The sequence below is a fragment of the Dipodomys merriami genome, unplaced genomic scaffold (assembly GCF_024711535.1).
Source record: "Dipodomys merriami isolate MVZ:Mamm:240054 unplaced genomic scaffold, mDipMer1.0.p SCAF_1, whole genome shotgun sequence".
Taxonomy (NCBI): domain Eukaryota; kingdom Metazoa; phylum Chordata; class Mammalia; order Rodentia; family Heteromyidae; genus Dipodomys; species Dipodomys merriami.
Genome location: NW_027202270.1, coordinates 90,599,855 through 90,670,747, shown reverse-complemented (window position 1 = coordinate 90,670,747; position 70,893 = coordinate 90,599,855). Strand labels below are relative to the sequence as shown.

At 43.1% G+C, this 70,893-nt stretch overlaps 2 protein-coding genes across 4 annotated transcripts; one reads left to right on the top strand and one right to left on the bottom strand.

Annotated features, from left to right (window-relative positions):
- Positions 1–9,862: 9,862 nt before the first annotated feature.
- On the bottom strand, positions 9,863–26,681 carry Abhd4 (abhydrolase domain containing 4, N-acyl phospholipase B). 3 transcript variants are annotated; one of them, XM_070024843.1, is made up of 7 exons: positions 26,600–26,681; positions 22,286–22,374; positions 19,025–19,397; positions 18,713–18,867; positions 15,887–15,998; positions 12,570–12,756; positions 9,863–11,327 (listed from the first exon to the last, which is right to left on the bottom strand). In XM_070024843.1, the coding sequence occupies exons 1-7, from the start codon at positions 26,659–26,661 to the stop codon at positions 11,238–11,240; spliced, it is 1,068 nt and encodes a 355-aa protein (XP_069880944.1). In that variant the 5' UTR covers positions 26,662–26,681; the 3' UTR covers positions 9,863–11,237. The 3 variants fall into 3 exon arrangements, with proteins under 3 accessions (XP_069880944.1, XP_069880962.1, XP_069880953.1); XM_070024861.1 differs by lacking the exon at positions 26,600–26,681 and adding an exon at positions 26,400–26,462; XM_070024852.1 differs by lacking the exon at positions 26,600–26,681 and adding an exon at positions 22,790–22,873.
- A 14,128-nt stretch (positions 26,682–40,809) lies between these two features.
- Dad1 (defender against cell death 1) lies at positions 40,810–66,670 on the top strand. Its single transcript, XM_070024874.1, has 3 exons — positions 40,810–41,105; positions 53,357–53,531; positions 66,463–66,670. The coding sequence occupies exons 1-2, from the start codon at positions 40,895–40,897 to the stop codon at positions 53,485–53,487; spliced, it is 342 nt and encodes a 113-aa protein (XP_069880975.1). The 5' UTR covers positions 40,810–40,894; the 3' UTR covers positions 53,488–53,531; positions 66,463–66,670.
- Positions 66,671–70,893: the final 4,223 nt, after the last annotated feature.

The following is a 70,893-nucleotide window of genomic DNA, read 5'->3' as shown; positions in this document are numbered from 1 at the left end:
AGTGTTAGCCTTGAGTGATAAAGCTCAGGGACAGAGCCTAGGCCATGTGTTCAAGCTCCATAACTAATGAAAAAAAGTCTCTTGTTCTTTTTCTTTTTTGGTGTGGGGAAGAGTTGCTGGAGATGGAAACCAGGACCTTCAAACATGCTAGGAAAAGCATTCTATCACTGAGCTACATTCAGGATTGTGTTTTTTTCCCCTAGTGAAAATGTTTTTCTTACATTAAAAAAAAAATGTTCTCAGACTGAGCTCAGGACTCAGATCACAAAACCATTGAGTACAGCCAGAGTCCCTGATGGTAGCAGGGATGAAACCTAAGCCTGAACTAGCTGTTATGGAAACATCCTGCTTGACCACCACAAACTGAGCTTGCAGCCTCTAAAATCTTCTTGGTGATTTAGAATGGTTCCCATCTGTTGTCACTTCAGCGTGAGGGATGTTATATTCATCTCACACCATTAAACAACCTGGGCAGCTCTTTTCTGACTCTTCTCTTCCTCTGCAGGATCCTTTGAGAAAAAAAAAAAAAACTGTTGGAAACTAGGCTACAGTAAAGCCACCAGCACAACCATGTTTATTGCAGCACTAGTCACCATAGCCAAGGTATGAAATCAGCCATGATGCCCCTCAGTGGATGAATGGATCAAGAAAATGTCATTTATATACACAGTGGGATTTTACTCATCCATTAGAAAGAATGATATTGTACTATCGGTAAAGACATGGAAAGACTTGAAAAAAGTTATATTAAGTGAAGTCAAGCCTAGAGAGACAAAGGATCTGTTTTCCCTTATATGTAGAAACTAGCTTACAAACTCATAAGTAAATATGTTGTGTAGTATGCAAGCACATACAAATGTATTAACTATAATGCAGTAGATTCAAGGGAGATTTCAAATAGTAACTTAGAAAGCCAAAATCAAACTCAACCAGATAAAACGTCAGAAAGTGGGTACTTGAAAGGGTTGGGGTAGGGTTACGAGGGGAAAAGGGTAGACAAATTAAGAAGAGAATGCAGGGTGGGGGATGGAAACAATAATCCAATGTATATTGTACAAAATTACGAGTGAGGGAAAAAGTGGGTGGGGGACAGATGGGTGAGAATATTAATCAAGATATACTGAATTCATAAACTGCTTTGTTGAACTATCACTAGATCCAGGTGAGAGTTTGTTTAGTTTCTCTCTAAAAGTGAGACTCTTCACTTAGTATTCTTCACTTTGATAGCAGAATAAGAATTTCTGGACAAGTTTTCTTATACTGGTAAGAAAACTTGGCAGAAGTTTTCTTATACTGGTAAGAAAACTTGGCAGACAGACAAATAGAATGACAGGGTTCAAACAAAGTATGGGTGCTCTCAAAGGGAGAGACACACAGCTCTTTAATATCAGGGGTATTTATATGATAAAGGCAGGGGGCTGACTTCATTTCTAATCACTCCTGGTGTTACGCTTTGAGTTTCTGGATGTTTTGGGGGGCATTCCTTCTGCCATAAAACAGATGCTTATCCTTGAGATAAGGAAGGTGTCTTGTCTCACTTGGAATGAAAGATAGTGCTTCTATGTTTCTAAATACCTTGTTTCTGAGTTTCCTTCACCAGGCCTCATTTCTCCTAATTTATCTTGCAACTCTTTTGTACAACTGCTTAAAGATAATAATAATAATAATAATAATAACTCTTGAAATGCCTTCTGGGTCCTTTAGATAATTTTCGTTGGGTCATTTTCAAATCTTTCCAAAATCTACAAAATTTGTATTTGACCATCTTTAACATTTTAGGAAGTGAAATTGCCATGAGAGCAATAATTTATTATGTGCTCTACTTTTAGCAAAGGAGACTTAATCGTTATTGTTTTCCTGGTACTAGGGCTTGAACTAGAGCCTTGTTCTCTTGCTTGGCTTTTTCACTCAAGGCTGATGCTCTACCACTTGAACTACAACTCTACTTTTGGCTTTTTGGTGGCTAATTAGAGATAAGAGTCTCATAGACTTTTCTGCCTGGGTTGGCTTTGAACTACGGTTCTCAAATGTCAGATTCCTGAGTAGTTGGGATTATAGGTATGAAGCACCAGTGCCCAGTTTAGTTGGCTTCCTTTCTCCCCGTTTTGTCTTCTTCCTGCTGCTTTCTCTTCTCCTTTTTCTTCCTCATCATCTTCCTTTTGTCTTGTTTCCTTCTTTTTTGGTGGTATTGGGGTTTGAACTCAGGACTTCATGCTTGGTAGGCAGGTACCAATTGTTCTGGTTATCTTTAATTTTTTTAATTAAAGAAAAGCAAAAGAAAGGGTGACATGGTCCAAAAAGTATTGTATTTATTACCTGACTTCTGAAAAGGTAATCCCCTATACAGCCCTTTTTTAATTTTTGGCATAGAACTTGAAGTCAGGGTTTGGACTCTGTCCCTGAGCCTCTTTGTGCTCAAGTTTGCACTCTACCACTTCCTATACAGCATTTTAATAATAACAATAAAATTATATTAAAATATTTTTCTGCTTGTACTGGAATTTGAACACAGGGGCTTGTATTTGTTAAAAGGGTTGGTAGTGGTTCTACTGCTGAGCCACTCCTCTGGTTTTCAGGATTATTTTTAGGGTAGGGTCTTGCTTCCCGCTTGGGTGTATGCCTGGAATGTGCTCCTCCTATTTGAGGCTTTCCAAAGTTGCTAGGATGACAGGCACACACCCACTCACTCAGCTGTCCTCTGTGGAGATACAGTCTCTCGGACTTTTCTGTCCAGGATGGCTTGGAAAGTCAATCCTCCTCTACTCTCAGTCTCCCACATAGTTTGGGATAGCAGATGCATACCACTGAGCCCAGCTAGTTCAGAAGCAGTCCTGGGAGCTTTTTTGCCTGGGCTAAAGTAGCTAGAATTATAGATGTGAGTTACTGGGACCAGATTCTCTGGTTTAGAAACAGCCTCACTTTTTGCCTGTACTAGCCTACAGTGCACTACTCCCATTGGTGTTTCTTACTGCAGCTGGGATGGCAGGTATATAACACCATGCACAACTTTTTTTTTTTTTTTTTTTTGGGTCCGGTAGTGGGGCCTGAACTCTGGGCCTGGGCGCTGTCCCTCAGCTCTTCAGCTCAAGGCTAGCGCTCTACCACTTGAGCCACAGCACCACTTCCGGCTTTTTTCTTTTTTGCTTATGTGGTGCTGAGGACTCGAACCCAGGGCCTCAGGCATGCAAGGCAAGCACTCTACCACTGAGCCACCTTCCCAGCCCAACTTTTTTTGTTGAGATGGGGCTCTCAGAGTTTGTTTGTTTGTTTTTTGGCCTGGACTAGCCTGGAACTACAATCTTTTAAATCTTGATCTCAGCTTCCTGTATAGGATGGCAGGTATACACTACTGAGCCCAGCTATTGCTATTGCCTAAGCTGGCTTCAAACCACCAATCCTTCAGATATCTACTTCCTAAGTAGTTCAGATTACAGATGTTCTCTCTCACTCTTACTGTTTTGTAAAGACAAGTCTATGTTGCATAGGCTGATCTTGAACTCTTAACTCAAACCTCTTAAGTACACACCATTGTGTCAGCCGTTTCTTCTTTTATCCTCATCCAAACACACTTTCAGTTTTGTTTTTTTCCTTTATATTATTTTAAAAATCAAATTAAATATTTTATACCTTTATTTTTTGGGCTATTTTTTAACTCTTTGTGCTCAAGGCTAGTGCTCTACCACTTGAGTCACAGCTCCACTTTCAACTTTTTGCTGGTTAATTGGAAATAAGAGTCTCGAGGACTTTTCTACCTGGGCTGCCTTCCCACTATGATCCTCAGATCTCAGCCTCCCGAGTAGCTAGGATTACAGACATGAGTCACGATGCCCTTGTAGTTTTATTCCTTAGCAAGCACACCACTCTTAGGTGCCTTTAGTCTGCTTTCTCGGAAAAATATTATCATTCCATGACCATTCTTCTGTCATGAGAACCATGAGATTAACCTATTAATCTTCCTGTAATAAATTCCAAGTTCTCTTCCATATGGGTCTCCTATAATGCATTATTCCCCAGACTTTAGAATGTTAATAACATTAATTACTACAACTAATGTTAGTAATTAATTTCAGTAATATTAATTACTAAAATCAATTATGAGGGCTGGGAATGTGGCTTAGTGGTAGAGTGCTTACTTACCATGCATGAAGCCCTGGGTTCAATACCATATAAACAGAAAAAGCCGAAAGTGGCACCATAGCTCAAGTGGTAGAGCACTAGCCTTGAGCAAAAGAAGCTCAGGGACACTGCTTAGGCCCTGAGTTCAAGTCCCAAGACTGGCAAAAAAAATCAATTACAAATACATGAGAAAAAATAAATTATATGCCTCCCTGGACCCAAACAATCATAGAATATAAAAATGTTTTATTAAAAAACAATAGTTTAGGGGCTGGGAAGTTGGCTCAGTGGTAGAGCGCTTGCCTTGCATACCTGAGGCCCTGGGTTCGATTCCCCAGCACCACATAAGCAAAAAGAAAAAAAGCCGGAAGTGGAGCTGTGGCTCAAGTAGTAGAGCGCTAGCCTTGAGCTGAAGAGCTGAGGGACAGCGCCCAGGCTCAGAGTTCAGGCCCCACAACCGGACCCAAAAAAAAAAAAAAAAAAACCCAAACACAAAAAAACAATAGTTTAATCCTGAAAGGATTTAGAAAGCACATGACTTCAGAACTTTAAAATGTTGATCCATTCCAGTTTAGAAAACCACTGCTACTATATCATATATGGTTTGTAGTTGGACACTTCTCTGTCCCTGAAAATTGTAGGAAGTATTATGATTCTTATCATTCAACAGATATCAGTAAGTCTTCTATCATGAGTTGTGAACCCTCAAATATCTTGTTCCCTTTGGGCATCGATGACCTATACCTTTCATCCTAGTGGTTCAGGGGACTGAGATCTTATGATGTCAGTCAGGTCAGATAAATCTAGAGTACTCTTGTCTCCAAGTAACCAATAAAAAGCTAGAAGTGAGGCTATGACTCAAGTGGTAGGCAAGCTCTGAGTGAAAAAGCCAAGTTGGGAGCTTGTATCTCACACCTATAATCCTATAATCCTAGCTACAGAGGCTGAGATTTGAGGATCATAGTTGGAAGCCAACCCACATAGGTCATGAGATTCTTAACTCCAATCAACCACCAAAAACTAGAAGTGGAGCTGACTCAAGTGGTACAGCACTAGCCTTGAGCAAAACAAAACTTAAGGACAGGGCCTATGCCCTGAATTCAAATCCCAGAACTGACACACACAAAAAATTTAAAAAATTGAAGTCCTGAGTTCAAACTTAGTTTGGAACCTCTCCTATAAAAGAATCCTGTTTCTAAGTGTTGGAGGTTTTTGTCAAGTAGTAGAGTGCTTCACAGACAGAAGGCCTTGAATTCAAAACCCAGTACTACAAAACAAACGAACTCCAAAAACAAACAAGAAAAAAAACCCAATCCTATTCCTCTTTGGCATTGTGGTATGCACTTGTAGGTTCTACTACTTGGCAGACATGGTGGGAATCTTTTTTCTTTCTTTTACTTTTTTCTTTTTTTTTTGGGTCCTGTCGTGGGGCCTGAACTCTGGGCCTGGGCGCTGTCCCTCCGCTCTTCAGCTCAAGGCTAGCGCTCTACCACTTGAGCCACAGCGCCACTTCCGGCTTTTTTCTTTTTGTTTATGTGGTGCTGAGGAATCGAACCCAGGGCCTCATGTATGCAAGACAAGCACTCTACCACTGAGCCACCTTCCCAGCCCCCATGGTGGGAATCTTGAATCTAGGAGCCAAAGGCCATCCTAGGTATCCTACTCTTTTAAAAAAAAATCGTGTTCCTGGACCATTACTCCATATGTTATCAACTGCCAGTTGCAGTGCTCTTCTGTTCTCCCAAGGCAGATTCTTCAGCTGAGGAGATGAAAAGATTACTGCAATCCCATATTCTTTAGGATCCTGGGCAGGTATGAGTACATCCCAGGTTTCTTTTGCTTATGTAATTTGTTCTTGTGTCTCAACTAAATGTGGGGTTGCTAAATTCTAACATACTGAGACTGATCCTTGGGGAGAAATACCAACCACTAACAAGACAAGGTCTCAAGTCTCCAACCTTTACAAAAGACACTAACCAAGAAAGGGGGAATCTTTCTGGCAGGGTGGCAAGGCTTACTCTGTGCCCTGTGGGCATTATTGGATTCTCCTTAGTGTTTTATCTATGTAGTTATTCTTACCTGGTGCCAGACTGGCCTTGTCTTTCCTCCTTAACCCTAGTGAAGAGTGAGATTTAATAGGATGCTGACAAAGACCTTTCTTGCATAGCAGTGCTAACTTAGACCATGGAAAATAGTTGTGGGTTTACAAGGGAATGCACTGGTGGAAATGACACAAGGCTAGTAGAAAAGCCAGGAGGGAATTTTACCTAAACAGCTTGCAGATGGTAGTAAAATTTGATAAACCAAAACTTGCCAGACAATGAAATGGAGGCAGAGGATCTGCAAAAGAATGAGGAAATAAGCCAGGTGACGGTGGCTCACCCCTGTAATCCTAGCTACTCAGGAGGCTGAGATCTGAGAATCATGGTTCAAAGCCAGCCTGGGCAAGAAAGTCAGTGAGACTCTTTTCTCCAATAAACCACCAGAAAACTGGAGGTGGTACTGTGGGTCAAGTGGTAGAGCTCTTGCCTTGAGCTGAAGAGCTCATGGACAGCACTCAGGCCCAGAGTTCAAACCCCAGGACCAACAAGAACAAACAAAAAGAATGAAGAAATAATTAGGTGTCAGTGGCTCATGCCTATAATCCTAGCTACTCGGGCTGAGATCTGAGGATTGCAGTTTGGATCCAGCCCAGGAAGGAACGTCTCTGTAATACTCTTCCAATTAACCAGCATAAAGCCAGAAGAGGATCTGTGGGGCAAATGGCAGAGTGATTGCCTTGTATGAAAAAGCTAAGGGATAGCAGTGGAACACACACACACACACACACACACACACACACACACACACACACACACACACACACACACACACACACACACACACACAGTGAGGAAATAAGGATGGAACATAAATCTTTGGCATTACAACCTTTGCAACAAACAGTAAGGAGAGCCATCAACCAGAAAGTCATTCAATTCTTACTGTTTAACCCAAGGCCACTCTCTGTAATGAGGACGATGGTTAAAATGGTATACATGGGCTAAACTGTTATCTTCCTCATGGCATGTCTATGTTGCATGCTCTCTTTCTCCTCTATATTTCTTTTCTCTCATCTATCATCTTTTCCATCATCTATACTCATGTCCATGTCTTGCCTGAATTCTTCTATCAGATGCAAAGACTGATGTGTTTAGCTACTCTAAACTTTCTCGTATATATGTGTTGGCAGGGAAATTAAGAGTTAAGTATGTCTTTTTCTGACTTGGACTCATTGAATGGTTACAGAGAGAGGTATTCATCAGGATGTCCTACCTTTTAGGGATGAAACCAGACCATATATTTAGCATACAATTTTTGTGTCTACCCTGAGGAACACACATGGGCCTGAGTGTTCCTCCTCCTCCTCCTCCTCCTCTTCCTCCTCCTCCTCCTCCTCCTCCTCCTCCTCCTCCCTCTCCTCCTTCTCCTCTTTCTCCTTCTCCTCCTCCTTCTTTTCTTCCTCTTCCTCCCCTTTCTCCTTCTCTTCTGTTTTTCTTTTTGTGCCAAAACTGATACTAGAACTCAGGGCCTAGCCACTATCTCTTAACCTTTTCCACTCGAGGCTGGCATGCTACCACTTGAGTCACAGTTCAGTGGAGATAAGCATCTCATGGACTTTCCTACCCAGGCTTATTTCAAACTGTGATCCTCAGATTTCAGCCTCCTGAGTAGCTAGAATTATAAACATGTGCCACTGGTGCCTGGCTTTTCCTGATTTTTCTTGCATCTGCTCCTGAGAGTTTTCCAAAGTCAAATCAGCATGGTGTGCCATCTCTCAAACAGAAGGGATTCTGGGACAAGGAGGATGCGCTTTGGGGGAGCATAGGCTTTTCTCTAGGGCTTTCTAGATCAAAGGTCAGAGATGCAAAGTTCCTTAGCCTAGTGCCTGTAGATCTGGGACATCAGAATCCCTTAGAGAATGTCTTTGAATGCAAATTTCATGGCCAGGCTCCAGATCCTGAAGAATAGAACAAGAATCTATATTTAAATTAACAACCCCAAGTCGTTTTGTAAACAAAACAAAACAAAAAAGTTTGATAATTACTATACTGCTTCACTGTTCTTTCTTGAGGAAGACAACACTCAATGTCAACATTGTCCTTTTACCTCCCAACCATCTCTTGCATTTTCTCCTCTCAGTGTGTACTAGCTACTAGTCATTCCTACACTACCAGCATCTATACTCTAGACTACTGCAGTAGCCTGAGTGATCAAAGTGGCCAGGTCTATCTAAGTCTGATTCTGTATACTTCCCATCCCAACGCCCTTGATCAAGTCCTTCCAGTGCTTTCTAGAATGAGCACACACTTCACAAGGTCAGAGGGTCTGTGTAAGTGGCTACATATCAGTCTTCCCAGACACATTTCAGTGCCACCTCAATGGGCCTTCTCTCCCAAGGCAGTCCCTTCTTGCATCATTCCTCCTTCCTAGCCTTCAGGCTCAGCTGATACCACATCTGCAACAGATTATCCCCATCTCTCCACAGCTGCAATTTTCATTGAATTATCTGGTACTTTGGTTAAGTGTCTCTTCAAGGACGCAAATTTCCCACAAAGGTAGGAACCATGTTTCTTCATTATTGTAGCCCAAATACTTGGCATGTATGTAGTCAGCTCTAAATACCTGCTCCTCTCCTCCATACAGCAATGTTCAGAAGATCCTGGGATGGATCAGAGCTTTGTGATTATCTCAGGATGCATCTGCCTATTCTTTCATCATTACACATTCATCATGAATATGTAATTTCACGTGCTAGTTAGAGCTGAAACTCTAGGCTTACTAGAAGTTACATAGCACAAAGTAGACATTTTTGTAATGATTCTAATACTTTTCCGAACACTTGGAATATATCACTTCTCTTCACTCAATAAAACTATCTCACAATACTATGAAATTTGTGCAATTTATGTAATCACTCAGTCACAATACAAATTATTAAAAAAAAAAACACTGGTGGCTCACACCTGTAATACTAGTTACTTAGGAGGCTGAGATCTGAGGATCCCAATTGGAAGCCAGAAAATTCTATGAGACTCTTACCTCCAACGAACCAGCAAAAAGCCACAAGTGAAGATGTGGCTCATGGTAGAACACCAGGCTTGAATGAAAAAGCCAGTGAGTGTGGGGCCCTGAATTCAAACTTCATTACCAATAGTAACCCCTTCTCCCACTCAAAGCCAAAAGAAAACAAAAATCCCTATGATCTATGTGCCAAATGTACCCCCTTGTTCTTATATAGCTTATGTTCTTACATAGCTTATACATATATAAAGTTTATGAGCTTTATGAGTCCTATATGTTTATGAGTTTTACCCAAGGGGTGGTTGAGTGTGCAATGGAGACACAGAACAGGGGGATTAAGGTCTAGTCTCTGGGGTGGCAGGTCCAGAGGATAGGAAGGCTGGATGAGTTTGGAGAGCAGGCTGTAGGGAGCAGGGCCAGGGAAACCTACGAACTGAGCATTGGGTACTGAATGCGTAGAGGGATCAGCCAGTTCTGCCTAATTCTCCTCTTATGAATTGAGGCTTGATCCACCCATGCTCTGGACCGAGTCTTCTTGCACTGTGTGAGGGGTGGCTGAGATTGGTTCCTGCTGGCCTCTGAAGATAAACATGACTTTGAATGGCACCACATGTACTTGTATGAAGCCAGTATAATCTAGTACTCTTCTTAGAGCAATATTAAGTATCATCACCACCAGCAGTTTTTACTCATTTCTTTATTAATATAGAAAAGGAGCCCAAGGCAGCTGGACCAGTAGTACAAAGCACCAGGAGTTAATACTATTCTGGTGATAGGGTTGGCTTTACAAAAGTGAAGGAGCAGGGAGGAGCTGCCCTGCTTCTGGGGCCAGGCCCAGCCTACTACCCAGAATTTCAGAGCAGCATCTGGAATGAGACCCTTGGAAAGGGCTGGCAGGTAATCTGAGGATGGGATGAGCTGGAGACCAGGGGGTAGAAGGCAGGAATGAAGGATCAGGCAGTAAAAATCATTTTGTGGCTGCTAAGAATAGAGAACTATGGGCTTGAGGCTTCCCACTGGATCATGGGCAGGGGCTCCCAGTGGCCCTCAGCTCTAGGAGCAGGTAGAAAAGTGCTGTGGATTAGTGGGCATGGCATATCCGGACATGGCCCTGGGGTGGAAGGGTCTTTTTCCCTTCTCTCCACTAGGAACCACCTTATCTCTGCACTACATGGGGGCTTCAGGGCCCAAGGCACAAAGGGAGGCCCAGAGTCCTCCCATTGGGAGGAAGACAGGGCAAGGAAAGATTATTTGAGTGTACTCAGCTTTTGCCACCAAGAGCAAGACACAGAGCATGAGAAGAGCATGCCTGTTTAACAGGGCTAGAATAGGGGGCAAAGAAAGGCTTGAATTTAGACAGTGAGTAGGATCAGCCCATGACAATGGTGTCTGTCTCAAGCCTTAGCAAATCAAGTCTGCAACCACATGTAGTCCTGGGTTCCAGAATTCGTATCACAGAAGTGTGTTATGTCACATCTAAACTGTTTCCTTCATCTGCCAATGAGGACTTGAGAGATGACCTTTTAAGTCATGGAGTGGAACTCTGCAGATAAATGGAAATCTAGGGCCTGCTTTTGGTAAGTAAAGTGATACCAGATCTCAACCAAATCCTGGACAGAGTTGAGGAGTGATATAGAAAGATGTTCTTGCATAGAACCCATTCCCAGAAACACTCTAGTGTTAGGAAAGAAAGGCTGTTAGGAGCTCTTCTCTGCCCATAGGAAGAAGGCCACACACAGAGGCAACATGGCTCAATGCAATCTCTTCATAATGACTAACTGCTAACACATGGTGTGGGCATAATGGGGTGGCCTTGGGCAATTCTTTTCATTCTTCCCTAGGTTGGGGAGTTCAAGGCTTCTTGTGGCTTCTGCCTCTTGCCCTCAGCATAGGATCAAGAGTGCTCTTATTCAGTGTGGTCCTATCTTGGGGACAGTCCAAGACTCTGCCTGGCTGGCACATGTTAGTTGGTGAGGAAAGGACAGAAGGGGTGACTAAGCAGAGAGGGAGACAAGAGTGACTCTCTGGCTTTCTCCTCTTCCTCTAGTGAGAGCAGCTCAATCAACCGAGTCACAGATCTCCTCCACCACGGCATTGAAGATGTGTGGCTGGTCAGCATAGACATGGTGCGATGCACCCTCTATTTCCTGTGGAGAGAGGACCCACCAGGGTAGAACATTCTTTAATCCCAGGGCTGGAAAGCTATACCACCAATTTCTTCTCCCTTCAGACTTGCCTGCCCCTTCTCTTCCTCCTCCCTCCCACCCCCCCAGCTCCACCTTTCTTCCTACAGTTTGTGCTTTCCAGTGGGACTTGAATCACAATACCCTGTGTTACTTCTTTAGCCATCCCCTGTGTCTTTCCTTCTACATGAGCCCTGCTCTGCCTGGCTCCTTTCAGCCAAAGACCCAGTTAACTAGAGCCTATGATTGGCAGTCAAGTTGAGCATCCTCACTGGCAGTGAAGTGGGGGTGGCAAGAGAAAAGGGGAGGTTGAAGTATAGTAGGAAGTGTTCATAGTGGACTCTACTCATTCCACTGCTCCTGGCTTCAGTTTTGGGTAGGATTATACAGAGAGGTGTTGGGGAGGTTGAAGTGGCAGCATATAGCTGGCTACTTTAATAAAAACTTGTCATTTTAGGTGGGCACTTGTGGCTCACACCTGTAATCCTAGCTACTAAGGAGGCTGAGATTTGAGGATCACAATTCAAAGCCAGCCCAGGCAGGAAAGTTCATGAGACTCTTATTTCCAATTAACCACCAGAAAACCAGAAGTGGCACTGTGGCTCAAGCGGTGAAGTGCTTGTCTTGAGCTAAAGAGCTGAGGGACAGCACCCAGGCCCAGAGCTCAAATCCCATGACCAACAACCCTTTCCTCAAAACCAAAACAAAACAAAACCCTGCAGCTTGTCATTTCTTTCTTTTTCTTTTCTTTTCTTTTCTATTTTTTTTTTTTTTTTGTGCCTGTACTGGGGTTTAAACTCAGGGTCAGGGTGCTCTCCCCTAGCTTTTTCTCTCAAGACTGGTGTTCTACCACTTCAACCACACCTCCATTTCTGGCTTTTTGATGGTTAACTGAAGAAAAGAATCTCACAGACTTTCCTGCCCAGGCTGACTTTGAACCTTGATCCTTAAATCTCAGCTAGGATTACAGGCATGAAGACACCAGCAGCCAGCTAGCCAGAAGCCCCTATTTGTGACATTACAGATAGAGCCATACTTGCCAAACCCACCCACTGACTCATCTCAGTCTGCTCATTTTCACCTCACTCTAATTATCCTCTCCAGCTTCCCCCTCTCCCCCCCTTCCCAGGGCTAAGAGTTGATTGACCAACAGTCAATCAATATGCTGGCATTTGATTCATGACTCAAATGGATGGGTCAACGTACCATGTCTCGGACATAGGAATCTGGCCGCTGCATCTTCACCTTTTTCCCTGTACTGGTGTCTATCCAGGTGTTTGCCCCATAGATCATTGTGATGGGCACATCTTTTCGAATTAAGTGAATTCTCTCCAACATGGGACGCCGAGCCCAGCCGAATGACTCCATCATGGCTTTGAAAGCTGTTTCACCACTGGCAGAAGCAAAACAGGTTAAAGACAATCAATACAACAATCCTGGCAGCGGAAAATGTCTACTTCTTGGTCTCTTCAGAGGCTAGAGCAATACTTTTGTACTTTTCTGAAGGCCTAGAACTGGCTCATTGAATATCAGTAACATAAGGAGATAAGTAAAATTCCATAGGTCAAACCCTATGAATTATTACTTATTCAACCAAATATTGTATGTCATGCTGGGGTGTTAGTTGGCTAGATGAAGGGCCATAGGAACAGGACAGATAGGGTAGTTGCCCTACTATAGCATGTGTTTAGGTGTTAAATGATGAAATCACAGGAGTAAGAATTCATGTAAAACTTCCTGAGAATCATGAAAGTATAGTGAGAGCTATGGAAAACATAGATTAGGGGGGAGGGAGAATTCATTTGAAGTGGACCCTGAAGAGTGAGAAATAGAGTAGTGAATAAGATCTCCTAAGGAGATTTCTGGATTGCCAATCAGCCTTATGAGGACTGGGCAAGCAGCAGTTCTGTTAAGAGAGAAGCAACAAATGCCAGTTCATCTGCTTTCCTTCTTGGTTGTCTCCTTAGGTAGAGTGCACTGGGGTCATGTGGGAGGTATCTGTAAGGCTGGGGCAGGGACCAGCTTTCCAGGTCAGTCTATAGCTGGAGAGTGAATTAGGGGAGAATGGGAACTATGGCCTCTCCTAGGCTCTATTGTTCAGTGTAAATATATTCTGCCTAGGCTACCAGAAGCTGAAAACTTTTCCTTAAGACATTGGAACATGATAAATCCATGATAAGTCATGGATTTTGGTATCTGACAGACATGAATTTTTCTTAGGAAATCAGGTAATCAGAAGAATATACTTTAATTTTCTCATTTCCAAGCTAGAGGTTATACTCATTGCATTAGGTCATGTTTAACAAAATGACAATACAAACAAAGCTTTGAAGTTTAGGTGAAGTGAAGTAGGTTCTCATTAAACATTTTTCCCTTTGGTTCGATTTCTTGTTTTCTGAGAGACTGATCAGAGTTGCCATAAGCTTTTCCATTATAACTGACATGCAAGCTGAATGCCAGAGGCTCATTCTGCAATCCCAGCTTTTCAGGAGGCTGAGATTTGATGATCACAGTTCAAAGCCAGCCCAGCAAGGAAAAACCATGAGATTCTCATCTCCAATTAACCAACAAAAAGCCAGAAGAGGAGCTGTGGTTCAAGTGATAGAGCACTAGCCTTGAGCAAAAACAGCCCAGGACCAGCCCCAAAACAACACAAAAACTCACGGAGTTATAAATGCAAATAATTAGTATTGAGGGTGAACAAATGGGAGCTAGTTATCCTATTATCATGTCTACTTTACCCAGGACATAAGTAAGAAGCAAGATTATTCTATGGTTTAGATTCTACAAACTCAGTCTAGAATGGAACAGATTTTGGGGAGAGGGCCCAAGTTGAGCCAGTGGGACCTTGTGTGGGCCTGGTAAGAACCAGGAGCAGGAAGCTAGGGCTGCCTGAATTCACTGCTGAAAGTTTCTACGGCATTGCTTAACTAGAACCTTCCATTAGCTGAGCTCCCACACTGCCTAAAAGCTGCCCTGGTTTGAGACAAGACTGAGAGTATGGTTGGAAGGCAAATCCCCACCTTCTTCACAAGTTGGGGTTCCCCTGGGTGACCTAGACAGGTGTGAAGAGTTGAGACAATGATTCTGGATCCTGCAGCTCAAGGTGAAGCCTCTAGAAGGTGTCACCACTGCAGAGTCAGTCTCAGTCTCACAAGGCATTGCTACAGGGCAAGATTACCTCCCTGGCTTTCCCCTGCTGTCAGTATTGCCAAGACTAAGCCAGCAAGTCTGCAGGGCCTATGGTATGGTAGCCAGGGACATGAACTTCTCAACACCATCAAAAGAAGTAAAGGAATTTCTGCCACAGTGGTAAGTTATGTCAAAGTGCACAAATTAAGTTAAATGCAGATTCTTTTTTTTTTTTTTGTCGGTCGTGGGACTTGAACTCTGGGACTGGGCGCTGTCCCTCAGCTCTTCAGCTCAAGGCGAGCGCTCTACCACTTGAGCTACAGCGCCACTTCCGGTTTTCTAGTGGTTTATTGGAGATAGGAGTCTCATGGTCTCTCCTGCCCGGGCTGGCTTTGAACCGCGATCCTCAGATCTCAGCCTCCTGAGTAGCTAGGATTACAGGCGTGAGCCACCAGCGCCCGGCATAAATGCAGATTCTTATACTGAGTGATTCTACTTATAGGAACTGTGTTCTATACACATGTGTGTAAGTGTATGCAAATGAATTGATGCAAGGAGGTTCTCTGAAGCAATGTCAGAGGAGAGATTTGAAAATAAGGAGGACCCTTGGGGACTGCAAGTTGGTGACAGGTGAAGACTCCTCTCTTTGCCTTTTAAACCATACCATGCATTGCCAGGCACTGATGGCCCATGCCTGTAATCCTAGCTACTCAGGAGGCTGAGATTTGAGGATCACAGTTTAAAGACAGCCTGAGCAGAGAAGTCTGTGAGACTGTTACCTCCAATTATCCACAAAAAAAAAAAAATCTGGAAATGAAACTGTGGTTCAAGTGGTAGAGCATCAGCCTTAAGCAAAAAAAGCTGAGTGACAGCACTCAGGCCCTTAGTTCAAACCCCATGACTGGCATATATACATATACACCCACACCAAAACAAAACAAACAAACAAACAAACTAAAAAGCCCATATATAACATTTGGAGAAATGTCACAATGAAATCCTTCCCCATATAGCTAATACATGTTAATAAAAATAAGCAAATAAAAAATACTACATATGCCTGTTTTAAAAAAATAAAAAAAATAGTTATATTATGTTTTCAGCAAAAAGTAAAAAGGATTTTTTTGGGAAATTTTCCCATAGGCTTCTCAGACCAACCATTTATCTCTAGGGAAGTGGGGAGAGCTTTCCTCTAGAGATGGTCAGCAAGCTTAATTAATCTATTATCTTCTACACAGTCTGTGTCCATCCCTCGGGAACTCTGGAAATGATCACTGATGGTGCCTGTGCTCTTCTGAGTCAGTACTTCGTGGAAGAAATAAAGTACTTCACTCTGCAGCTGGTTTTATCTCTGAAAAGTGTCTGTCCCAAGCTGACTCTGGGACCCTCACCTGGGGTTCTGCGCATTGCAGTGGTAGATATACTCTGATATGGTGTCATCTTCAAAGAAGTCTGCAAACTTGCGTTTGAAGTCAGGCCGAAATCTCTGCACCAGGCCAGGCCCTGAGAGAGGTTAAAAACAAACATGGAGTAGATAGTTTGGGTGTGTGTGAATAAGAATCCTGTCTATATATGTTTAAACAAACATAATCAAATGTTATTTCTAAGTATTTATTTGCTTTACAAATGTGTGTGTGTGTGTGTGTGTGTGTGTGTGTGTGTGTGTGTATGTGTGTGTGTGTTGGTCCTGGGGCTTGAACTCAGGGCCTAAGTGCTGCCCCTGAGCTTTTTTACTCAAGGCTAGTGCTCTACCACTTGAACTACAGCTCCACTTCTAGTTTTTTGGTGGTAAATTGGAGATAAGAATCATGATCCTCAGATCTCAGCCTCTTGATTAGTTAGGATTACAGGTGTGAACCACAAGTGCCCTGCCTGCTTTATGCATTTAACATTAGGGAGACAAGAGTGTAGAAGTCTGATGGGAAGTTCCAGATGACTTCAAATGACAGACTGGTTACCAAAGAAACAGAGACAGACTAACATCAGAAGAACCAGATTATTTTGAAGTCCCATGGTCTTTTCCTACAAGGATCACAAGTTCCACTTGTCTATGGATGAGATACTTTTCCTTTACAGTCTGTGCTAGGTTCTCTTTCTCTCTTGGACCCTTATGGCCTTTTAATCTTCTGAAGGTAGCAGATGAAACCATACCACTTCCCAAGAGCCTTCTCATTTTCAGGTCTGTAACAGAATACAGGTGACTTAACAACACTGGTGCTCAGACTCAGTGCTGAGTTAGAACAATCTGTTCTTTCACCTTTCTTTACTTTATACATACAAGCAGTGGGGAACCCAAACACAGACAGTGAAAATTGGGTCTACTGATCAACTTATCTCTCTCTCCCTTCTGGCTTTTACTCTGTGAGAAGTGGGTGGAAGGTACAGTGAGACTATCCACCAGTTCTGCCCTCTTCTCCTAGCACAGCCATCCATGGCTGACAGCCAATCACTGAACTATAACAGCTCCTGTGCCCTGCATGGGCCTGGCCAGAGTTAAGGCCAGAAAAAGGGAGAGTGGTTAGAGCAGGTAGACTCTTGGAAAAGGATATAGAGTCTGCTAGAATCCATGGGATTGGAGACCCTGACTTAATCTTCTTTCCACTTGCTCCCTCTTTGGCACCTGTGACTTCTGCTAGACTCTTTCAAAACTCCGAAACTCCTCACTTCTGTTCAAATGTTCATTCTACCCCACTCCCCATCTGGAGCCGTGTGTGTGTGTGTGTGTGTGTGTGTGTGTGTGTGTGTGTGTGTGTGTGTGTGTGTGTGTGTGTGTGTGTGTGTGTGTGTGTGTGTGTGTGTGTGTGTGTGTGTGTGTGTGTGTGTGTGTGTGTGTGTGTGTGTGTGTGTGTGTGTGTGTGTATACTGGGCCTTGAACAGGGACTAGGTGCTGCCCCTTAGCTTTTCTTCCTTTTTTAATTTTTCATTTTTTGAATATTTTTATTATCTTTTAGTAGGTTTGCAAAAGAGCTGCCATTCAAGAAAGCAGTTTATGAAAAGTGTATTTTGATCAATGTCATCCTTTTCAACATTCTCACCTACCACTCCCAATCTACCTTTTCCCTCATTTTTCTTAATTTTTTGGTTATCTATTTTTTTGTTTTTGCTATTTAACATAGCACTTCATGAATACAATGCATCTTGATCTGTGTCATTACTTCAACATATTCACCCTCCCTTGTCCTTTAGTGTTTTTTGCTCAAGTCTGGTGCTCTACCACTTGAGCTATACCTCAACTTCTAGTATTTTTTAGTGGTTAATTAGAGATAAGAGTCTTACAGACTTTTCTGCCTGAGCTGACTATAAACAATGACCCTCAGCTCTCAGCCTCCTGAGTAGCTAGACCTACAGACATGAGCCACTGATAGTTGGCCATTTTATGTTATTTTATTTTATTGGAAGGGCCACATAGATAACTTTTATTCAGCCCTCATTGCTCACAATATTGAGCAATGACCATTACTATATAAACATTAGCCATAAGTATTAAATAGGGGTCACCCACCTTTTCAATAAAGGGAACTTTTATTTATTAATTAATTTATTTTTCTTTTTATTTACTTATTTTCCCTTCTCATTCCCTCCACAGTGGGGAGAGTTTGATATGGATAGTGTGAGATCAGAAGGCTGGAGCTATTTCTCCTGTTCACTATGGCTGCTTATTCCCCACTCCACTGCCTCCCTTCTATATTACTCAAAAGATTTGCTGACTATTACTTAGTGTGAAGTGACCCAAAACTGATAAGAATTGGTATTTGTGTAGAGCAGTGCATGGTTCAGAGGGCTTACCACTTTGGGTTGTGATGGAGGCTCAGGTTCTGACCCCTCCTTGCTGCAGGTGCTGAGTGATGGGAATGAGATCAGTGTTGGGTCCTGTAACTGAATCTGTAATAGGCTGTCCCACAGACCCACATGTGCAGCAGAAAAGTCCCTTCATAGCGCTCAGCTCTTTCTAGGGCTCTGCCAAGGTATGGGCTAGGTATTCTGCCCTACTTGTTCCTTGCACAGGAAAACTTTTTCCATGCGGACTAAGGAAAAAGAACTTTTCTGGGACTCTAAGCAAAGATATTGGGTTCAGATTTAATAACTTTGTGATAATGGTAGGCCCAGCCCCACCTTTTATGAATAAATAGGGATGGTGGGAGAAGATATGTGGTGGAGCTTGGTTAACTGGGACAACTTTGGTCTAAGTAGAATTTTCTTATTTGCAGATTACTCACCCCAGGGCCCAGCAACTCGAAGGACAGCCAATGGATTAGAACGTCCCAGGACAGATGCCACAGCCTTGACCCAGGTTGGAGGTGCCCGAATCTCACTGGGGTCAGTTGGTCTCAGGGGAAAACCCCATGGGTCCACCAGTATAAGGTGTTTAACTCTGCATCAAAGGAGGAGAAAGGAAAATATGTTGTATTTACTTACTTGAAGGTATCATAGTACTTAAACTGCTTGGGAGATAGAGACCTATTAGAAATGAACTCTGGAAACTTCCCAGCGAGCTAGGAGTCATGAGGAAGAGGGTGGGTCTTCTTTACCTTTCAGGGTACTTGATAGAGTAAGAAGTAGCCAGAAATCCTCCCAAGCTGTGCCCCAGAAGGATCATGCTGGGGATTCCCATCGTCTCCCGCCATGTTTCTATAGAGGTCACAAACTCATCTTCAGCTCCCTCTGGGTCCCTTGGGAATGTTGGCCTTGAGCTTCGGCCAAAGCCGAGCAGATCAAAGGTGTGCAGTGTGCGGCGGGTACTCAGGGAATCCATGTTGAGGATCCAGAGGCCCACGCCACCCCCGAAGCCATGCACCATCACCAGAGGGGTGCGGTCCTTTTGCTCAGGGCTCACAGTTACTGTCCAGATCTTGTTCTGGTTCGGAAGGGATACATAGCGGGCCAGAAACTTGTTCTGGAGACCTGGGGATAAACGAATCGCAGGGTAAACCAATAAGGCTGTGGGGTTTCTTCCCCCTTCTCCACACTCCTGAACCCTTCACAACAGTCCTTAGCTCTTCCCTTCTACAAAGACTCTCCTTGGCCAAAGTTTAGGCTTGCTCCTTTGAGCAGCTCTCCTCTGCCCCCCTCCCCCGCCCCCCCACTGGGCCTGGTCCTTGAATTCTAGGCCTGAGCCCTGTCCCAAGCTTTTGTGTCCAAGGCTAATGCTCTACAGCTTGACCACAGCTATACTTCCACTTCTGGTTCTTTGGGTGATAATTGGAGATAAGAGTGTGTGTGTGTGGGGGGGGGGTGGTGGTGGCTGGGAAGGTGGCTCAGTGGTAGAGCGCTTGCCTTGCATGCCTGAGGCCCTGGGTTCGATTCCTCAGCACCACATAAGCAAAAAGAAAAAAAGCTGGAAGTGGCGCTGTGGCTCAAGTGGTAGAGCGCTAGCCTTGAGCTGAAGAGCTGAGGGACAGCGCCCAGGCCCAGAGTTCAGCCCCTCCCCCCCCAAAAAAAAAGAGTCTCGTGGACTTTCCTGCCCAGGCTGGCTTCAAACCATGATCCTCAGTTCTCAGCCTTCTGAGTAGCTAGGATTATTGATATAAGCCACCACCAGCCAGCTTCTTGCTCTTTTCGTCTAATCAAATTCTTCATCCTCTGCCCTTAAAGTCAAAGTCCTTGACCTTCAGCAAGAATCTTTAATCAGTTTAGTAAAAACTCCTCTATCTTTGATGTCTCCAGTTAGTAATTTTCCATCCATTGGCCCCATTTATCCTGCCTCTTAGCTATAAATCCCCAATTGTCCTTTTAGTATTTAGAAGTCTGATCTCTCTTCCTATACCAAGAGACTTGAATAGATGTTTGGATTAAATAAATGTCAGAATCTTTTTTTTTCTTTTATGCAACACCACCTGAAGAGTTCAAATCCAAGCACAATATGTAGAGCGTTTAGTCTATAGATGTCATATCTCTCTAGCCTATGTGTTCAGCTCCCTTGGGACCTGCAGTGACAATAACACCCTGGCACCACATGCTCTTATAGCATTGCTCTTGACCTATGTGTGCTTGGGGCATGACAGATGAATAGAACTGTGGTCTAGTGGAGGATGTGATGGGAGTTGACTGAGACTTCAGCTTATTCCTCTTAGACACAGAGATGCCTGGGTCCTGGACAAAGGCTTGAAAGCCCTGGCTGTTCTGTAGCTGTACTTACTCAGGTCCAAAGACAGAAGATAGCTATGATGAGGGCAGGTAGGAATGATTATAGAAGAAGCATAAGAGACTTGGCCCATAGGTCTTGTTTGAGCCAGTGGCTACTACTGCTTATGGGATGACTTGTACCTATGTAACGCTGCACATGAGAGCCAGCTGTGAGTTCCAAAGTTCTTTGATAAACAAGTAGTTATGGGCCAAGACAAGGTAGAACACAGGAAACAGCAATATTAGAGAATGTAGGACTGCTGGTCCTTGGGTCAGAGGTGAGAAATGAAGATGTGCTTAACTACGTGTTTTGTTTTGTTTTGTTTTTTTTGCCTGTCATGGGGCCTGAATTCTGGGCCTGGGTGCTGTCCCTTAGCTCTTCAGCTCAAGGCTAGTGCTCTACCACTTGAGCCACAGAGCTACTTCTGTTTTTTTTTTTTTTTTTTTTTTGCTTATGTGGTGCTGAGGAATTGAAACCAGGGCCTTATGCATGCATGGCAAACTCTACCGCTGAGCCACCTTCCCAGTCCTTAACTATGTGTTTAAAAGAGAGGAGAGCCTGGTGTGTTCATACCTGTAATCCTAACTACTCAGGAGGCTGATATCTGATGGTCATGGTTCAATGCCAGCCTGGGCAGGAAAGGCTATGAGACTTTTATCACCAATTAGCCATCAAAATCTGGATTGAAGCTGGGTGCTGTGGCTCTTGCCTGTAATCCTAGCTATTCAGGAGGCTGAGATCTGAGGATTGTGGTTCAAGGTTCAAAGCCGCTTGGGGAGGAAAGTCCATGAGACTCTTATCTCCAATAAGCCAGCAGAAAACTGGAAGTGGAGTTGTGGCTCAAGTGGTAGAGCTCTAGCCTTGAGCTGAAGAGCTGAGGGACAGCATCCAGGCCCAGAGTTCAAGTCCCATAACCATCACAAACAACAACAAAAATCTAGATTGAAGCTGTGGCCCAAGTGGTAGAGCACCAGACTTGAGTGAAAAATGACAGGATATCACCTAGGTACTGAGTTCAAGCACCAGTACCAACATGAGAAAGAGATAGAGCAGCACAAAAGAGAGATACTAGTATAAAAAAATGAGAATGCGCTGGGTGCTGGTGGCTCATGCCTGTAATTCTAGCTATTATGGAGGCTTAGATCTGAGGATCATGGTTCAAGGACAGCAGGCAAGAAAGTCCGTGAGACTCTTATCTGCAGTTAACCACCAGAAAAGCAGAGGTAGCACTGTGGCTGAAGTGGTAGAGCACTAGCTTTGAGCTGAAGAGCTGAGGGATAGTGCCCAGGTCCAGAATTCAAGCCCCATGACCAACCCCTCCCCCCAAAAAAAAGTACAAATGAAAAATGGAGAGAGAACAAGTGAACAGGAAGAAGAGATAGTGGGGGGGGGAGAGGAGAGGAAAAAATTTGTGTGTGTACAGACAGCAGTATGTATAGGGTTTGAGGTGAAGCTATAGGATGTGGCAAAAGCTAACATATGGCTAGGGAGAAGCTAAGGAACTCTCCTACTAGGGAATATGGCATCTGATGTGAATTTCCTCTCATGTCATTGATGTGTCCTTTTCCCATCCCATCAGTGGGCTCAGCGTACCCAACTCTGGGTTGACCCTGGATCCTTCTTAGACCTTCCTGATTGAGAGGTAAAGGCTGTCTCTTCTACTTACACTGAAGGATCTTGGCTTCCACATTCTTCAGTTGGGACATAGAAGTGGGGCGCCAAGTGGGCAGCCAGCTACTCAGCCAGCCTTGAGGCCTGGAACAGGGAGACACAGAGATGCTTATTGGAAAGGAAACAGGTGCTTAGCTTTGCTGATGGCTACAAGTTTTCAGGGAACAGAGTGTTTCCCAGCCTCAGGAAGCCTGCCCATTGAGGCCACAGCAATAGCCTCACTGCCTGATAGTTTGTTACTCTGTCCTGGCAAATGGCTATCAACAATGTGTCCCTTGTTTTAGCAGATATTTAGAACACCATGTATACAATACCTTTTATAAGCCCTTTTCATATTTAGTATCTTATTTACTACTCCCCTTTTGTTACTGGCTATCAGTTTATGTTCAAAGAGATTAAAAAGGAGAGAAAGCAACTTTTAACCAATAGTTCCTTTTTTTTTTTAAACCTTCTCCAGGACAAGCTGTTCCTTTGGGGCAGAACAGATAAATTCTCATACCTCCTGCTCTCCTGGCCTTCTTCCAAACTTCTAGAAATATGCTTCATTGTGCCAGTGTCAACTGGGCCTTCAGGTAATCAGCCTACCCTAAACATGGAGTAGGGCATGCAGAGAACTGGAAGTCAGACCTGGGTTCAAGTCCAGGTATGATTCACTAACAGGATACAGCTACCTTTAACCTTTGTTTTCCAGACTGAAATACAGTAAAAATGAATCCATCCACTTTCTCCTTCAAACCCAATAACCTAAATCATTGCAGAGTAGAGGTTCAATCATCAGCTTTGGAATAAAGAAAACTTCTAGACCTCAATGGCAGTACTAACTTTGGCCCAACTTTATGCATTTAGATATGTAAGAGATCTTACCAGATGGCCACCACAAATTAGATGCTCAATGAATTAGTTTTTATTCTTCCTTTTCCATCCTATATAGAATTTCTCTTCTCTTGGACTCTCTCTGGGTGAATGAAGGGGGTGAGAGGACAGATGCCAACAGCTGCAGGAGTGGCCTATGATGTCAGCATGAACAAGGCAGAGGTTTTCCATGGGAAAACCATTACCAACCCCATTCTGCACACGGGACACCCTTTTGCATTGTTGGAAACAGAAAGTTTTAGATTAGATTAAACTGTTTCCTTAGAAGTCATCTTTTTTCAACTTTTTTCCTTCCTTTCTTCCCTTCTTCCCTTTTCTCCTCCTTCTCCTCCTCTTTCCTCTTCTTCCACTACTGGGGCTTGAACTTGGGACCTAATCATTGTCTCTTAACTTTTGCACTCAAGATTGGCACCTACAGTTTCAGTTCTGGCTTTTTGCTGATTAACTGTAAATAAGATTCTCAAGGACTTTCCTGCCTGTGCTGGCTTTGAACTTTGGTTCTCAGATCTTAGCTTCCTGAGTAGTTACAATTTCAGGTGAGCCACTGGCACCCAGCTCAGTTTCACTTTTTTACAAGTCAGCAAACCGATGCCTACAGAAGTCATAGAGCAAGTTAGAAAAAGGAAGGAAGTAGACCCAAATCTCAAATCTGAGTTTCTAAGTAAGTTACTCTCTGGACCTTCAAGCATCAGCTTTTCCAGGCCATGCACAAACTTTTACAGTACCTAATCACATTTTTACCTGTTCCTCTTTTCTGAAAGGTATTCTTTAAAGCCAGAAGACTAGAGTTCTAATTTAAATACTGCTACTTAACAGTTCTAATTTAAATACTGCTACTTAACAGTCTGACTATGGGCACATCATTTAGTCTTTCTGTATCAGTATCCTCATTTTTAAAGGAAGCTACACCAAGCCAGCCACAAAAGCTAACAAGGCTCTCTTTTAACTTGGGCAAGTGTTATATGCTTATGATCTTAGGTAAGTGGGAAGCATAGGTAGGAGGATCACATCCCAAGGCCAGCCAGAAAAAGAGCAGGAAATTCTATCTGAAAAATAACTGAAACAAAAAAGGGACAGAGGCATAGCTCAAGTGTTCCAGCAAGCACCTGTTTAGCAGGTGCCAGGCCCTGAATTCATATCTAGAGTGTATAGAATAAAACCTAGCCAAGATTAACTTTTCTTTTTTTTTTTTTTTTGCCAGTCGTGGACCTGAACTCTGGGCCTACGGGCTGTCCCTCAGTTCTTCAGCTCAAGGCGAACGCTCTACCACTTGAGCCACAGCGCCACTTCCGGCTTTTTTCTTTTTGCTTATGTGGTGCTGAGGAATCGAACCTAGGGCCTAATGCATGCAAAGCAAGCACTCTACCACTGAGCCACCTTCCCAGCCCACCCAAGATAAACTCTTAATAAACATTTTTTCTGGGCTAAGAGCTGAGGGTCAGCACCCAGGCCCAGAGTTCAGGTCTCACGACCAGACCCCCCCCCCAAAAAAAATTAAAAAACAAAACAAAAGAAAACATTTTTTCCCTCAGCTAAATCATAACCTGTCTATATTCCCACTGACTTGCAAATAGCAACTCCCAATGTGTGCTGCCATTGGGAGTAGTACCCCTGATGGCTTTAGTGGGATGTGGTATTATCTCCATTTGTCTCTTCCTAGGGAGACTCAGAACCCTTGTAACATTCCACTGGAATTGCTTGTTGGCTTTAAGTATAGAGATTAAGACCATAGAATTTGGCCCAAGTCTAAAGACACAGACTTTCTCTGCATACCATGAAGACTAGTTCAGATGATGACATCCAAACTCTATACTCCCTGCAACTGCCCAAAGTAGAACTCAGGAGAAATGCTGTCCCATGAACAGCACAATAGTCTCCTAAGCAGATAAGATTCGTTAGGAGAAAGCCGGGCGCTGGTGGCTCACGCCTGTAATCCTAGCTACTCAGGAGGCTGAGATCTGAGGATCGCGGTTCAAAGCCAGCCAGGGCAGGAAAGACTGTGAGACTCCTATCTCCAATAAACCACCAGAAAACCGGAAGTGGCCCTGTAGCTCAAGTGGTAGAGCGCTCGCCTTGAGCTGAAGAGCTGAGGGACAGCGCCCAGGCCCAGAGTTCAAGCCCCACGACCGACAAAAAAAAAAAAAAAAAGATTCGTTAGGAGAGACTTATTTACTTTCCTTTTTTCACCCAAACTGTTACAGTTGAAGAACAGGAAGTGGTGCCTGGCATACTGTCTCTACTCAACACTATTAGGGAGATAAAGGCTATGATGTGAAATGGAAGCAAGGAGCACGGAAACCACTAAGTCATGAACTTGGACTGGCCAAGGTGGTGGCTTGTCCATCCTGGTGGAGGTAGAGTGGAAAGAGTTCTATGTTGAGAGAGAATCTTCTAAACTTCTGTGATCATAGTCAAGGCTCCTTATTTTCATGGGCATCAGCTTATTTGTAAAATGGAGCTAAATGGCCTCTATCCCTTTCAGATTCGAATATTCCTCCCCTAAGTCACTGCATGTTTCCACTCTGAAAAGTTATCTTTGAAAAGCAGCACTCTTCTGTACAGTTTCTTCAGTCCAGGAAGCTATTTTTCATAAAGTTTTGCAGCTATCAGTTCTACAGGTCTGGAGGTTGAATACTGGGTCCAGGGAAGGCCCTGTTCCGGTGAAACCAAGGCTTGGCTGAAGCTGAGTCATTCTCCCCCTAAGCAACTTTTCTTCGCTCCTACCAGACTTCTAACTGCTAGTCACACCACCTACAGGTGGCATCCCAAACTTGATGGATGCCCTTGGGTCAGTGATGAAAATAGAAACCTCCCACATTTCACAAACCAAATGCTGAGACCACTGTGTTATGTCAACATAACGATTAAAAACATCTCCAGTTAGGATTGCAAATAGCAACGTGTCTTGGTGGGCGAGAACTAAAGAAACTGCACGCCATTCCCAATGCCCTGAAGCCTTCTGCTTCTTCCCACGCCATTACCCAACGGGCTGAGGGAGCCCCTTTCACCCGCACCACTGTGACCCAGAGCAAGTCGAGACAAGCACCTCAGCAACTACCCCCACATCTGCATCACATCCATTTGTTTGCGGAGTGAGGAGGGGTGGGGGGCGGGAAGCAAGCTCACCCCTGGCACCTTACCACTAAACCTGACGCCGGAGGCGAAGGAGGGGAGAACGAGTGGTGAAGACGTAAGTAGAAAGTCAGAATCCCTGAACTGCAAGCAAGCTCACCCACCATCGCTGCCCTGTCTCTGCCACCGCCTCTTCTGGGCTTAAAGCACAGCAAGCAGATGCAACCCCCAGCCCTCCCTGGAAGCCGACCTGAAAACGGAAAGGCGGGAAGGTGTCTTAAAAACTGATCCTCAGTCACAGAGTCCCAGGATGAAGGCCCAGAGAGACAAGAGAGGGAGAAAGAAAGAGACAGGATTAACTCACTGCTGCTCCAGATCGTCAGCCATAGTAAACAAGCCCTGCCGGGTCGAGCAGAGCCAGCCCATCCCTCCTCCTGACGCCAGCACCAGCTGACCCAGAAAAGTATCGGGTAACAAAGGGGGCGTGGCCGGCGCGCGCCCGGGCCCGAGGTGCAGCCGGGAGCAGGGTGGTGAACGAACCTCGCCCTGGCCCTCTGTCCTGCATGACCCACAAGTGTCGCAGCAGGGATGACTTGGGGGCGTCGTCTGCGTTGGACAGTAATCCTGCTCACACATTAGGAAGACAATGCGCAGAGATAGGTGGTTATGAAAACCCCAGACCCTCACAGGAGCTCCATCATAATTAATTCATAATTTTGCAAGAAACAACGCAATTAAGTTCACAGGCCCTCACACTCTTTCGATTTCTTTTGTAGCTCCCTTCCCTGACATCTCCCTCTCCCCCTACTCCGTGTTCCATCCAGTGGGATGTTTAAGATGTTTGTGGAGATATAGCTTAACGCCTGTAAAGGGCTTGGTGTTTTGTACCCCAAGTAGATCGCCAGATTTCTAAAATTTAAAATTTAAAAAACGCCTAAGGAAATTTGAATTTTAGATGAAAGAAACCCATTTTCAAGAATAAGTGAGTTCAGGGCTGGGAAGGTGGCTCAGTGGTAGAGCGCTTGCCTTGCATGCCTGAGGCCCTGGGTTCGATTCCTCAGCACCACATAAGCAAAAAGAAAAAAGCCGGAAGTGGCGCTGTGGCTCAAGTGGTAGAGCGCTAGCCTTGAGCTGAAGAGCTGAGGGACAGCGCCCAGGCCCAGAGTTCAGGCCCCACGACCGGACCCCCTCCCCCCCCCAAAAAAAAAACCCAAAACCAAAACCAAAAACAAAAACAAGAATAAGTGAGTTCAATGCAATCTTTGGAGTATAACAACAATATTTTATTTGCAGCCCTAAAACAAGATAGTATCTGCCAAGAGGGCCATTTTTCCACTCTGGGGATGAGTTTGATCCCAACGCATTTTCCAGCCCTTGAGTTTGGGACAGAAAAGGGGCAGCTGGGAAGGCTAATTGATGAGGCTGGGTCTGGGATGGGTGTGGGGATGTGGGCAGTAAGGTGTCTGGCTTCACCCAGAGACTCTGAAAGCCTTTCAGGCTGGCTCAGCATGGGGGCCAAGTCTTGAAGCTGACTGCAGAAATCACTTGATAGTAAACAGGTTCTTAGAGCTCTGGAGTTGTCCATTTTCAGATAATCTCTTTGGTTAGGTTAAAACTAGACTGGGAGAATAATAGAAGGCATGTCATTGATCAAGATGCATTATATAGGGGCTGGGAAGGTGACTCAGTGGTAGAGCGCTTGCCTTGCATGCAAGAGACCCTGAGTTCGATTCCTCAGCACCACATAAGCAAAAAGAAAAAAGCCAGAAGTGGCGCTGTGGCTCAAGTGGTAGAGCGCTAGCCTTGAGCTGAAGAGCTGAGGGACAGCGCCCAAGCCCAGAGTTCAGGCTCCACAACTGGACCCCCCCCAAAAAAAAAAATTCCTACAAATTGACATGCTGAATTGATACAACTACTTAAAGATAATAAAAAAATAAAAAACAAAAAAAATTAAGAAAACAAAACTAGACTAGAGTAAAATATGGGTGAGAGAGCTGGGAAGGTGGCTCAGTGGTAGAGTGCTTGCCTTGCATGCATGAGGCCCTGGGTTCTATTCCTCAGCACCACATAAGCAGAAAAAGCCCGAAGTGGCACTGTGGCTCAAGTGGTAGAGTGCTAGCCTTGAGCTGAAGAGCTGAGGGACAGTGACCAGACCCAGAATTCAGGCCCCATTACGGGCAAAAAAACCACAAAACAAAACACATAGTTAAGCACTTCTTCATTTCTCACCTTCTGACCCAAGGACCAGCAGTCCTACATTCTCTAATATTGTTGTCTCCTGTGTTCTACCTTGTCTTGCCCATAACTTAAAAAAAAAAAAAGGTGAGTGAAAGAAAATGATATTGAGGAGGGGCTTACCCAGGCATTTTTCTTTAGTTGTTTTGAAGGACCCAGGAAACTCTGAGATTTCTTCATTCTTGTTACCCAAGTTAAACTGATTGTTTAAATTTTAAGAGAACTGCCATTTGCAGAATTTAGGGGTTTACAATTTTGAAGCATATGGGACAAAGTAGTTTTGGAAATTTACAGTAAAGATTCCGTTCTTTCTATACATTCTTTCAACCCAGCTCAGCGATCCTAAACTTGAGCATACAAAAGAATCATCTGGAAGTCTTTTTAAAATTTCAATTTTCAAAGCCCTATCTTGTGAAGGATTGACTCCTGCCTTATTCCCCAAGGTCAAGAAAGACACCAGGTGTACATGAACTGGCTTGACTACATGCCTGTCGGCAGACAGGTTATTCCAAACCTAGGCTTGGCTGAAAGTCCCATCACCCCAGGCAGGACCTAACTGAAAGGTTCATTTTGGACCTACCCGAAAGTACCTGGTTCTAGCTCCCCAGTAATTACAGCCTGATTTTTAATCCTTTGTTTCCTTGTTTATTTATTTATTTATTTTTTGTCGGTCGTGGGCCTTCAACTCTGGGCCTGCTACAGCGACACTTCCGGTTTTCTGGTGGTTTATTGGAGATAAGAGTTTCAAGGACTTTCCTGCGAGGGTTGGCTTTTTTTTGGGGGGGGGGGTCGGTTGTGGGGCCTGAACTCTGGGCCTGGGCGCTTTCCCTCAGCTCTTCAGCTCAAGGCTAGAGCTCTACCACTTGAGCCACAGCGCCACTACCGGCTTTTTTCTTTCTGCTTATGTGGTACTGAGGAATTGAACCCAGGGCCTCACGCATGCAAGGCAAGCGCTCTACCACTGAGCCAACTTCCCAGTCCCCCAGGGTTGGCTTTGAACCGCGATCCTCAGATCTCAGCCTTATGAGTAGCTAGGATTATAGGCATGAGCCACCAGCGCCCGGCTCTTTTCTTGTTAAAACCCATATGAACCCAGCCCCCAAATCCAGTCCCTTGTAAACTCTGAACCCTCGGGAAGGTCTATGCGGCCCCCTCCTCTAACCCCCTCCATCCTGTCCCACTGGCAATAAACAGTCCTAGCCTATTCCTTTTCTGTTCTGCTCTGTTTTCCTAACACCTTGGATTCTAAGTCAATGGGTATAGTTTGAGTCTAGATAGCTACATCTTTAATTTGTTAATGAAGGGATCAACGTTTGTAGCCAGCTCTTGCAAATTTCCATCTCATCCAATGGCAAGATGCAGTGGCTCACACCTGTCATTCTCAGTGACTCAGGAAACTAAGCAGGAGGATTACAGCCCAGGCCTAAAGCAACATCCTATATAAAAAATAACCAAGACAAGCTGAGCACTAGTAGCTCAAGCCTAGTTACTTGACAGTCTGAGAACAGAGGATCACTGTTCCAAGCAAGCCAGGGCAGAAAAGTCCATGAGACTCTCCCCAAATAACCAGCAAAATGCCTAACTGGAAATGTGGCTCAGGTGGTAGAGCACTTGCTTAGCAAGCAGAAGGCATTGAGTTCAATTTCTAGCAAATCAAAAAGTAATAATAATAATATCTCTATAAACAGCACAGAAGTACAAGATAATGCAAACAAACATTTAATAAACTTATGTTGCTGAAAATGTTACATTTTGTTACTGTTCAAAGCCAAATGTTATATTCAGGAAGAAGAATGTAATTATCAAAAGGAAAGAAGTAACATGCTCCACAGATTTGTTTTCCAAGGCATTTTACTTGTTTGGTAGAGCTGGCAACTTTGTATTCAGAGTTCACTTCAAACTTCCTCTCTTCTGAGGCTTTTCTTGACAACCAGGTCTGAAAAAAAAACCAGATTGCTCTATCTCATTATTCATTTTTTTCTTTTCCTTCCTTCCTTCTGCTTTCCTTTCTTTCTTTTTTCTCTTTGCTTCTCATTCTTTTTCACTTTCTTTTCTTTCTCTTTCTCTTTCTCTCCTTCCCTCCCTTCTTCCCTTCCTTCCTTCCTTCCTTCCTTCCTTCCTTCCTTCCTTCCTTCCTTCCTTCCTTCCTTCTTCCTTCCTTCCTCCTCCTCCCTCTCTTTTTCTCCTTCTCTCTTTCTTGTGCTGGTCCTGGGGCTTGAATTCAGGGCTTGGGCACTGTCCCTGAGCTATTTTGCTCAAGGCTCACTTGAGCCACATCTCTACCTCTGGCTTTTTTTTTTTTTTTTTTTGTCGGGCATGGGGCTTGAACTCTGGGCTTGGGGCTGTCCCTTAGCTCTACAGCTCAAGGTGAGCGCTCTACCACTTGAGCCACAGCGCCACTTCCAGTTTTCTAGTGGTTTACTGGAGATAAGAGTCTCATGGCTTTTCTGCCCTGGCTGGCATTGAACCGTGATCCTTAGATCTCAGCCTCCTCAGTAGCTAGGATTACAGATGTGAGCCACCAGCACCCAGCTTTACCTCTGGCCTTTTGGTAGTTAATTGGAGATAACAGTCTCCTGAACTTTCCCTCCAGGCTTGCTTTGAACTGTGATCCTCAGAACTCAGCCTCCTGAGTAGCTTGGATTACAGGCATGAGTCATTAGTATTGCTTCTTCTCTTTTCTTTTTCTCTTCTCTATCCTCTCCTCTCTCTTTTCTTTTGTTCAAGTACTGGAGTTTAAATTTAGGACTTCATACTCTAGCTTAGCTTTTGTGTTCAAGTCCGGTGCTGTATCCCTTGAGGCAAAGCATCCCCTTCCAGTATTTTGCTGATAAATTGGAGATAAGAGTCTCAGGGCTTTATCTCCCTAGGCTGGCTTTGAACCATAGTCCTCAGATTTCAGCCTCCTGAGTAGCTAGGATTATAGATGTGAACCACTGATGACCAGCTCATTTTAAATTTTTCCTAACATTTATCAGTCTCTGGAATTATCCCGCATATATGTTTACTCATTTGTTATCTGTTTCCCTCCACTAGAGACTAAGTTTCTTGGATGCCCTTGTTTCCTTTGCTCCAAAGTGCCAAGAGATTTAGAAGCTGTAATATAAATTGTACCAGGCAGGAAATTACAGGCTCTCCTTAGCATAAAATAATCCCCCACTTTCCTGAAAGCCTGGAACATGCAGAGGTTTTTTTGTTTTGTTTTGTTTTGTTCTCCCTAAGAAGACTGTGTAGAAGCAGGTACAGTGTATTAGAATTATCTGATTTGGGTCTCAGCAGACAGGGCAGAGAAGCATTTGTACTTCTTAATGTACCAAATCATCTTAAAAAATAGCTATTTGGGGCTGGGAAGGTGGCTCAGTGGTAGAGCGCTTGCCTTGCATGCCTGAGGTCCTGGGTTCAATTCCTCAGTACCACATAAGCAAAAAGAAAAAAGCCAGAAGTGGTGCTGTGGCTCAAGGGGTAGAGTGCTAGCCTTGAGCTGAAGAGCTGAGGGACAGCGCCCAGGCCCAGAGTTCAGGCCCTATGACCGGACCCCCCCCCCCCCCAAAATAGTTATTTGGCTGAACACTGGTGGCTCATGCCTATAATCCTAGCTACTCAGGAAGCACAAACTGGAGAATTGTAGCCTGAAGCCAGCCTAGACAAGAAAATCTGTGAGACTCTTTGTTGCTGTTGTTGTAGTTGGTCCTGGGGCCTGGGCACTGTCCCTCAGCTTTTCAGCTCAAGGCGAGCGCCCTACCACTTGAGCCACAGCGCCACTTCTGGTTTTCTAGTGGTTTATTGGAGATAATTGTCTCAGACTTTCCTGCCTGGGCTGGCTTTGAACCATGATCCTCAGATCTCAGCCTCCTGAGTAACTAGGATTACAGGCGTGAGCCACTGGCTCCGAGCTGTGGGACTCATTATCTCCAATTAACCACTAAAAATGCTGAAAGAGGAGCTGTGGCTCAAATCATAGAGTGCTAACTTTGCGCAAAAAAAAAAAAAAAAGCTCAGAGACAGTGCCCAGGCCTGAGTTCAAACTGTAGGACTAACACACACACACACACACACACACACACACACACACACACACACACACAGACACACAAACACACACACACACACACACACACACACACACACACACACACACACACACACACACACACACACACGAGAAAGTAATATTACAATTCTTTTTTTCCCTGTTCTTGTATGTCATCACTAAACATTCCACAAATAGGTGGAGCTGATAAAGCTGTTAGCTTAGGTCAGTTAAGGATAGAACATTCTTTGTTTTCAAAAGACAGTTGTTCCCTTTTGAATGAACTATGAACAAGGTATGACTCAGACTAAATGTAGGTACTGAGTAAAATCGTGCCAAAGTTCCTCTGAAATGATAACCGCATATGGCTCTTTAATTTTAAATGAATAAATATCAAATAAAAGCCAAATGAGCTATATTTCAAATGCTCAGTAGTAACATGCTAGCACATTGGACAGCACAGAAATAGTTTTATCATTATAGCAAATTTGATTTGATCATTCTAAATTGATCAGACATTGATTATTTCAATTCTCTTATTGTAGGGAGCACTCCTCCTCCTCCTCCTCCTCCTCCTCCTCCTCCTCCTCCTCTTCCTCCTCCTCCTCCTCCTCCTCCTCCTCTTCTTCTTCCTTCTCCTCCATAGGTTGTGGGACTTGTCACTGTCACAGAGCTCTTTTGCTCAAAGCTAGTATTCTACCACTTAAGCCACAGTGCTACTTCCAGCTTTCTGGTGGTTAATTGGAGATAATAATCTTGCAGACTTTCCTACCCAGTCTGGCTTTGAGCTACAATCCTCAGAGCCTCTTGAGTAGCAAGAATTAAAGGCATGAGCCACCAGTGCCCAACAACGGCACAATTCTTGTTCCTTTGGTTTCTTTCTTTTCTTTTTTTCTTTTGTGTTGATACCCAAGACTGAATTCAGGGTCTGGGCATTGTCCCTTAGCATTTTCGCTCCAGGCTAGCTCTCTACCACTTGAGCCATTGACACTTCCAGCTTTTTAATAGTTAATTGGAGATAAGTCTCGTGGATTCTCCTGTCCTGGCAGCTTTGAACTGGGATTCTCAGATCTCAGCCTCCTGAGTAGTTTGGATTATAGACATGAGCCACTAGCTCTGGGCCTCATTTCCCTTTCTAAGGCGGCTAATACTACCCTAATAAAGTATGGCAGAGTCTCTTTGGGGTGCCTGGGAGGAGGCAAGACTGAGGCTTTTGTGGAACTCCCAAAGAGCCACAAGAAGGAGAAATCAAAGAAGATTTAAAAGTTGTTCCACTCTATCAGGGCCTGGAAGGATGAAGATATAAGGGCTCATTTGAAGAAATTTGTTGCTTAATTAGTACTTGATACTTTAGAAATTTGACTTTGTGCTGATTGGCATTTGATTCCCCTTAAAAGTTTCTATTTGAAAATAGTAACTAAGGACTGGAGGTATAGCTCAGTGAAGAGCATTTGCCTAACATGTGCAAGCAAAAGAGTTTGAATTCAGCCGGACGCCGGTGGCTCACGCCTGTAATCCTAGCTACTCAGGAGGCTGAGATCTGAGGATCGTTGTTCAAAGCCACCCCAGGCAGGAAAGTCCGGGAGACTCTTATCTCCAATAAACCACTAGAAAACCAGAAGTGGCACTGTGGCTCAAGCAGTAGAGCACTCGCCTAGAGCTGAGGAGTGCAGGGACAGTGCCCAAGCCCAGAGTTCAAGCCCTACAACCGAAAAAAAAAGAGTTTGAATTCTACCTCCACAGAACAACTGAAAACAAAAGGGATTCTTAGCCCAAGAGTGAAAATTCAAGAGAAAGAAAGGGTTCTAAGAAAAAGAAAAATCTTTTCTACACAGAAAGTCTTAGAAGAGTTCCTTGCTCCTCTCCTCTTTTCTCTCCTGCCCTCTCCTTTTCTTCCTTCCTTCCTTTCCTCTTTCCCATTCTCCCTTTCTTTCTTTTTTACTGGTCGTGGGGCCTGAACTCTGGGCTTGGGCGCTGTCCCTCAGTTCTTCAACTAAGGCTAGCGCTCTACCACTTGAGCCACAGCACCACTTCTGGATTTTTCTGTTTATGTGGTACTGAGGAATAGAACCCAGGACCTAATGCCTGCAAGGCAAGCACTCTACCACTGAGCCACCTTCCCCAGCCCCTCTTCTTTCTTTTTGTCGTACTAAAGTTTGAACTCTAAAGACTGGCATTTTCTAGATAGGTGCTCTACTATTTGGGCCCTTTATGCTTTAGTTCTTTTTTTGGAAAGATCTTGTATTCTTGCAGCAAGACCAGACTGAAATCCTCTTACCCTCTTACATATGCCTCCCACATAGCTGGAGTGATAAGTTAGTGTCGCCATGTTGAGTTATCAAGTTATCACTTTTTTTTTTTTTTTTGGTTGTGGTGCTTGAACTTAAGGCCTGTGCTCTGTCTCTGAGCTCTTTTGCTCAAGCCTAGTGCTCTACCACTTTGAGCCACAGCTCTACTTCCAGTTTTCTGGTTGTTAATTGGAGATAAAAATCTCACAGACTTTCCTGCTCAGGCTGGCTTTGAACCTTGATCCACCTACACTGACTTTTTCCTTGGCTTCAGAAACTAATCCTTTCTGCTGACAATTTGGAGGATTTGGCATCAGTGACTCATGCCTGTAAGTCTGGCTACTCATTAGGCTGAGATCTGAGGATCATGGTTGGAAGCCAGCCCAGGAAGAAAAGTCTGTTGGAATATCATTTCCAATTAACCCCCAAAAGTCAGAAGTAGAGCTGTGGTTCAAGTGGTATAGCACTAGCTTTTGGCACAAAAGCTCAGGGACAGCATTCAGGCTCTGAGTTCAAGCCCTAGGATTGGCACACACACAAAGAAAATGGATTGCATTTCTTCTAATAAAGAAAATAATTTCTTTTTTCATGCCAGTACTGGGGCTTGAGCTCAGGGCCAAACTTTCAGTTAGCTTTTTTGTTTTAGGCTGGCATTCTTAAGCCACACCTTTACTTTCAGCTTTTTACTGGTTAACTGGAGGTGGTTTTTTTTTTTTTTTTTTCAGATTTGTCTGCTTGAGCTGGCTTTCAACCTTCATCCTCAGATCTCAGCCTCCTGAGTAGCTAGAATTACAGGTATGAGGGGTACACTGCAAGAATATAATTTATTATTGTAGAGTAACATCATGGAAAATCATTTACTTTATTTGTTCACACACTGGTACTGGGGCTTGAACTCAGGGCTTTGAGCACTTACTTGGCTTTTCCACTTAAGGCTGACACTTTGCCACGTGAGCCACACCTCCACTTTCCAGTTTATGCAGTTAATTTGAAATCAGAGTCTAACAGGCTTTTCTGTCTGGACTTGCTTCAATCTGCAATTCTTAGATCTCAGCCTCCTGAATGGCTATAATTACAGGCATGAGACAACCAGCATGTGGTAATGGACTTCATTCTTTTACATTTTTAAAAATTATTATAAAGGTGATGTACAGAGAGGTTACCATTACATAAATCAGGTAAAAAGTAAATTTCTTTTTTTTTTTTCCAGGTGTGGGGCCTGAACTCTGGGTCTGGGCACTGTCCCTCAGCTCTTCAGCCAAGGCTAGCACTCTACCACTTGAGCCACAGCGCCACTTCTGGATTTTTCTGCTTATGTGGTGCTGAGGAATAGAACCCAGGGCCTCATGCATGCTAGGTAAGCATTCTACTACTGAGCCACCTTCCCAGCCCTACCCCTGTACATTCTTTTTGGACAGTATCTTCACTGTCTCCCAATTTTTCCCTCCTGTACCCACCTACAAGTTGTATAGTTCATTTTCAACATAGTGTCAAGTGAGAACCACTGCTGCATTTGTTCACCCTTTGAACTTCATTTTTGATTCAAACTTCTTCCCTGGGACCTCACTCTCATATTAGTTTATGATGCTGAGTATCTTAGTAATGAAACTTCCACGTGGTCTTTTTTTTTTTGGGTCCGGTCATGGGACCTGAACTCTGGGCCTGGGTGCTGTCCCTCAGCTCTTCAGCTCAAGGCTAGCCCTCTACCACTTGAGCCACAGTGCCACTTCCGGCTTTTTTCTTATGTGGTGCTGAGGAATCGAACCCAGGGCCTCGAGCATGCAAGGCAAGTGCTCTACCACTGAGCCACTTTCCCAGCCCATGGTCTTTTGTTTTAGTTTATAAATATGATTTGCCCTTTGAAAACCACCTGAGTTTCAGTCCTTTTTAGTGCCATCTATTGTATGCTGATTATTGATCCTCTTGTTATTTTAATTATTCAAAGAAGCAGTAAATATATACAACTTTACTATCAGTAGTACTAATAATAGTTAAGAGAAAATGTTTATTGAACATTGGCTGTATGCCAGACACCTTGGTAAGTGCTCAATGGTTAACAATATCTAATTCTCACAGAATTTCATTAGTTGTAATAGTTATTTTAATTGTAAACAAGGAAAATGAAACTGCTACACTCACTAGTTTATTGTATATTAGGCAATTAGCAAATGGTAGAATGATAGTAGAGTTTTAAACCCCAAGCCCAAACTGATGAAACAGCAGTTTCGTCAGCTCAGTTTACTTGCCCCTCTAACCCAAATAAGGAGACATGATGAAGGGCAGAGAAAAATTTATTACATGGTATGGGTATGCCATGGAAAGATAGCATTCAGCCCATCATCATCTGTCTTTGGGGTACAGACATGGGCTTTAGGATTTATAAAGAATGAGGGTAGGAGGAGAGAGGTATGCATAATTATTAAACAATTCTGGTCAAAGTATGACTTGGTTGATTACTATTTCAGTCTTGCTTTGATATGGGTTCTGGAGAATTTATTGACCTATTTACCATTGACTGTGTTATCTAGTAGATGGTCTGTATTGAGAAGGAGCTAATGTTCATAAGGGGTAGTTTCAGTCCCTTGTCATAAAGGTGTTATTGATCAGCCTTGTCCTTCTCAGATTCCATGGCTTGAAGTAGATATACATACAGACTTAAGGGAAGATGCCAAGTGTTTCTTCTGTTTTTAGTTATTTAATGGGGCCAGTAAAAACAGTCTTCATGCACTGCTTTCAGACTCCAGATTCAAATCCAGGTTGTTTCCCTCTAGATCAAGCAGAAAAATTCTCCCTTATCCATTACTCTGGAAATGAAGACTTATGTGCATATGGTGTATTTTTTTTTTTTTTTTACCATCTTAGGGCATGAATTCAGGATGTGGGCTCTGTCCCTGAGCCTCTCTGTGCTCAAGGCTAATGCTCTATCTAGTGCTCTGAGTCACAGCACCACTTCCGGTTTTCTGGTGGGTAACTGGAAGAGTCTCACAGACTTTCTGGCCAAAGCTGGCTTTGAACTGTGATCCTCAGATCTTAGCCTCCTGAGTAGCTAAGATTACAGGCATGAGCCACCTGCAGCAAGAGAAGATTTATGTATATTAAAGTTCTAGTTTACACTAATTAAAACCAACACTAGGATTAGCATTTTCCTTTTGGTATATCAGTGACACATAATCATAAACTCAAGACAGTTGTTTTAAGTTAGTCCAGAAAACTTTTAATTCATTAGCGTGGTTTTGCAAGTTGTAGAAATGGAAACATTCCATAAGTGATTTTGATGTTTTTCATCCCTTTTGCTTTCCTCCTGTGGGAGTTACTGTGGAGATGCTAATGATGGCAGTGGACAAAGATCAAAGGGAGTAAAACATAAGAGAGAAAATGCTGTTGGAGCCAGGTGAGTAGAACCCCCTTGAGAAATTTACTAGTGGATGATGAAAAGGCAGAACCTAGCTTATGAAGCAGGAAGGTTTAACTGTCAGAGAAACTGAAGCTTCCCATCATATTATGTTGAATAAGAACCAGTCTGAGGGCTGGGATGTAGCTTAGGGGGTTTGATTCCTCAGTATCACATAAACAGAAAAAGCCAGAAGTGGCACTGTGGCTCAAGTGATAGAATGTTAGCCTTGAGCAAAAGAAGCTCAGGGACAGTGCACAGGCCCTGAATCTCAAGCCCCAGGACTAGCAAAACAACAACAACAAAGAAACCAACCAACCAAAAACACGAAAAAAAAAAAAAAAAAACCCACCACACACCAAACAACACCAACAACAAAAAACCCCACAAAAAGTCTGTATTACCCTCTTCCCTGCCCTCATTCTCTCCATCCCTACTTCCCTCCTTCCTTCTCTCCCTCCCCAGCAATATTAGAGGGATTAAAACAGAATTTAAGTTCAAATAATAATGCAAATGTCACTGAGTGTGAACATGAATCTATCTCTTCAAATAGGACATAAAGCTTTGTAAGTATGTAGTTTCTATTTTTTTTTTTGTCTAGAACTGAAAGGTTTTCCTCATTACTGTAAATCAATACCCTTGTTGATGCTGATGAAGTTTCCAGTCTAAATAAAAATAAAAGTGAAGCCTGGCACTGGTGACTTATGCCTGTAATCCTGCTACTCAGGAGGCTGAGACCTGAGGATCACGATTCAAAGCCAGCCTGGGAAGGAAAGTCCCGTGAGACTTTTATCTCCATAAACCACTAAAAAAACCGGAAGTGGTTGAGCTGAAGAGCTGGGGGACAGTGCTGAAGCGTAGAGTTCAAGCCCCACAACCGACAAAAAACAAAAAAAAGCGGGGCTGGGAAGGTGGCTCAGTGGTAGAGCGCTTGCCTTGCATGCCTGGGTTCGATTCCTCAGCACCACATAAGCAGAAAAAGCCGGAAGTGGCGCTGTGGCTCAAGTGGTAAAGCGCTAGCCTTGAGCTGAATGAAGAGCTGAGGGACAGCGCCCAGGCCCAGAGTTCAGGCCCCACGACTGGACCCCCCCCCCAAAAAAAAGCGAGAATTTATTTGCTGTTTCAGAAATTTTGCTTGGAAATTTAGCACAGTAATACGTTATTTATGAAGCAGCAGGCTTGAACTCAGGGCCTGGGCACTGTCTGTCCCTAAGCAACTTTTGCTCAAAGGTAGCACTCTACCACTTAAGCCACAGTGCCACTTCCGGGTTTTTTTTCCTGTGTATGTGGTACTGAGGAATCGAACCTGGGGCTCTATGCATGCTAGGCAAGCACTCTACCACTAAAGCCACCTTCCCAGCCCATGAAGTAGCAGGTTTTGTGTGGAATACTTTCAGTTGAAAGGTGAGAGGCACTAGGTTTCAAGGTCAGAGTCATGTGAAATTATAAGCAGAAGGCAGAGTTTTTTTCTTCTTAAAGTCAATCACATTTGTTAATAAAACCAAACAAACCCGCAAACCTTCAGAACCCTCTACAAAATAAGTTGGAGAGGGTACAGTTGAGCCAGACAGGGATGTTTCAGTGGGGACATTCCCCAGGATATTTCAACAGGCTCAGGAGGACAGTTTGTGGATACAGATGTGCTAATTCCGGTCTCTTTCTGTCTCTCCCCTTCCCCCACACGATAAGCGAAAGTTCTCCCTCCGATCACCTCTCCTAGGGCGGTGACCGTGTCCAGCTCACCTCAAAGTTTATACAACTTAACTCAGTTATTGGGGTGTGGGTACCAGTAAATGTTTCCTGAATGAGTGAAGAGCTGCGGGTAGGATCTAGCGCAGGGCCAAATTCTGATTTGAGATTCAGAAGCGGTTGAGCTCCTTCCCGCCTCCTCTGTCCCGCTCCCGACCCCCTTCCTCCCCACTCCTCCTCCGTCCCCCGCCGCTAAGCAAGTGGCTGCTCAGTGCTTTGTCGCAGTGGTGCCCACAGTGGAGGAGCTTTCTCTAATGATTTATGACTGGCCATCTGCAGACAGAGCCTCGCTGGAAGCGAACCTCTGGAGAGTCAAGTATTGTCGCTAAACCGACTTCAAGCCAGCATCTAATCTTGTTTGTTGTTGCTGCATTGTCCTAAAGTTCTTTGTGCTCTACCACTTGAGCCACAGCGCCACTTTCGGTTTTCTGGTGGTTAATTGGAGCTTCGAGTCTCACGGACTTTTCTGCTCGGACTGGCGTTGAACCGCGATCCTCAGATTTCAGCCTCCAGAGTAGGTAGGGTTACAGGCGTGAGCCATCTAACCTTTACGGAATCAGGAGAACTAAAGAAGACCGGAACCCTCTAGTTAGTTCAACTTAGTCCGCAATTAAATCTCTCCCCCTTTTCCTCCTACAACACTGTTGTCATGGCAACAGTGGGCGTTACCAACTGGGCGTTCCAGTCGGCGGAAACCGGGCAAAAAGAGTACACGTCTCCAGCTCATTAACATAAGCCTTGCGCAGACGCATTAACTGTTCCTGGCTGTGGTTTGCGAGTTGTGCATTCAATCTGCGTCTGCGCAGTCGTTGTCAAGCGCCTCTATCTGCTTCTGCGCCGGCGCAAATTGGCACTCTAGGGAGGGCGGAGCTACGGACCCGGAAGTGCGCCTGCGCAATCGCTCCTACCGTTGTGGCCGACGCATCTTCAAGGAGTTGTGGAGCTCGAAGTCTCCCGTGTGTAGTCATGTCGGCGTCGGTAGTGTCGGTCATCTCGCGGTTCCTGGAGGAGTACTTGAGCTCCACTCCGCAGCGGCTGAAGTTGCTGGACGCGTATCTCCTGTATATCCTCCTGACCGGGGCGCTGCAGTTCGGTTACTGTCTCCTCGTGGGGACCTTCCCCTTCAACTCTTTTCTGTCGGGCTTCATCTCTTGTGTGGGAAGCTTCATTCTAGCGGGTAATGATTCAATAAGTAATCTTAATAGTGATGTACCGCGTTCTTTTCTCCCTAGTCGGTGCCGGTGTATAGCAGATTGAGCCTTGTGAGGTTGGGCGAGAACCTTCGAGGTACTTTTCCTGTGATCGTCCCAAACAGCTGCCTGGGAGCTGGAATCTAAGAACTGTAAGAAACCGCCTTTAGTGATGCGGTTCAGCCTCGCCTAGAAAACTCACTTCCTACTCTCAGATAGCTTTATCACCGCTTCAAAGTTGGTCGTCGCCTCCTCCCGCCTCCCTCTTGGTTGGGCACCCTGGCTCATGCCTATACTCTTAACTATTCAGAAGGCTGAGACCTGAGGACCTGCTGTTCAAAGCCAGCCCAAGCGGGAAAACTTCGGAAACTCCTATCTCCAATTAACTACAACAAAAAAAAGGCCGGAAGTGGAGCTGTGGCTCAAGCGGTAGAGCACTAGCCTTGAGAAATAGCATGGGATAGCATGCAGGCCCTGAGTTCAAGCCTTGGGATCTGCACACAGTCTTCGAACTGTGTAGAGCACCAGCCTTGAGAGAAAAAGCCAAGTGAGAACCTGAGGCCCTGAGTTAAAACCCCAGCACCAGCACAAAAGAAACAGGTCTTATCCATACTAAAACCACCTTATCACATGCTGGTGGCTCACACCTACTCAGGAAGCTTAGATGTGAGGATCCTGGTTTGAAGCCAGTCTGGGAAGACAAATCTGAGATTGTCTTCAGTTAATCAGCAAAAAAAAGCTGAGGTGTGACTCAAGTGGTAGAGCACCATCCCTGAACAAAAAAGCTAAGCTAGATCTCCAGGCTCTTGAGTTCAAATCCCATTACAGGCACAAAATAATAAAATTACCTTGGCTTCATTAGCCTTTAGGGTTACAGATACTTTTTTCAAAACTACATGGAAAAGAGTGGTTTTCTGAAGAGTGGACATAGACTAGTTATAGATTAATGTGATGAATATTTTTTTTTTAAAGAGCAGATGGCTTGTTTATGCCAAGTTCTGTCTTGAACTTGTTGAGGCTAAAACTAAGTTGGCAGACTCCTCTCTCTAATGTGAACTGCTGTTAAATGGCTTGTTTAGAAGAGAGTAGTTTAGGCGCCTGAGTAGAAGGGTTAGTTTGGGGATTGAGAGTTCCAAATCTGCTAAATAACAGGTAGTAAATAGGCCCATAGGAATAAAAGTGATTTGAGGCAGAGAAAGGATTGCTGACAATTTATTGTTGCCACAAAGGTATAATTTGCATTTCTTTTGGCAGCATACTAAATTTTGCTTTCTGTGCTAGCCCAGACTGTTCTCTGGAAATTCAATTTGGCTGGATACTTTTCTGATTATTTGGAAAGGAAATCTTGTACCTATTTGTGCTTTCTGGCTTTACGTGTGTGTGTGTGTGTGTGTGTGTGTGTTTGGAGAAGGCTAGTTTGGTTGCAGAAAGGGGATTGTAGGAGAGATTATGTTGGAGGATTTTTTTTTTTTTTGGGTCCGGTCGTGGTCCCTGAACTCTTAGCCTGGGTGCTGTCCCTCAGCTCCTCAGCTCAAGGCTAGTGATCTACAAGTTGAGCCACAGCGCCACTTTTGGCTTTTTTCTTCTTGCTTATGTGGTGCTGAGGAATCGAACCCAGGGCCTCATGCATGCAAGGCAAGCGCTCTACCACTGAGCCACCTTCCCACTTATCCCCAGATAAGTTCTTTAGTCTGACTTCTTTGATTTCTTTTCAATAGTATTGTTTCCTCTGTGTGTTAATTTAACATATGCTCTTTGTAAATTGATCAGTACATTCTAACCCATTTAGGATGTTGCACTATCCTTTTAAAGGCTAGTATTTGGGCCCAGTGGTATGAAAATGGTCTGGTTTTCCCTGTTCTCTCATGTCTGGGAGACATGATTTCAGGAGCTAAAGGTAGCAGGAGCTAGAGGTAGGAAATTGTTATGGAAGGATGTATTTGGAGGGGTGGATCAACAGTATAGTAGGCTTTGTTTCATTTTTTTGTTTTATTAAGATAGGGTCTCACTGTGTAACCCATACTGGCCTTGAACTCTCCACCACCTGCTATCTTCTCCAAAATGGTAGGATTATAGACAGGCTGTGCCTCCAGCTCCAGCTAGTATAGTAGACTTTAAAAAAAGGACTTCAGAAGTAGAGTATTTTTCTTCTAGACAAAGCTGACTGTTTTAACTTATGGTTAGCTATTGCTAAAGGAGGACATCTGTCCCTTATTGTAAATTCTAGTGTTGGCAGCTTTTTAATTTCTTTTTTTATACCTTATCCAAAGCTCCCCCTTTTAGTTGGAAAACAGTAAGACTGTCATCAAAATAAGTCTAGCTAAAATAATCTGGCTACTACTACTGAAAAAATGTCCTTAGGCCAAGAAATCACGATTCGCCCTCCTCTCCCCTTTGTAATACTGTACATCTCACATTTGCTCATCAGGTACTCTGTCATTTTAGCCACAATCCTATTCCTTTTTTGTTTCAGTTATTTTTTCAATAGCATCTGTTTTTGCTTGGGCACCAGCCTTATACTACTCTCCTCCTACCTATATGTCCTGAATAGCTGGAGACGCAGGTGTGTGCTACCTTGTTTGGCTTGGGATGGGGTCTTGCTAACTTTTTGCTGGGAGCTGGCCCAACCCATGTTTCTCCTGGTCACTGCAGGTAGCTGAAAATATAGGTGTGAGCTACTATACCCAGCCCTTGAAATCAGTTTTTAAGCCACTTTACTAGTTTTGTTCCCTAAGCTATGAAATAATTTTGGCTTAAAAAAGTTTTGTTACTGGGTGCTAGTGGCCTGTAATCCTACCCACTCAGGAGGCTGAGATCTGAGGATCATAGTTCAAAGCCAGACTGGGCAGGAAAGTCTGTGAGACTATCTCCAGTTAACTACCAGAAAACTGGAAGTGGCACTGTGGCTCAAATGGTAGAGCAATTGCCTTGAGCTGAAGAGCTCAGGGACAGCATCAAGGCCCAGAGGTCAAGCCCCCTGACCGACAAAAAAAAAAAAAAAAAAAAAAAAAAAGAAAAAGGTTTTGTTGACCTTAGTTTATAAAACCAAGAATGTGGGCTGGGAATGTGGCTTAGTAGTAGTATGCTTGCCTAGTATGCATGAAGCCTTGGATTCGATTCCTCAGTACCACAAACAGAAAGAGCCAGAAGTGGTGCTGTGGCTCAAGTGTTAGAGTGCTAACCTTGAGCACAGAGAGGCTCAAGAACAGTGCCCAGGCCCTGAGTTTAAGCCCTAGGACCGGCAACTCCCCTCCCCCCCAACAAAACAAAACAAAACAAAAAAAACAAGAAACGAAGAATGTTTTAGTTTGCCTTTTTGAAAGTCAAGAGATCTAATCCAGGGTGGTCTTTGTCTCCAGAGAGCTTTTGAGTTATGTGAGGTGTGGGATACAGCATTTCTTTTCGAATTGTCTCCTGTAACTGCTATCCAGGATGTTAGGGTGCCATCTGTGTATCTGTCCAATTTCTAGACATCTTCATATCCATTCCCACTTCTTCATCCTCAGTATCTCAGACTAACCATATCTTACTGGGACTACTATAATTATTACTGCGCTTGTAGCCTCTGGTGTCTCTCCTAGTCTATTCCTGTGTTTGCAGGATGGATTTGACTTGCCAGTCTGATTGGGCTACCCTCTACATTTGTCTATGGTTCCCAAAGTACAGTTACTGTGTTTTTCAGGACACATACGTGCTTTCAGGACCTGGCTTCATCATTATCTTCAACTGCCTCCTCTCTTATCTATACCTTCTTTCATATGCCTTCTCAAATATGCTACTTGTAACTTCTTGAACACTGATGTGTCAAGCTATTGTGTCAGTTTTCAAAATTCGTTCTCCTCTTGGAATCTTTAGCTTAAGTGACCCCTGTGTTGGAAGTCTTTTCTGACTTTCCCAGAAGACTTAGGCCTTCTCTATTCCCACTTTACTCTGTGTCTATTTTGGGGTAGGGAACTTTCTCACTGTCTTATGCTTCTTGTCAAGTCTGGCTCCCTTCCTTCCCGTGAGCCTTTCAGGGCAGTGGTTCTCTTTCATCTCTGCATCCTCAGTGCTTAATGCTATGTGATATTATAAGCTGGATCCTTTTCATCATTCAGCATGTCCTAATGTTGTCCAATTTAAAAAATTTCCATTTGTTCTCAGGCCCTCCTAGCTAACATCCCATTTCTTCTTTTTTTCTCATTTATATTTTCTTTCCATTTATTCTTATTATTCTGTCTAGTGGTTATCCCTACCACTTCTCTGAAACTACTCTTGCTATGTTGCCAAATTTGATGATCATCCACCTCATCTTGACAGCTTGATGACATATAGTACTTCATACCATTAATTGCTTCCTTCTAAGTGAAATAATTGCTTCTTAAATTTTCATGGCACTTTCCTTTTCCTTCTCACTTTGTTAGTTTTCCTTCTTCCTGTTTGTGCTCGAGGCTTCTCTGTCTTAAAGTGTACTTCTACATCATTTCTCTTAGTATTTCTTTCCGTAGGTGAATTCATTTATTTTAATTAATTTTTGAGTTAGGTTTTTGCTATGAAGATGAAGTGGCCTTGACCTATGATCCTCCTGCCTCAGCTCTCAAGTGCTGGCATAGGCTACCATGCTTAGATTTTTTTGGGGGGGGGGTCCGGTCGTTGGGCCTTAACTCTGGGCCTGAGTGCTGTCCCTCAGCTCTTCAGCTCAAGGCTAGCGCTCTACCACTTGAGCCACAGGGCCACTTCCGGCTTTTTTCTTTTTGCTTATGTGGTGCTGAGGGATCGAACCCAGGGCCTCATGCATGCAAGGCAAGCACTCTACCACTGAGCCACCTTCCCAGCCCCATGGTTAGATTTTTATAGGTAACTTTTTTTTTTCTGGTCCTGGGGCTTGAACTCAGAGCCTGGGTTCTGTCTCTGAGCCTCTCTGTGTTCAAACCCAGTGCTCTACCACTTGAGCCACAGCACCACTTCTTTTTCAGAGTAATTTATTGGAGATAAGAGTCTCATGGACTTCAATGCCTGGGGTGGACTTCAACCGTGATCTTTAGATCTCAGCCTCCCGAGTAGCTAGGATTACAGGTGTGAACCACTAGCATCTGGCTTTTATAGGTGAATTTTATATCTGTATATCTACAAGTGCTACACTTTACTTTTATATCTGGCCTGTCTCCCAGAATTCTAAATTGGTAAATCCATTTCCAGCCTGACTTCTCCACTTGATGTCTGCTGTGTCTCTTCAAGTTAACATGTTCAAATAAAATTTCTCTTTTTTTTTGCCAGTCATGGGGTCTGAACTCTGGGCCTGGATGTTGTCCCTCAGCTCTTCAGCTCTTCTAGCACTCTACCACTTGAGCCACAGCGCCACTTCTGGCTTTTTCTGCTTATGTGGTGCTGAGGAATTGAACCCAGGGCCTCATGCATGCAAGGCAAGCACTCTGCCACTGAGCCACCTTCCCAGCCCTCAAATGAAATCTTTATGCCCAGCATTCTGTCTCTTCACCAGTCATTACATGGTATCTATACTGGTGGAGTTGTTGAAGCTAAAAATATCTGAGGATTCCCGGATTCCATCATTTCTCTTGTCTCCCACAGCCATTTCATCAGAGACTTCATCTTCTCCCAAATACAGTTAGTATTTCCACTTCTAGTTTTACTACTATTGTCTTGGGCTCTTCAAAGTAGTTCTTTCTATTTAACTACTCTCTCTACATTTGTTAAAACCAAGTAATTTATGTTAGCTAGTCAAATTTTCTAGTCCTGTTCCATCTAGTCCTGTTCCCTGAGGCTTACTCAGGCCTGGCAGGATTGCTCTTCTGACTCCCGATCACAACTATCTGGTTACTCTGCCTTTTATGTATTTATTTGTTTATTTGTTTGTTTGTTTGTTTGTCAGTCATGGGGCTTGAACTCTGGGCCTGGGTGCTGTCCCTGTGTTCTTCAGCTCAAGGCAAGCACTCTACCCTTGAGCCATAGTACCGCTTCCATTTTTCTGAGTGGTTTATTGGAGATGAGTCTCACGGACTTTCCTGCCTGGGGTGGCTTTAAAACACAATCCTCAGATCTCAGTCTCCTGAGAAGCTAGGATTATAGGGGGGAGCTACCGGCTCCTGGCCTCTGCCTTTTTATACCTAGGACATCAAGAATACTTTCACTGTAGAGAATGCCTGCCTGTCTTTATATGGTTGGTTCTTTAGCTTCTAAATGTTGGTCTCAAGAAGCAGAGAGAGAGAGAGAGAGAGAGAGAGAGAGAGAGAGAGAGAGAGAGAGAGAGAGAGAGAGAGAGAGAGAGAGTATGTGTGTGTGTGTGTGTGTGTGTGTGTGTGTGTGTGTATCCTGGGCCCTGTCTCTAAGGCTAGCATGATATCACTTGAGCCACAGCTCCATTTTTGGAGTCTCCATGGACTTTTCTGCCTGGGCTGGCTTCAAATCTCAATTCTCATATCTCAGCCTCCTCTGTAACTAGGATTACAGGTATGAGCCACCGGTTCTCAGGTTAAGTAGCATTTTTTTGTGGCTTGAACTCTGGTCCTGAGCACAGTCCCTGAGCTTCTTCAGCTCAAGGCTAGCACTCTACCACTTGAACCACAGCGCCACTTCCAGCTTTTTCTGTTTTTGTGGCACTGAGGAATTGAACCCAGTGCTTGCTTGTTAGGCAAGCACTCTACTGCTAAGCCACATTCCCAGCCCTTAAGTAGCATTTTAAAAAAGAGGTCTTCTGTTACTACTGAATAAACATAGTTTCCTAGTCACTCTGTATTATTCTCTTGTATCTTTTTCCATAGCCCTATCCCTACCTGATATTTTCTTTGTTGCTTACTACTAATATATAACCCTTGTTATATGTTTCTCTCCATTAACCTGCAAGTTAGGAGCCAGAATTGTCTTTTTAACTCTTCTATTTTGTGCCAGGTTCCCAGTGCCTGGAGTGATACATGATTTATAGTAGCTGCTCCATAAATATTTTGCTGCATGAATGAACATTTAAGGAGATAGATTAAATTAGAACTGCTAAAATGGAACAGGCTGCCTTAGGAGGCAGTGATTTTCAGTTTTGAGATGTAATTTTCTTCATACAGTGGCTTCTCAGATTTCGGAAATGGTGAGCAGTCTACTTCCTTTCATTCCTTGAGCATTTTATGTATCAGCGGGTACTGTTTGTCTCTGTAACCTCTGAGAACCTTTCTAAACTTGTGTGATTCTCATTCTTTCATTGTCATTGAAATAACTTGAATTACTATGATCATGATATGAGTAACATCAATTCATGACCATATTTACACATTTTTCTTTTGTCCCTTCATATTTCCTCCAAACACTGCTGTTTTTACCCCAATATCCACTGTTGATGATTTAGTACCCATTGCTTCAATTTTTTTCTATATTCCAACTAAAACATGACAAAATAATTATATCAGTATATATGATTCATATATAAAAATAAATATATATGAAATATATTGTATATAATATATGTATGTGTGTGTACGTATATATAGATAGATATAGTGGTCTGGACTGAACTCTAGTCCTTTTGCCTTATATATGTATTGTATATTATATATAATATATAAATATATACATAAAAATATAGTAGGGCGTGTGTGTGTGCATGTGCGTGCATGTGCACGTGCGCGCACATGTGCATGCGCTCTGATCTGAACTCCAGTTCTTGTGCTTGCCAGCCAGGTTCTGTTGCTGTTGAGCCATGCCTCATCTTGAGTTTTATTCTTTATTATAATAATAGTTATTATTTTATATTGGTACTGAACTTGAACTCTGAGCCTCACATTTATCTTTTTTTTTTTTGAGACAGTATCTTGCTTCCTCTCCAGGCACTTGGCCACCTATGTTAGGCTTCCTGGTTACTAGGATAACAGACTCACAGCACTGTGTCTACTTCTTTGTTGACTGAATAGTCTCAGCCTCCCAAGTCACTAGGATTACAAGTATGAACCACTAGTACTTGGCTATATAAAAATATTTAAAGAGAGAAATATAGAATAAGATATTTTGGGGGGCATTTTTTAAAAAGTAAAAGGGGGGCAGTGCTGGGAAGGTGGCTTGGGCTGGGAAGGTGTCTCAGTAGTAGAGTGCTTGCCTTGCATGCATGAGGCTCTGGGTTCAATTTCTCAGCATCATATAAGCAGAAAAGTCTGGAAGTGGTTGTGGCTCAAGTGGTAGAGTGCTAGTCTTGAGCTGAATTGTTGAGGGACAGTGCTCAGGCCCAGAGTTCAGGCCTCACGACACACACACACACACACACACACACACACACACACACACACACACACGCACGCACGCATGCACGCACGCACGCACACACACACGCGCGCGCACACACACACACACAGGACCTTTACTGGCAATATATAGAGAATTTACTTTTAGCCTTCAAGTAAGAATATTTACCTTTTTGTTTTATGTGTCCATGGTGTAATTTAGACAATTGGATTGTTCCTTTTTCTCCCAACTTTACAAGCATGCTCTAAGAATGTTCTGTAAGTTACCATCCTCTGTCAAAAGGTAAAAACTTTAAATATTAATAGGTATTAATTAATGTAATATGTCACTGCCCCACATGGCGAGCTGTCAAGAACTGTCAAGCTGTTAAGGGTTGGACAGTGGACAGTGTGGGGGAGGGGGCGTGAGTGGCCGTTGAAACTGTTAGACTTGTTGGAGGGGAGAGGGGCGGGGCCTATATATAGGCTGCATGTTCCAAGAGGGTGGTGTGGAGAGACAGACAGCAGGGGGAGAGGAGGACAGCCAGAGGCACCTAAAGGAGCAGAGCAGGGCAGGCCTATGGAGAGGCACCTAGTGGAACAGAGCAGGGCAGGCCTGTGGAGTGTGGAGAGGCCTGCAAAGAAGGAGGAAGGAAGGAAAAGGAAAGGAAAATCCTGAGCTTTGGAGGTTTGGAGGTTTGCAGACCAACTAATAAAGGTTGGGGCTGCCCATTGGAGGCTTGGAGGTTTGGTGGTTGAGGCTGCTCTTGGTTCTGAGTAACTAGCTCAGAACAAGGTAGTTGCAGTTTTCTTTTCTGGTGTAGTGTAAATAAAATTCTTTTGTTATCTTTAACCGTTCCTCAATAGATTGTCTCACTCTTTGGAGGTCATAATATTGCCAGTTACTGTCCAATATGGATGAATGGATCTGTAATTTTCGTAGCAAGGTTTTAATTGGATGCCCTTGCCTTAGTTGGTGTCCTTCATATTCTGAGGGCCTAGGTTCCTGAAAAGATGAGTGGTGTTTCCATAGTGTTTACATGTTTAAGCATAATGAAAACCGTTGCTATGGTGATGGACTCTAGAACTGGTCTCAAAGTTTTTTTTTTGGGGGGGGGTGGTCCGGTCTTGGGGCCTGAACTCTGGGCTTGGGTGCTGTCCCTCAGCTCTTCAGTTCGAGGCTATCGCTCTACCACTTGAGCCACAGCGCCACTTCCGGCTTTTTTTCTTTGCTTATGTGGTGCTGAGGAATCAAACCCAGGGCCTCATGCATGCAAGGCAAGCGCTCTACCACTGAGCCACCTTCCCAGCCCCAGGTCTGAAAGTTTTTGAACCTAGAGTTTAGTTCATTGCTATTTATTTGTTAGTGATGGAGTGGATACTACCCTGAAGCAAATTGTTTTTTTTGTAGTGTAATAATTGATCACAGGCATAAAGGTGTTTAGGAAAAGTACTCTTGGAGCTTCTGTTTCATGTGAGTGGTGACTTGCTAATGTACCATGTTAGAATCCTCACATGAATGTAAATGTGGCAGTGGAGAATTCTCTGTCAAGAATGATATGTTAAAAACAATAGCAAGAAAGAAGAAAACCAGGCTGGGAAGGTGGCTCAGTGGTAGAGTGCTTGTCTTGCATGCATGAGGCCCTGGGTTTCATTCCTCAGCACCACATAAACAGAAAAAGCTGGAAGTGGCGCTGTGGCTCAAGTGGTAGAGCGCTCGCCTTGAGCTGAAGAGCTGAGGGACAACGCCCAGGCCCAGAATTCAGGTCCACAACTGGCAAAAAAAAAAAAAAAAAAAGAAAAAAGAAAAAATCATTTGTGTTCCTATCTTGAGGTTCATTTCACTTAACATCATCTTATATGGTCATATTGTACATAGCTTTTGACCTTTTTTGCTTGTCCTAAACTTATACTAGTTACTGTACATAAGGACCATGGGACTTCACTTAATATAATTTTTTCCAAGTCTTTCCATTTCCTAACAAATGGGGCAATGTCATTCTTCCTGATAGAGGCATAGAATTCCATTGTATCTATATACCACATTTTCTTGATCCATTCATCTACTGAGGGGCATCTGGGTTGGTTCCATATCTTAGCTATGGTAAATAATGCTGGTGATTTTTTTGTTTCTTTGGTATGTTCCTCCCCCATGGTATGACCCCTGTTTTTACTGTATTGATTCTGGTGTCCTGCATCTTGTATATACATTTTTCTGATTTGGGGAGGAGAAGGGAAAAAACAAAATGCTTAAATAGGGATACAGGTTGACCCATTGTAACAATGAGATGTACAAGACACTATGTTGAAAATGAACTTTACAACTTTGGTGGGGGGGGCGGCTTGGGGGGTTGAGGTTTGGGGGGTGGTAGCTGGGGAGATGGGGAAGGAAGGGATGGTAGGGGAATAACAAAGGAGGAGGCAACAATGCTCAATAAAAAATGCACTCATTACCTTACTCATGTAACTGTAACCCCTCTGTACAGTATTTTTACAATAAAAAACATTAAAAAAAAGAATGACACATTACAAGTGCCTTAGCTTTTTTGAGACAAGCAGCTACTAGAGCTGGAAGTTTAAGCTAGTTTGTCTACAACTATTAGGTCCTCGTGGGTGACAATTATAAAGTCTGCTGTCAACTATATGTTTTTTCCATTAGAAAATAGTTCTTTTTTTTTTATAGTACTGGGCTTGAGCTTAGGGCCTCAAACTTACCAAGCTGGTCCTCTACCACTTGAGCCACACCTCCAGCCTAAGTTTTGGCTGATTATTTTGTAGATGGACTATAGTAAACTTTTTTCCCTAGCTGGCCTTGAACTACAGTCCTCCAGATCTCAGCCACCAGCATAACTAAGATTATAGGCTTGAGCCACCAGTGGCTGGCCCAGTAATTCACGTTTTTATAACTATATTTGGTCATTCAGCACAGTTTTTTTGTTGCTGCCTTACCTGTACCACCATCTAGGTATAACAAACCTTTCAGCCAGGAGATAAGAGATTTCTTAGGGTTTTTTGGTTAGTTATATATTTTTTCCCATAAGGAATCCCTGTTTTGTTTTATAGGATTTATTAGCGTATATTAGTTGTACAGAGAGGATTTTATTGTGATATTTCCATATGTGCATACAATGTATCCCAATCAAACTCATCCCTTGTTAAGCCTGTAGGTTTTGGTATAACTGAAAAGTCCTTTCTGTCCTTGTAACTTTGCTTTAACAGTTAAGAATGTGAAATTTAAGCGTGTAACTTGGTGACTTTTAAGTCTACCAGACTAACAATCATCCAAGACTAGATATAGACATTACCAAGCCAAGCATGGTCTTGCATGCTTGTGATTCCCAACATTTGAGAAGCTGAGTGGTATAGTGCATTTATGGCCAGCCTGGGCTACAGAGTGAGACCTTGTTTCAAAAAACAAATGACAGGGGGCTGGGAAGGTGGCTCAGTGGTAGTCTTGCATGCATGAGGCCCTGGGTTCAATTCCTCAGCACCACATAAGCAGAAAAGGCTGGAAGTGGGGCTGTATATCAAGTGGAAGAGTGCTAGCTTTGAGCTGAAGAGCTTAGGGACAGCGCCCAGGCCCAGAGTTCAGGCCCCACAACCGACCAAAAAAAAAAAAGCAGATGAAAGAATAGTACTAGCACCCTGAAAAGCTCCCTGCATCTTTCAAAAAACTTATATTACCATGGATTTATTCATCCTAGTTTTAAGCTTTATAGATATGGAATTATACAGCATGTATATTTTATGTCTGGATATGTTGCTCAACATATTTGTGGAATTTGTATATAATGTATACAGCAGAAATTTCATTGCTATATTCCGTTCATATACGCGATGATTTATGCTCTTTGCTGTTAATAGACACTTAGATTGTTTCCAATGTGGGCTCTTATGGGTATTATTCCTATCCGTGTCTTTTATATGTGTATGTATTCATGTATGCCGGCATAGAATGTAAAATAGGGTATGTCTATGTTCATTAACAGTTGTATTTGTTTTATGCTTCTGGATAATTATTTTGTGTTTTGCTTTTTATACAGTTTGCCTGAGAATACAGATCAACCCACAGAACAAAGCCGATTTCCAAGGCATTTCCCCCGAGCGAGCCTTTGCTGATTTTCTCTTTGCCAGCACTATTCTGCACCTTGTTGTCATGAACTTCGTTGGCTGAATTGATCGCATGTCATTAATGGAGGAGCAGGAGACTGGAAGAAGGTAAGTGATGATCATAATGTTTGTCCTATAATGTTGACTTTATAAAGAGAAGTTAAAAGGGGCTGGTTTTCATCATGGTTGACAGGGCTTTAAGACAGAATCCTCCAGTGGTCTGCAAAGAATGCATTACTACCACCATGATTTATCAAGTGCTACTGCTTTTGTCCATTGTCTTCTCAGTGTTCTACAAATCACTAAATTAACAGAAAGTAAATGCTTATTTATTTTTGTACTAGTAGCTGTGAAAATAACTCTTTACTTATTTATTAATGTAGTGGGGTTGAACTTAGTACCTAATGCTTGCCAGGTAAAGTAGTCTTTAACCCTTGATCATGCCCTCAGTCCTCTTGTTTTAGATACTTTTTAGAGAGGGTCTTGCATTTATGCTTAGGCTGTCCTAGACCATGCTCCTTCTGTTTATGCTTCTCAGTTAGAGGGGTGACAGGTGTACATCCACAAACCCAGTTTTTATTGATTAATCATCTTTTTTGCATAGACTGGTCTTGAACTGCATTACTCTTGACCTGCACTTCCTAGTAGCTAGGATTGTAGAAATGAGCTTTCATGTCCAACTATTTATTTATTTATTTATTTATTTTGAGACAAGGTTTCATTGTTTAGTCTAGGATTGCCTCTTTAAATCCTCCTGCCTCAGCCTCCCTCCCAAATACTGAGACTACAGATATGCACCCAGAGATTTTTTTTCTTTTTTTCTTTTTTCTTTTGATGCCTGTCCTAGGGCTTAAACTCAGGGACAAGACAATGTTCTTAAGCTTTGTTGCTCAAGGATGGTGCACTACTGCATGAGCCACAGCTCTATTTCTGGCCTTTTGGTGGTAGATTGGAGATAAGAGTTTCAGGGACTTTCCTGCCTGGGCTTGCTTTAAACTGTGATTCTGAGATCTCAACCACATGAAGTAGCTAGTATTATAGGCCTGAGTCTGTAATTTTTTTTTTTTTTTGGTCAGTTGTGATGCTGGAACTCAGGGTCTGGGCACTGTCCCTGACCTTTTTTGCTCAAGGATAGTGCTTTACCACTTTGATCCACAGTGCCACTTCTGGTTTTCTTGTAGCTAATTGGAGTTAAGAGTCTCATGGACTTTTCTGCCTGGGCTGGCTTGGAACCTGATCTTCAGATCCCAGCCTACTGATTAGCTAGAATAACAGGTGTAAGCCACCAGGGCCTGGCTGCCAGAGATTTGTTTTTTGGGTTGTGAAGCTTGAACTCAGGGCCGGGACACTGTCCCTGAGCCTCTTGTACTTAAGGCTAGCACTCTACCACTTGAGCACAGCACCACTTTTCTACCTGGGTTCTCTTCAAACTGTGATCCTCAAATTTCAACCTCCTGAGTAGCTACGATTACTTTAAATGCTGGGCCATTGCCTTCATGGAATGCACTATAGCACTTACTCCTGACAGACAGTAAGTCATTAAGTGTAGGTTGAATAAACGAGCTATTAGCGAACATGTGTCCTAAACTGAAACAAATGGGGAAGTTGGGTTAACTTGGGAGAAGACTTTGAAAAACACCATTTGTCTTGCCATTTGGTTCATTTGTTTGGCATGAACCAAACTCATAGAATTCTGGTAGAAAAGCAGAGTTGGAGCTGGAGTTATTTTGATTGACAGGAATGGAAAAGCCTTCTGCTCTGCTTTCCTTTGTGGGTGGTATGTCCTCCATCCCAAGCAGAATCCTTAATGTCTGGATATTTTCTAAGCCATGTGTCAACACTGTTACTTTATGTAAGAAAACTGGCCTTCAGGGCAGTGCCTTGGCCTAGTAGTGACCTTGGTCCAGTGATTGGGCAGGCAGTTGCTAATGAAGCTCTTGCTTTTACATTCTTGTCTTTGCACTACAAAATCACTGTTGCTTTTAACAGGTAGTGAGAAAAGAGACTCTTAGGAGATTACATCTTGTTTTTTTCTTGGGGGGTGGGTGGGGTGGGGACATTTCCAGGACATTCCAGTCTCTTTGTCTCACTATTGGCCACGTTATTGTTTTTGTATTAGTTAGCCAAAATCTAACTCAAGAGTTAGAGCAGTCTTGTGTAAAATGTATGCAGTAATGTGACAAGGACTGTAATTCATCTTGTGGCATGAATTAATTATTTATAATGCTACATAAATCTGTTCTTTGATATAATGTTTCAAAAACAGTTTGTATTAGTTCAGGTAAGATTTTACTTTTTGGTAGTGGTAAGTTGGCAGAGATGGTTTATTTCATTGAAATTTTTTGAGAACCACTTCTTTCTGTTACTTAATACAACCTAACTCCTTGGAGACCTGATTAAAACTTGTGTTGTCCTCCCTTCTTCCTTCTTATTGGAACTGTCTTGGGATATGTAGGTGTCATGTATGAATAAGACACCAATTCTGCGGGGCAAAGTTTACTTCTCTTTAAAGGCATGTTACAGACAGGAAGCCAAGTAAGCAGGGTTGTGTGGCGGACAGTCCACTCAGGTTTTATCCCTAATGTGTTACTGACCTTTGTTCTGATGGCTCAAAATTTGAGTTCACAATCTTGTGTGATTAGCTAGGTTGAAAGGGGTTAAAAGTTTCTTCCAGCAATCAACCAAAACCAGGGCCCCTGGCCAAATTGTCAGAAAAACAATTCTTTCCTCACCTAGAGCTCTACCACTTCAGCCATGCCTCCAGCCCCTAGAAAAACAATTATAGCAGTATGTGGCTTAACTAAAATAGCTTCTTGTAAGATGTCAGCTACATTTAAAAAGGTAGTGCTTATGTCAAACAACCATTTTGACAGAAAAGATTCTAGCTCCTACAGTCTGTCCCTATGTACTTTCTAGTCAGTGCCTTATTACTGAAAATGCAAAGAAAGGCAAATGTGGTTCTTGCTTTTGAATGGGAATAACCTAGTAGGAGAACAGACATGCATGTATAGCAGGTAAAATACAACGTGGTTAGAGCCTCACCAGAGATCTGAACAAAGTGCTTCAGGAGATGGTCAGGGGGGGACTGAGCCATGTGAGAGCAGAGGCAGCTGGTGAGCCCCATGCCCAGTGGATTATAACCAGATAAATGTTAGCAATGGATAACCTTGAATACAGCCCAAGAGCTGACCCTTCAACATTAATTTTACCCTTGCAGATACTGAGAGTCATTGTTGGAAAGGCCCCAAGTCTTCTATCTCCCTCCAGACTAGCTGAAGTTCGTTTTCCAGATGAGTCAAGAAGGGGACAGAGAAAACATTTCAAGGATGTTCTCAAGGCTCAGGAAAATACCAAATCATGGAAAAATATTTTCTGGGGCTGTTGTGATTAGAGGAGGGCTGTGCTGCAGAGAGTTTAGTATTTCAAACTTATGACAAAAACAGACCAAAAAAGCAGGCTCAGCAGAAACTTACTGCAAACCATATTAAAAACTGAGGGCCACCTGTTCAGCTGGGAATTATGGGTCCAATGTATAGCAAAATCGTCTAGTTCCAGATTGCAGTGTTAAATCATTCTATAGAAAGTAGTGGGTTCACAGAAAAATTCTCAGTATGATTGCCCATGCATTTTCTACAGAGGTGCTGCTTTGACATATACTACCCTGTCCTGCTGTCAGTCCTGTTAATATACATTTGCCGCTTTTATGCGCTTTTAACTCAGCTGTATGGACAGTGTGCCAAAATATGTTAGAAACACTTTCCAAGTGAGTTCTCAGTATTTATACCCTCTAAGAAGGTAGAATAAAACAGATTGAACATTTTCAATATTTTCCAACTGAGAGTTAGATATAAAAACACAAACATCTATAGTGTAACTAGTCTGCATGAATTTGAGGGTGACATTTAAAACCATCAGCTATGCTAGAAAAGGCAGAGCAAAAGAAAATGGTATTGAACCCAGGTGCTGGTGGCTCACGCCTGTAATCCTAGCTTCTCAGGAGGCTGAGATCTGAGGATCACTGTTCAAAGCTAGCCCCGGCATGAAAGTCTGTGAGACTCTTTATCTCCAATAAACCACTAGAAAACCGGAAGTGGCGCTGAGTGCTTGCCTTGAGCTGAAGAGTTGAGGGACAGTGCCTAAGCCCAGAGTTCAAGCCCCACGACTGACAAAAAAAAAAAAAGAAAGAAAGAAAGAAAGAAAATGGTATTGAGCTAAAAATTCAGTGTAGTCTAGGGGAAGTAAGAAAGGTAACAGATAGGGGCTGGGAAGGTGGCGCGGTGGTAGAGTACTTGCCTTGCATACATAAGGCCCTGGGTTCGATTCCTCAGCACCACATAAGCAAAAAGAAAAAAGCCAGAAGTGGCACTGTGGCTCAAGTGGTAGAGTGCTAGCCTTGAGCTGAAGAGCTAAGGGACAGTGCCCAGGCCCAGAGTTCAGGCCCCACAACCGGAACCCTCCTCCCCCCCATAAAAAAGAAAGGTAACAGATATTCGGTGCTCATTTTGCCAAGACATACATCTTGTTCTAGATCTCATTTTTTATTTTCAAAATCAGAACTTCACAAGGCTAGGCTTGTATTTCCGTTTACTGATTAGGTATAGATGTTCAGGAGTTTTCTCCAAAAATCTCACCATCAATAGGAAGTCTGATAATCTAGTCTGATTTCTGCAGCAGCTTATACCCCATTTTTGTTCAAGTTTACCATATATAGTACTTATTAATTGCTGAGTTAAAAAAGTACATTTAAAGATAACTACAATTGGTGTGTGTGGTTACATGGCGCAACGGGTAGAAGTTGAGGCAAAAGGATTGTGAGTTTGATTGAGGCCAGCCTGGGTTGTATAATGAGACTTGTCTCAAGGAAAAGAAAAAGAGGGGCTGGGAAGGTGGCTCAGTGGTAGAGTGCTTGCCTTGCATGCCTGAGGCCCTGGGTTCAATTCCTCAGTACCACATAAGCAAAAAGAAAAAAGCCGGAAGTGGTGCTGTTGTTCAAATGGTAGAGTGCTAGCCTTGAGCTGAAGAGCTGAGGGACAGTGTCCAGGCCCAGAGTTCAGGCCCTATGACTGGACCCCCCCCTAAAAAAAAAGAAAAAACACTGTAGGTATTTTATTTGTCCTCGTCTGCCTGCCTACCTTCCTTTCTCCGTCCGTCCTCTCCTTTCCTCTCTCCCTCCCTTCCTTCTTTCTTTTTTTTCTCTTTTCCCTCCCCCCTACTTTTTTTTTTTTTTTTTAATCAGTTGTGGGGCTTTGAATTAAGGACTGGGTGCAGTCCCTGAGCTCTTTTGCTCAGGGTTAGTGCTCTACCACTTTGAACACAGCTCCACTTCTAGTATCTGAGTGGTTAGTTGGAGAAAAGAGTCTTACAGGGACTTTTCTGCCCAGGCAGGCTTCAAACTGATCCTCAGATCTCAGCCTCCGAGTAGCTAGGATGACAGGCATGAGCCACCAGCTCCTTCCTTCCTTTTGTTAATAACTATTTAAAAAAGAGAAGTACAAGCCATGTGCCAGGTGGCTCTGTCATCCTAGCAACTCAGGAGGCTGAGATGTGAGGATGTAGCCAGTCTGGGCAGGAAAGTTTGTGAGACTCTTACATCCAATAAATCACCAAAAAAAAAAAAAAAAAAAAAAAAAATCCAGAAGAGGAGCTGTGGCTCAAGTGGTAGAGCTCTAGCCTTGAGCAAAGAAGCTGAGGGACAATGCCCAGGCCCTGATTGAAGCCTCACAGCTGGCATTTGAAAAGGGGGAATAAAGTACAAATACTCCCCTATCTACTATCTTGAACAGATAAAACATTAGTCAGCTGAAGTTCTTCCCTTTGAATCCCTCTCTAGTCTTCAGTTCTTCCACATCCTGTAAGACTTGAACTTCTTAATAATTTTGTTCAGTTAGGACTAATGTAATATGTAGATTTATTCCAAACTTCAGACTTCAGTCTCCTGAAAACATATCCAATCACAGCAGTTTGGAAGTGATAGTAAATGCAGTTGTTTTAGTTATACTGGATGGCAATATTGCTTATCGGGGGTCAAGAAGAGACTCACAAAAGTGAAAATACAAGAGTAAAATACAGCCAGGCAGTGATGGTTCATGTCTGTAATCCTAGCTACTCAGGAACTGAGTTCTGAGGATTGTAGTTGGCTGGAAGCCAGCCCAGGCAGGAAAGTCCATGAAACTATCTACAACTAACCACCAAAAAGCCAGAAGTAGAGCTGCAGCTTACCAGATAGCGTGCTAAGCTTGTACCAAAAACCCCTTAGGATAACACTCAGGCCCTGAGTTCAAGCCACAGGGCCAGCACCAAAACAAAACAAAACAAAAAAATAACTAAAAATTATTTTAGCATGCTGTGAGCCTGGAGATCCATGCTCACTTGTAATCCTGTAATGATAATTTTCTGCACTTATGGTGACAGTGAAGTTTTTTTTTTTTTTTGGAGGGGGGGGGTCCGGTCGCGGGTCTGAACTCTGGGCCTGGGCGCTGTCCCTCAGCTCTTACTAGCGCTCTATCACTTGAGCCACAGCGCCACTTCTGGCTTTTTTTTTCTTGCTTATGTGGTGCTGAGGAATCAAACCCAGGGCCTCAAGCATGCAAGGCAAGCACTCTACCACTGAGCCACCTTCCCAGCCCGACAGTGAAGTTTTGAGTGGATGTATGACACAGCAAGTCAGTAGATTGCTTTGTATACCTTGTGTAGTTACTTCCTGTTTTATTCTTCCATGTCTTCAAAATTCTCAAAAGTTTTTAGCCAACCAGATTTCTGAAGGGAAATGAAGGAAAGAGGGACAGGGCAGCATTGTATCAGTTTGGGACTTAAGGTTCTTAATGACTTGGGCCCTAATCAGAGGGAATGTGAACTGGGCAGGCACCAAAGGATAAATCAAGGCTGTAGTGTGCTAGGCTTCTAAGGATACTGCCATGTTTGCGCTAAAATTGTTAGTATTGTGTTGTTTATACATAATGGAGACATTCTTTCACTAGTGTTAAAAAATTCAGTGTTTATTTCCAGCTAGAACAAGGAAGCGATGGGGTTGGGCAGACCATTTTAACTGTGACTAGCAGTCCTGTTTACAAACATGCAATTGTGTTGACTTTCCAATTCCTCAAAGTATAGTAATCTAGAGAATTACCCGAAATGTAAATGTAAATGTTATTCTTTAGGTTCTGCTGCCACCTAGTGGATTGAGTATTTCCTTGCTGAGAGATAGGCATTCTAAAAGATAAAAAGAATTGTGTTTGGGGGAAGAAACCCTAATCTTTGTATAAAACCTAGTTTCTTTCCAGTCATAGGAGGGCAGCAGAGGTTCAAGTGGGTTTATATGCTACATTAAGGGCTACTTTGCATGTTGGCCAGAAGTAGGCAGTGTTGAGCTAGGAACAAAAGGGCACAGAACCTCTGTGTGGTCCAAGCTTTTGTTACACTGGAAGAGCTTGGCCTCATGGACCCAAATTTCACCTCTTTCTATTTCACTTTAGTCAGTTCAAGAGCTCCTTTTTTGGCTTATTTTAGACTCACTGGCTTTAGCAATGAGCTCCCATTGGCAGTAGCGTTTATTTTTGTTGATGGCAAGGGTATTTAGTTATTTCATTTTCTTTTTGACATTCTTACCTTGTGTTGAGTTAGGTTCAGCCACCAAATAAATTTTTCAAAAAGAAAACTATCCTTAGTTTGTAGAAAAATCTTCTGCAGTAGTCACAACATAATCTCTTTTTCAGTGCATTTCCTCCTTGTTAGAAGATGGCATAAATTCTTTAGCTCTTAGTCTTGGAAACTTAAATCTGCCTATTTTGTTTGCTAAAAAACATAATTGATACTGAGTGCTCACTCCTATAATCCTAGCTAATCTGGAGATTGAGATCTGAGGGTCATAGCTCAAAGCCAGCCCAGGTAGAAAAGTCCTTGAAACCCTTATCTCCAATTAATTTCCTAAAAAGTGGTGCTGTGGCTCAAGTGGTAGAGCACTAGACCTGAGCACTAGCTCAAAGACAGTACCGAGGCCCCGAGCCACAGACTGGCACCAAACAAACGAACAAAAGCCCATATTGATGACTCCAATTGGTTGCTAAACAATATTTGAATTTGGCCTATTTAAAGCTACAGAGAGAGCAAGACAGAGACAGATAGAATAGGAATGTGAGGATGAATATAAGGTAGACTTGTATTTATGAATTTCATTGTTATCCTAGTTCCTTGGCTTGTTTTTTCCACCTTCCAGCTCTAATGCCTCCTACTCTTAAGTCACCATGACCTGCCAAGCTGCACAGGAGCTTCCTCTTGAACTGTCAGGTCCACTGTACAGACCTCTTGCTCCATTTATCACATGGTTAGAAAATTGTTCAAACTGATTCCTCTTTACTACTCTGAACCCTGAAAGTTCTATGAGGGTAAGGACTTTAGTTAGGGTTTACCAGTACATGTTTGCTGAGTGAATATGTAAATGAAGAGGTCATATTCACCTGCAAGAAAAATAATTCTGGCGTTGGTTACTTGTGATGGAAGAAAAAACCAAGGAGATGATTCCTATGAAGGCTTTGTGATAGGAGAAGTCTGAGAGGACCAGTTAGAAGGCCTGCCCTGGAGACTTGGTTCTGTCAAAGTTGAATGCAGAAGCAAGCTGGTCTCAGAGACAACCTCTAGCTATATAGTTAGGGGCTTGGCCTGGCTCTTCTGCCCTGCCAAATCTCTTATAGCTGTGAACCTTTCATTAGTGTGGTTTATGGTGGATTCTGTGTTTGAGAAGAATTGTGCTTTTTTCTTTTTTGGTTGTGGGGCTTGAACTTTGGGCCTGGGCGCTGTCCTTGAGCTCTTCCGCTCCAGGCTATTGCTCTACTGCTTGAACCATAGTGCCACTCCCCATTTTCTAGTAGTTAATTGGAGAATTTTGCAGAGTTTTCTGCCCAGGCTGACTTTGAACCATGATCCTCAGATCTCAGCCTCCTGAGTAGTATGAGCCACAAGTGCCTGGCTTTTCCGCACACCCTCCCCTCCCCCCGCCCTTGGTAGACCTTTGCCTTTTTTTTCCCCTATAGTTGTTGCTTTTTGTCCATATTTCCTTCATCTATTCACAGAAGGTAGAACATTAAGGTGTAGCTATTGATAACAAAATGCATAATAAGGGTTTTTTTTTTTTTTTTGCCAGTCCTGGAACTATAACTCAGGTCCTGGGCACTGTCCCTGAGCTGCTGCTGCTTCTTTTTTTTTTTGTTGGTCGTGGGGCCTGAACTCTGGGCTTGGGTGCTGTCCCTCAGTTCTTCAGCTCAAGGCTAGTGCTCTACCACTTGAGCCACAGTGTCACTTACGGTTTTTTCTGCTTATGTGGTGCTAAGGAATTGAACCCAGGGCCTCATGCATGCAAGGCAAACACTCTACCACTGAGCCACCTTCCCTGTCCCATCCCTGAGCTTCTTTTGTTCAAAGCTAGAACTCTACCACTTGAGCCATAGCACTACTTCTGGCCTTTTCTGTTTATGTGGTATTGAGGAATCAAACCCAGGGCTTCAGGCATGCCAGGCAAGCACTATACCATTAAGGCACATTCCCAGCCCCAAAATGCATAATAATTTTAAAAAGCCTTTTAGATAGCAACATTTGTATTTTTTTTTTTTTCCTTGTCAGTTGTGGGGCTTGAACTCAGGGCCTGGGTGCTGTCCTTGAGCTGTTTTGTTGGATACTTGCATTCTACCACTTTGAGCCACAGTACCATTTCCCATTTGTAAAATACTTTAAGTTACCACATTACTTATATAGTTTTATATATATACCTTTACATATGTACCTTTGATCTTATGTGTATCTTTGTACATAATCCTTCCACATATGCACTTTTTTTTTCCCTGTGCTGGTCCTGGGGCTTGAACTCAGGGTCTGGACTCTGTCCCTGAGCTTTTCTTGTTCAAGGATAGTGCTCTACCACTTTGAACCACAGCTCCATTTCTAGTTTCTGAGGGTTAATTGAAGATAAGTCTCATGGGGACTTTTCTGCCTGGGCTGGCTTTGAACTACAATCCTCAGGTCTTAGCCTTTCTGAGTAGCTAGGATTACAGCTGTGAGCTACCAGCGCCTATGCCAAACTTTTATATTTTTTGCAGTTTTTTTTTTTTTTTTTTGGTCAGTCGTGGGGCTTGAACTCTGGGCTTGGGCCCTGTCCCTGTACTCTTCAGCTCAAGGCGAGCGCTCTAATGCTTGAGCCACAGTGCCACTTCCAGTTTTCTACTGTTTTATTGGAGATAAGAATCTCATGGACTTTCCTGCTGGGGCTGGCTTTGAACTGTGATCCTCAGATCTCAGCCTCCTGAGTAGCTAGGATTACAGGCGTGAGCCACCGGTGCCCAGCTATTTTTTGCAGTCTTGTGTTTAAGACATGTGATTATTGAAGATTTGAAATGTGACTGAGGAACCAAAATTTTTATTTAATTTTAATGAAGGTTAAATAGTCACCCGAACCTAGCTCAGCTATGTTAGAAATCACAGCTCTAGCAGACTGGTCAGGTTGTCAGGTTACAGTTTGCTTGTTTCTGAAACAAGGGGATTAGCTACTTGATGTCTGATGCTTCCACTTTTGGAACTATATGATCTATGCCTTCTAAAAGTGTAGTGATTCTGATTGAGTTCTGATCTTGGAATCTTTGTCAAGTGGTATTTTATTATATTTTTTCCAATTCTAGTTTTAATTGGGTGACCAGAATGTAAGATGAATGGATTTAAGGGAAATCAGCATTTGATCATATCTCCATAGTTGTAGTGTCTGAATAGATTTGGTGCTGGAGAAGAATATACATTGGAAATAGAAATGACCCTATCTGGCATTATCATTTCTGTCTGTACAGAGAATAATTCTTTTTCACAGTTCTTTGTGTTGTGCCTTGCTTTAAGACTATTAGTGCAGACTGATCAAATGGCACTGTTTTTTTTGTGTGTGTGTGTGTGGGGGAAATAGACTGAAGAAGTCCTAAGTTTTCTCAGTAGGTGTCTTCTTTTGCATGTCTCAGTAGTTTCCCAAATCCTTATCATTGGTTAACCCCTCAAGTCTTTCTTCTGAACTGTTTCATTGTCCAATTTTGAGCTAACTGTTTAAAAAATCCTAGGACCTCTGCTTTTGGAATAGTGTCTGGTAATATATTTGTTTGCCTTAAAAGAAGGGAACAGATCTTTGTGAGTAGGGTTTTCTGAAAACCACTACCAAAGAGACTTACTCTTATGAATCAGTTTTGCCTGTCACATAGATTGGCCCAGTCTCTTAGGTTTAAGTGTTTTAATATTATAAAATCTTGAAACTTTTGATTTAATTTGGGATTTATTTTGCAATTCTGAAGGTGTCAAGGCTTTGTTCAGTGTAATGGCCTTTAGTCCTCTCCTGTCAGAAACTGATGGCTATTAGAACTGATGTTAATAATGGTTCATGGTCCTTTGCTAGAGTTTTCTTTTAAGAATTAAATTCAGTGGAATGTACAGGTGAGTTTAATAGTCCTTTTTGTTCTTATTTAGCACTTTTTGCTTTCTGGTTTTGCCCTTTATACATTTCTTACAATTCCTCTGACACAGGAATGTGCTGTAATTATATAGCTTTTCTTTAAACACCTCAGTGAAATAAAAGCATTCTGCCTGGAAGTCTAAAATCTTTCCTTTAAGCTCTGTTGCTAGCATCTCTGGGTCACTTGTAACAATACACAAAGTTAGAGTGGTTCTCTTATTTCCCTACTATGGTGGGTAGCTCATTTCTTCTGAACGTTGATGTTTTTCAACCCTTTTCAAATCACAGCATACATAGATTACAATATTTAGTATAGCACACACTGAGAAAATTGGCTGCTAGAGCTGGGAATGTTGGTGCCAGTCAGGCCAAGAGTTCAGTTTCTGGCCATCATCAAGAGGAAATCTACTCGGTGAAGCCGACTGAAGGGCTTAGACGGGAAGCCTAAGTCTTTCTCTGGGAGTGTGGTGCTGTAGCACATTTACCCAACCCAGTTCATTCAGCTTTAACAGCAGTAACATGGCCACTTCTTTTAACTCCTATTTTCTATACAAAATTACCTTTTTCTTTTTTTTCTTTCTTTCTTTTTTTTTTTTGGCCAGTTCTGGGGATTGAACTTAGACTCAGTGCTGTCTCTGGGTTCCTTTTGCTCAAGGCTAGTGTTCTCCCACCTGAGCTACAGCGCTACTTCTGGCTTTTTCTGTGATTAATAGGAGATAAAAGTCTCCTGAACTTTCCTGCTTGGGCTGACTTTGAACTGCCATCCTCAGATCTCAGCCTCCTGACTAGCTAGGATTATAGGCATGAGCCACTGGCACCCCGCACAAAATAACTTTATCTTAAATGAAAAACTAAAGTATTTCTTCTAAAAATTTAGTCCCTTCATTAAGAACTTTTCTTTTTTTCTTGGATCCTTCCTCCTCTATCCTCATCTAAATTAGAAATTAGTGCTTTTTAAGCATTCTAGATCCGGAAAAGCTCTGGTTAGGGATGATTCCCTTTTCCCTCCTGGGTGGGTAGCCCAAGTCCTCTAAAAGGTAGCATTTCTCACCCTTTTCTATAGCATACTTAGATTACAGTGAAGGTTCCTCACTGTAAGAAGTTATGGGCCCAGGAGGTGAATGACAGGCCAAGTCCTGAGGCTAAGCAATGCAGAGCGGGAGTTAGAACCCTTGCTTCCTAGTTAGTTGCTAGTCACTCTTGCCATAGTGGGCTTGGAACTCAGGTTTGAACTTTTTTTTTTGTCAGTCATGGGGCCAGAACTCTGGGCCTGGGTGTTGTCCCTCATCTCCTCAGCACAAGGCTAGTGCTCTACCACTTGAGCCACAGCGCCACTTCTGGCGTTTTCTGCTTATGTGGTGTTAAAGGAATTGAACCCAGGGCCTCAGGCATGCAAGGCAAGCCACCTTCCCAGCCCCCTGAACATATTTTTACAGATTTTAGTTCCATAGAATATTCTGCAATGTACCTTGTTCCAGTTCTTCTAACCTGGCTACAGTAATGTCGTGGGTTTAGAGTTGGTATGGAAGGATTTGGGGCTTGGCATTTTATCTTTCTACTCTTATCTTTCAGGTTCACTTTTTGATGTACCCTGGATATGAGTTCTCAAGATGGCAGCTTGATGAACATGTGGAGTCTTCCCATTTGTACCCATTACAGACTGGTTTGGTATGCAGGCAAAAAGCCCAGAGAAAGTACCATTGTAACATACGTACTGGGAGCTCCATCTTCCCCTACGTGTAACCTTTTACTTTCCAAATTAAAAACTCCATGCTACTTCTTTTCATGCCTCTGACTTTTTTTTTCTTTTTAAAAGTTTATTGGTATCAAAATCTTTTTCCTTTCAGTCTGTGTAAGTATAAGCTTCATAGGAGTTGATAGCTGTGACTGAAACATTGTTTCCATTACGTGTATTTGAAGTTGTGACAAAAGGCTGGAATGGTAATCCTGGAAATGGTGCCCTTTGTCCTTACCCTGGAGCAAGTAATCCTTTACTAATTCTTCATTGTTAAAGGTGGTTCTGCTTTTCTCACTTGGTGTATTCCTGGAACTGCACCATTAAGCTCTTTATTATCAATTGAGTAAGTGCTTTCTCATTTCTATTTCAACAAGCTTCAGGGATAAAAAGTAAAATGTTCATCCCTTAGGCAGTGTAAGCAAAGGACAAAAGGTTGGAGTTGTATGTATGTAGAAGCTTCTCCAAAACTTCTTCGCAAATACTTCCATTTTATTCTTGTAGGTATAGGGGTTCCAGTTCTCACTAGATAGGTGAGGAAATTAAAGCTCAGATTTGTGAGCAGCATCAGAGTTGATGACAAAGCTTGGGCAGAATGTAAGTCTGCAGGGTGATGTCTAGTCATCCGTGTGTCATGCCATCTCAGGGGTACAGTAGATTTGCTATTTATGGGAAACGAGTCGTGTTGAGAGTTCCTCTACTTAAATTGAACTGATCCTTAATTGCAAGAATAAAACACAAATATCTTATTTATAATCTGAGGATAACTGCAAGAATAAGATGCAAATATTTGTGAAGGAGCCTTGGAGACTGTCATATACTACAAAACAACATGGGAAACAAGCCAAGTTGAGAGTTCCATTATTTCAATTTGGCTGACTGCTGAGATGAGTTGTGTTCCAGAGATTTTTCAGCAGCAGGGCTACACATCAGCATCATCTGGGGAACTTAAAATTCCATTGCCCAGGTCACACCAGACCTGTAGCTGTAGTGAAGCTACCCAGGTGATTCCAGTGTGCTGCCAAAGTGGAGGAGCAGGCTCTGGGTTCTTGCTATAACACACAGACACGCGCACGCACGCACACACACACACACACACACACACACACACACTGTCATTGGTTTACAGCCTTTTTTTTTTTTTTTGGAAAGGAGACTCCCAGATCTCACCCTCACACTACATAAGCAAAGTCTTCATTTTAACAAAGTCCCTGGTGATTTGTGTGCACACTGAAGCTGTAGCAGTAGTGAACTGGAGCAGTGTTTTTCAACTTTTTTTTTCGGGTGCTGATCCTGGGGTTTGAACTCAGGGTCTGGGTGCAATCCTTGGATATTGTCCCTGAGCTCTTTTTGCTCAAGGCTAGTGCTCTACCACTTGAGCCACAGCTCTACTTCCAGTTTTTTGGGTGATTAATTGGAGATAAAATTCTCATAGAGGGGCTGGGAAGGTGGCTGGCTCAGTGGTAGAGCGCTTGCCTTGCATGCATGAGGCCCTGGGTTTGATTCCTCAGCACCACATAAGCAAAAAGAAAAAAGCCAGAAGTGGCGCTGTGGCTCAAGTGGTAGAGCAATAGCCTTGAGTTGAAGAGCTGAGGGACAGAGCCCAGGCCCAGAGTTCAGGCACCACGACTGGACCCCCCCCCAAAAAAAAAAAAAAAAGTCTCATAGATTTTCCCACCCTCAACTGTCTTTGAATCACAATCTTCAGATCTTGTTCTTCCGAGTAGCTAGGATTATAGGCCTGAGCCACCAGCACCCAGCTAAGATTTCTCTTAAATAAATGTATGGCTGTGTTCTAAGGTAACTAAAGCCATACACTTACACTCTGGGTCCATGGCCATGACTTACCACTCCTAGGGATAAATTCTCAAGATTATGATTTAACACTTTTAACAGGTTTTATTAGACTTTTGGAATATTTATAGTCTAGATTAGACAAGTATTTCAAATAAGCACCTGAATTGGAAGAAAATGGACTAAAATACCTATCAAAAACATAATCATTAAGCCTTTTAACATACAGATTTAAATTTCTCACAATAATGTGGAAAGCTATTAAATACACAAATTTCAGATAAGCTATTGTTAGAGATTCTGATTTACCCAAGGGAAACTCATCTTTGGTATTTTTACCATTTGCAATTAGGCAGTTATCCTGCAGTCTGCTTTTTGGGACTCTGGGTTTAAAATTCATTTTGGTTTCTCTTACTGTATGGTTCTTAATTCTGTATGCACTGCATTAGCTGTAGAGTTAGTCTTCAAGCTTAAAGAAATGAATTATCCTTTGTTTCCTGAAGGAGTTTCACAGTCTTGGGTTTTTTTATTTTTAAAATTTATATATACTTTTTAGCTGAAGCCTGTTACAGGAGTTGTTTTTGAGTACTACTGTATAAATTAAGGTATAATGTAGCATTTCCCGTGGCCTCCAGCTCAATATCTCTGTGGGGTGGTTTATTTTATTTTCTGAGTTCTTTTGTGGGGCCGGAAGCCATTTACCACAACCACTGCACATCGTCAGCTCCCTGCTATTCTTTGCAGGGATGGGAAGCCCAGCCCTTTAGCACCTCCTGCCTACATACTTCCTGCCCTCTATCACATGGAAACTGTCTCGTATGCTTGCTTCTCTTAGCAGCCTATACCTTTGGCCTCTTTGATCACATCCTTTCATCTTGAACTGCAAAATCCTTTTGTGATGATGGTTGGAAAATACTTGGGAGGTCATAGAGACCTGTTCCATAGTTTTGGAAGCTCAACAAACCAGTAATGACCAGTTACCTGCAGCTGGGAGTTATGTAGCAACTCAGCTTGACTGCTATGTTACTATCTTGGTTGGTTATAGGCCTGAGCTTTGGAAGTCAGCTAAAATTTGAGTGCTCTGTGACTTTAGAACTACAATTAAAAAGAAAAACAAATAGATTCAAAAACGAGTTTCTCAGATGTTCTGGTAGCTCATTCTGGTAGTTAAACTACTCAGGAAGCTAAGATCTGAGGATTGTGGTTGGACAGAAAAGTCTATGAGACTCTTATCTCCAATTAACCAGCACAAAGCTGGGAGTGGAGGTATGGCTCAGGTGGCAGAGTACCAGCCTTGAGCAAAATAAGCTAAGGTAGTTGGGCAAATGGAGGCTCAAGCCTGTAATCCAACTCAGGAAACTGAGATTTGAGGAGGAAATTAGAAATGGTGCTATGACTCAAAGTGGTATAGAACGCTAGCCTTGAGCAAAAAAAGCTCAAAGACAAGGCCTAGCCCTCATACTTGTGTGTGTGAGTACACATACACATGGACAAAAAGTTTCTCCTGTGAGAGAGCACTTTCTTAAACATATTAGGTGAGGGAATAAGAAAAAAGTGGGACAAACCTTATGAACTAGTCATGAAGTATTTTGTTTATCTAGAACTTAGAGGTAAGTCTGAGCTTCTGCAAAACTGCATTCAATAGAATAAAAAGAATACATTTACATCTCAGGCAGCCTGGTACTGTGGGAAGTACAGTAATATTTTAAAGTGTTGATTTAAAGCCTGTGTTGCGCCTTATCTGTCTTTGGAACTTTTGTGGACCTTTTGTCTCTAAAATTTAGTAAAAAATTAGGTATTTGTGCTCTATGCTAGATAGTGCAAGGTATTACAAAAGCAAAAAAAGCTCTTGCATGAATGAATGAACTAACATGGAGCATTGCCTGTATGTCTGATGTGGAGTTGTCACTTTTTTTTTTTGATGGTTGTGAGGCCTGAACTCTGGGCCTGGGGACTGTCCCTCAGCTCTTCAGCTCAAGACGAGCGCTCTACCACTTGAGCTACAGTGCTACTTCCGGCATTTTCTGCTTATGTGGTGCTGAGGAATGGAACCGAGGGCCTCATGCATGCAAGCACTCTATTACCGAGCTACCTTCCCAGCCCTTAAGTTCACTCTTGTTGTGTTTTATAAAACCTATAATCCCTGGGCTGGGAAGGTGGCTCGGTAATAGAGTGCTTGCCTTGCATGCATGAGACCCTGGCTTTGATTCCTCAGTACCACATACGCAGAAAAAGCTGGAAGTGTTGCTATGACTCAAGTGGTAGAGCACTTGTCTTAAGCTAAAGAGCTGAGGGACAGCGCCCAGACACAGATTTCAGGCCCCACGACCAATCAAAAAAAAAACAAAAAAACCAAAAAAACCCAAACCCCAAAACCTATAATCCCATGAAGTCCTGTCCCATGAGGGTTGGATTCTCATTTTCCAAATGACGAAATAGAGACTCCCTTTGCCAGTGTTAGGATTTGATCTGTC

Coding starts and splice junctions, on each gene's coding strand:
- Dad1 (XM_070024874.1), top strand. CDS start 40,895: ATGTCGGCGTCGGTAGTGTCGGTCATCTCGCGGTTCCTGGAGGAGTAC. Junction 41,106..53,356: donor GGGAAGCTTCATTCTAGCGG/GTAATGATTCAA, acceptor CTTTTTATACAG/TTTGCCTGAGAATACAGATC.
- Abhd4 (XM_070024843.1), bottom strand. CDS start 26,661: ATGGGCTGGCTCTGCTCGACCCGGCAGGGCTTGTTTACTATGGCTGAC. Junction 19,398..22,285: donor GGAAGCCAAGATCCTTCAGT/GTAAGTAGAAGA, acceptor GTTTATCCCCAG/GTCTCCAGAACAAGTTTCTG. Junction 15,999..18,712: donor TCGAGTTGCTGGGCCCTGGG/GTGAGTAATCTG, acceptor AACCTCTCTCAG/GGCCTGGCCTGGTGCAGAGA.